Here is a 72089-nt window from a genome sequence, read left to right on the forward strand (position 1 = left end):
TGCTAATCACTGCTGCTGAACTGGTCCTCCATTCTCCAACTCGGTTTAATGAATTTGGATGCGTTGGTTCCAGGTGTATGTATGTGTAATGAGCGTGAATGTGTATGTGTTCTGTACAGATGTGAATATGTGCGGTTGAAATTATGTGGAAATTGTGCATAAGTACGTGATGTGTCCCTGTTCTTGTTTCTGTTTTTGTTGCCGCTATCGTCGCCGTTAGTGATGGTGTGCTGTGTTATTTTTGCTGTTGTTATTGTTGTCATTGTAACAATTGAAAACTTACCGCCAGCACACGAAATTCCATTAGCAACTTTTAATAAAGCAGCAAAAATTATTAATTTCAACTGCTGTGACAGACTGGCAGATAATTGTCATCATCACACGCTTGAATGGCTAAATACCGTCGGATGATAGTCCAAAATAGCTTTGCCATTATAATTATGGAGATGGCGGATAATTTGGAGTGATTAAGTCAAGTTAATGGTGGAAAAAAGAGCAGAACACTTCCAGATTGAAAATTCGCGGTTTAAATGTGCTGAATAGACTTAAAATATGAGGGATTCACAAATTGGTGGGATATTTCTTCTTCCGATCCCATAAGGCTATAGCTAAAATACCCAGGAATTTGTGACTGACTTAACATTTGTGTATGGCTAATATTGGCGGAAATGCTGAAAACTCGTATGAAAAGTAGTTATGTCACAGAAAATGTTGAACGGAACGGTATTTGGAAAAATTAGCTTAAGTGCAAAAAATCGAAAATTTCCAATGACAAATAATGGAATTTTTTGGTTTTCAATTTGTTAAATTTTCTATGTAAATTGATGATCCGAACTATAAGATACTTTTTTGAAACCACAATTTGAAACCCTCAGCCATGTGGCTACATACGGTATAAATCATTTGATATGTTCAAAACGTGCCTCATAAAAATAACGGTTTTAGACCCTAGGACTCTTGGGACCAAATCCGTTTCAGAACATTAGGTGTGTCCGTCCGTCTAGCTAGTGCGCAGGATAACTCTCGAAAGCAGTATCCGATTTGGTTCAACCTTGTTATATCGTAATATTATTATCAATCTTTGATCGAGTTCGAAAATTGGCTATATCCTTTCACTCATTTTGATACATCCGTCACAAAATCTCAAAATGTTCACAAAAAATAATTTACCTCATAGAAATCGAGAGGATCATCCAATCCTTTCCAGTCCAAAATCAGGTGCGAAGATGGGCAATATTGACCCCTCCATACCTCACCCACAAAGGGACAAAATTTTGAATAATTTTAACTCTTATAAAATATGAAATAAGTGTCCGATTGTCTTAACATTTCCGAATATCAGAATATATATAACACACAAGATCTGGTATGAAGAACGAATGGAAGGGACCACTACTTCCCTACAATATATACAAAATTTGGATAACCGTGAAGCTCATAAAACGCATAATGAGCATCCGATTCCATTAGAACTCGGCCCATTCCCATACATCAACACATAGTCTTGTGTGAAGATAAGGTGTATCGGACCACTCCTTTTGGTACCTCCCCCATAACGAGTATTTTTTTTGACAGTAGTTGTCTTTAATAAAATGCGAAATAAACATCCGATTCTGTTCAAATTGCACTATATCCTATAGCAGATTGAAGAAGGGTACTCCCCCAAAAGCGTCAAACTTTCGAATAACAAAACGCTGATAAAATAATTTATTGAAAATATTGTCTCCTCCATAAAGGTAAGTCAAAATATATTTAAATAAACGGACATTGGCAAAGGGTATAAACCTGTCAAAAAATCAAACTTATGCTTTTTAGGCTGTTTTACCTTGAGATGTCTAGAAGACCTTCCAGACTTCTTCAATGACAATAATGACTTCCAAAAGTTTTCTATGGCTAGAAGACCTTCTTCACTTCTTTTACCGCAAGTAGAACATTTACATTTACAGTTCTATGCCTGGAAGACCTAAACCAGGGCATACATGACTAGAAAAACTCGTACAGGTATTCTGTGGCTAATAACCTTTTATAAATCTAATGTATGAAGACCTTCAAAAGGTTTTTTATGCCTAGTGGATCTTTCAAAGATTTTTCTATGGCTAGAAGGTCTTCTATTTTTCATCTATGGCAAGAAGATCTTCTTCAAGTCTTCTATGACTTGCAGACATTCCGCAGCTCTTTTATTGCTGGAAGGTCTTTTTCAAAACCTTATAATCGTCTTCAATGGCTGGGAAAACTATTACAGGTCTTCTGTTGCTTGAGAACTTTTTAAAGATTTTATATTACTTCTATAGGTAGTAGACACAAGTACTTTATCGCTTGCAGACCCTTCACAGTTATTTATGGCTAGAAGATCTTCTTCAAGCCTGCTATAACTGGAAGTAATTTTAGAGGCCCTGTGGCTAGAACGCCTTCAATGGATTTTCTAATGTAAAAGTGGACTAAAGGTGGACTTTTGTGCCTGTTTTTTTTTTTTTTTTTTTTTTTTTTTTTTTTTTGAAAAGGTACATATCACAATATTTTTGCCAATCTTTGCTATCTCGAGAATGTGATCTACATGAACACTCTTTGAAAAAAATATCAGAATTAAAGTTATTCTCCAAATTTTCCTAATTTCGCAAATTCCAATAATTTATTCCAAGTTTTTTTAGGGGAAATATTGGGAAACACCTGGGCTTCCTCTTCAACATTTTTGATTTTATAAAGGACGTTTTGCTTCAAAATTGATTTCGTTTTAGAAATATTCTTCAAAGACTTTCTTGCCAATAATAATGATTTTCTTATAAAAATATGTTTTATAAAGTCTTTTCTAACCAAAATTGTGGATTTATTAGAAATATAGTCAGATTTAGGAGCGAAAATTGTGACTTCTTTTAAAGGACATTCTAACCAAAAAAAGACATTGATTTTTAAGAGACTTTTTCCAAAAAAAATCGTAGATTTTGAAGGAATATTTTTATATATAAATAACCTCCACTTGTTGAAATGTAATACTCTCGAAAATATGTCTCAGATATTAGGTCCATTAATCAAGCGGTACAAGTTATTTCTACTTTTAAAAACCTCTAATGATAAATGTTGAGCAATTTAGTTAAAAAATGTAGCTAAAATCATCCAAATACCGATTTACGAGAGGTACCGATATATTCCATTTATGGACAAGGACTAAAAGCCCTACGGGACTAGCACCCCCAAATTCCTTAAATCTAGGGCTATTGTTTTATGGTGATATTTAATCTATTTTCAATAACAAAAAAATTCAGTAATTGAGTAAAGTTATTCTGTGTGAAACTAAATACACGAGAATAGAATTGAAATAGAGTTTTATGCTGATAAAAAATATATAATTTTTGGGATTTAAAATGAACATTTCGAGGACCCACAAACGGAATCACAAATGTCATATATTCTCCATAAACTCGTCTATAATTAAAAATGTAAAGTATAAATTCCATATTGGTAGAAATGCTACAGATGGAAAACCTGAAAACAAAAAAATAAATAAAAAATTCGGAAAATAATAAGGTATGAAATTATATCACAAATTAATTTAAATAGGATGTAGAACCAGATATGTCCATGATTTCCAATTTTGTTTTTAAGGATTAGGGATGTTCGTCATTTGTTTTATAAAAACTGCTTTTAAATCTTCTAAAAATAAAACAATATCCTTCTCACACCAGATATTTCGATAATTTCCAACTCTGTTGTTAGGGTTTGAGGATGTTCGCCATTTTTTTAATAAAACTCCTTTTGAATCTTCTAAAAACCAAAAAATATCCTCTTCACTTTAAATATGAGCTCAATTCCTTTACCGCTGTTATTATCTAAATTGAAATATTATACAATTCTTCCTTGGCAATAATTTAATAATAATCCATTTCCTAATCATTCCCACTCGATTTGATTTCACACATCATCTTTCCGACATTAGATCCTAATAAAAATTGCAAACATTTCAATCGTCTCGGTAAAAAGGATATCCAACTGATATTTAATAAAGGAAAAAGAAAAACGTATCCTTAAAATAAAAAAAGGTAAATCAACATGTTGAATTGACAGATGCAAAATGACAGACTGAAAGCGACAGTCTGGCAAAAGGAGTGCGGACGGGGGAAAGGAAGGGGGTTGCCCAAAGCAACTCTACCCCACGACATATTCAGGAAATAAAGTTAGATGTCGAAGAGAAGGATATAATCCTGAATTCTATTGAATTCACATACTAATTTTTTAACTAAAGACATCCTTTTTTATCCATCCACACATACACACACGCGCGTCGGATTTATAAGGAATAGTAAGACACGACGTGGTTTACTTGCATATACGTACCTCGTGTCGTTGAGACGTTGTGTGTGTGCGTGCAAACACATTGCGTTGCTTTCCATTCCTGGTAAATATGTCAACTTTGAGGAGTTGACATGCCGAGTTACTAGTCGAGAGTGTGTTTGCATTTAAATAAGGACATGAGTGTGAGTGTGTGTGCGTATGTCTTTCGCCTCTGCACGTCGAATATGCTGTTGTCGATTGAATTCTTAGTCATCGTTATCGTCTGCGACAATTGTTGTTGGTAACGTTACTTATGTTACCATTATCCTTTCTTTGCTGGATATACCTTCGTTCACATCAATAAGGTTAAGTGTGACGGGGAGGCAGTGTGTGCCGTGGAAATACAGTATCCGGGGGGAATATTATGACATTTTCATTCATAGAAAGGAAATAAAGTTTGAGATGTTCTATGAGTTTCTTCAAATACGAAACTTAGAAAGTCTTTTATTTTAGCAGAGGACTCTTGAAATTCCTAGGCATTTCAAAATATCGGACAATTGTTTCACATATCAGAAGTGTAAGGTTAATTGAACATTTTGTGGGAAAGTGTTACCGAAGAAGTGGGCCACCTGTAATGTAACCGTTTCTTTCAATCCTTATATTCCTTTCGACTTGAATTAATGCTAAAAACCTTGAGGATTCTGTTACACCCTCAGTATCAAACGTCAATATTGTCCATATAGCACATGTTAGCTTCAACGCATTCAACGAAGAAGTCGATTAACCGAAGAAGTCGATTAACAGCCGACAAAGTTCGAATAAACCTGTGGTTCGTCCGCACTCCACTATTCTGTATAGGGTCGAATCAATCAAGCGCCTAGCAAGCTACCAACGCTTAGCAAGCCTCCAGTTCTTAGCAAGCTCCTAGCGTTAAGCAAACAACCAGCTCTTATTAAGCTTCTAACTATTAGGCAGCACAAGCTCAGGCTCACAGCCAGCTCAATGTTCTTAGACAGCCCCCCTAATCGATCTCTTTCCGCAGCAACGCGAATACAAGATTCACACACCCGACTACTGCATAGCCTACAAAAACCCGAGTAGTGTAGAGTCACACTCGACAACAGCCTATAGCCTGATTATCCCAAGTCGACCACAACGACCACCGAGGCGCACATACCGTTTCAAACACCCTGTGACACCCAGCCGATTGCCACCGAATAACATAGAACCAAACTCTATTACTGACCACGCCCGAGTCGACAGCGTTCGAACGCCTCGGAATCGAACAAGTCTTCTAATCACTTGTGACATGATTCTTATCGAATCAACATGACAGCCCCCAGTTCAGACCCATACTATCAACCCGATTACCGTCGAGCAGGAAACAACTTCCTCATTGTCAATGAGACAGTAACAAATACCTGTTCACCATATCCAATCCACTTTCCGCACCCATTATTCTTTTGAGCTTTTGGTTTGAGGATCCTTAGGTCGACATTCGGAGCGCCTGATGCATGTCGGAAATTTCAAGGAAATCAGATAATCTCTGCGAAACAGCTCTGGTATTTAATATTTAATGCCTAAAATCGGGCGGTGATTTTTTGGATACTATATCAAAAGGATATGTCTTCCCTGCCAGATCACAAATAGCTGATTTACACTCACCTAGATTCGGCCGTGCCGAACTTTTAATACCCTCCAACATTTCGAATGTTGAAAAATGTCAAAAATAGGTAAAAAATGTCTCTGAAATTATAACCCTTGTAGGGGGCTATACGAAGATGTGTTCCATCATAAGTAACTTTTTGTCATAGGCTTGGTACGAACCTCACTTACGAAATTTGCAACATTTCTGGTGAATAATGCCGCTAAAATCATCAAAATACCGAATATAGGGAGGTATCGTTATATAGGGGCTATACGAAGACAAGGACCTGCATACGCGATTTTTTGTTATAGGTTGTAGTAGATTTCTTGTTATAGGCTGTAGAACTTAGAATACAAAATTTGAAACAATTCTGGTAACAAAATGTCGCTAAAATCATCAAAATACCGAATATTGGGAGATAACGTTATATGGGGGCTATAGAAAGACGTGGACCTACACAGACACTTTTTTGTCATATTTGATGTACCCATTACGAACTTCAACTACGAAATTTGAAACAATTCCAGTCAATAGTTTCGTTAAATTCATCAAAATACCGAATATCGGCGGTTACCGTTATATGGGGTTTATATGAAAAGGTGGACCTATATGGCCTAATTACGAACTCAACCTGTCTATTGGCAAAATACACATGTGTGCAGAATTTAAGCTTTCTATATCAATTATTTCGAAAGATAGGCAGACGGACAGACAGACGGACATCGCTTAATCGACTTAGAACGCTGATCAAAAATATATAAAATTTGTTCTGTCTGACAAGACAATAGTATTTCGAGGAGTTACAAACGGAATGACAAAGGTAATATACCCTCCACAGTATGGTGGAAATATACAAAAAATATTTCCCATCCTAATGTTACCCACCACTACTGTTACCGAACGACTGTGAATTGTATATTTTTATTTGTCATGGCATTGAAGTCGTCAATTGAAAATTTTCCATCTTTTCCACCGTTGAGTGTCGTAAAAATGGAAAGTTCTGCTTGGAATTTTGTGGCAGTTAAGGGAATTTTCAAATTACAAATGTAAAGAGCAGCCCGAGATGACAGTTTCTTCGTTCATATTCACATCCTGATTTTGCTTACACACACAAACACACATTCACTCAACCTTTTGTGACAAAGCAAAACGAGAAAAAGCAACGCTTACCCTTGTTGCATGTCACACACATTTGACAGGTGCGTAGCAGCGAGCAAGTGTCTGCCATAGTTGGTTGGCTGGTTGGTTTAGAGAGTTGTTAGCTTTGGTTTTGGTATTCAACGCAACAGTCAAATTTTATGATATTTTTCTTAAAATAGCTTTGAAGCGAATGACAAACGTTGGAGAACACGGGCCACAGCATTTTTTATTTCGTTGAGATTTCATGTCGTCATTTCAATTTAATAACCCCCCGCTCTTCTCGGGCGGTGTGTCGGTGAAATGTGTGATTGAAAGGTGTGTTAGCAGGGAGTTCAAAAATATTCTAATTTTGAAAACAGGTAGTTATTAGAACATTGTCAATTGTTACTTTTTTGTGGGCATTATGTAGTATTGCGTGTGTGTGTGTGTACGGAGAATATTAGACATATATCCAAAAAGGTAACAATTCGACACATGTTGCTGGAGTTTGAGTCTGCCTTGGTTTCAGCGACCTAAGTGATGACGTGTCAAAATATAAGTTTTAAATGAAATAACGTCATAAAAATTAAATATTCTAAAAAAGCTTAACATCATCGATGTTAGAATATTGAAAAGAAAGTTAAATAAATAAAAAGTTGACAACGAGTTTTTATAAACATTTCTATTTATGAGCCACCGTCTAGGCAGACTTGAATATAAACTCTTTGAAAAATATATTTACATTAAACCGGGACTGTTCGGACTAATAAAAGGTATGCAAGAGTTCAAAATATGATTTTCGACAAAGATTTCAGACGTTAACCTTTACTAGTAACTAAAAATTCTTATGCAATCAACAAAACCAGCCTATTAGCTAAAAGGTATCAATCAAATACATTTTTCATGGTGATCGAATTATTTTGGAAGTCGAATTTAGAAAAAATCCAACATTGTCTTTTTGAAAACGGTCTGCGGTGTTAGACTTTGTAAGAAGGATTTTTTAGATCCCTTCCTTTTTAAAAGTAATTTTTAGGTATGGCGCATGGTACATGTCTTACCAAAGTACTAAAGCATTCCTCATCATGAAGACATCGATATCGGATCGAATCCTTCAGTTGTAAGAGCATTATTTTGGACGGATTTCAATGCAACATATGTTAGCCTCAGTCCTAGGTATGCCGCCGAAATCCGCCTCTCCCATACTCAAATGCTCTTTACTTGGACGACGACAGCAGAAGTGCAATACAATAAAGAATAGCTGGAAAAAATATTACTGCACTGCAATATTACTGATAACAATATGCCGATTGTTAGGGTCGAAATGGTATTCTCCAAGCAAGTCACAGAATGGGTCCTTTTGGTCTTTTTAACAAAAGCAATTACTACAAGTTTAAAAGTATCAGTCGCTTTTGCTGACGGATGTATACCCTCAGACAATGTTCGAATAATAAAATATATTTTGACTTCTGTTATGATTATTCAGATGCTTGACCCTCTTTTGATGTAGGTTTCGAAGGAATGGGCCAATAATGAGCATTTCGTATCGGACCTAAATAAATATTATATACATAAATATTGTGATGTGCCAGGTTTGTACTATACAGGGTGAGATGAAAAAACCAAACAATAGACTCAAAAGAGCTAAAGAGTTGCTTCGTTTGGCCAAACGTAGTGAACTGCCGAATTTGGTTTTCTCCCTCTCCGATGAGATGGTTCCTCGCTTCATCCCCAGCGCACAATGGCCACCAAAATCTCCGGATAACAATCCGTTGGACTACTGTGTCTGGAGTATTTTGTAAAGCAAGATTGGCGCTAAAAAATACCAAAGTGTCGAACACCTCAAGCAGGCGCTTCGCTTGGAATGGGTCAAAATACAGCAGAGCGAAATTCGGGCAGCGTGTGGCGGTTTCATTGGCCATTTGAAAGCCATAATTCGTGTCAAAGGTGACCAATTCGAACAAATCTAAACTTATTCTAAAATTTGATGCTATTTCCGACATTTTTTGCTTTCATTCAATGAAATTAAAAAAAAAATAAAAATTATGCAGTTTGACTTCGTTGCAGTCTTTTTATCTCACACTGAATTGGTTGCTTCCTACACCTGAGATATGAAATATGTGATAAGTTTTAGAAAATGTTAAAATATGCGTGAGGTACCAGATATAGTCGACCGAAGTATAATTCATCTAATACACATAAAAATATTGGTATGGTCAAAATTACAAGAAAATCGAATATTTATATCCTATTTTATGCGAAATCATAAATTCCATATTCATCTCAGGTCTCTGGCTGTGGGAAGTATTCAGATTTAGCAAGTTATAAAGAATCGCAGATAAAAGTAATTGAATTTTGTGACCCTTTGTGGATGAGTTACCAGAAGGGTTCGCAGATATATATCATCTTCGCAACAGATCTTTGTTAGCAAAAATGTGTAAGCGTTTTATTTTTTTTTTAATTTTTGAACCCTATGTGGATGAGGTACCAGAAGGAATATTCTTGTGTTGATGGAAATATTGAGATGTACCAAGTCTAAATAGAATCGGATGTTAATTTCACGCTGTACGATCTTCATGGATATTCAAAATGGGGGAGGTATAAGAAGGAGTGGATCGATATATCTCAACAGATTTATGAAATATTAAGAGAACCGAATGCTTAGTTTGGATTTTATAATCGTTTTGTTTATTCAAAACTCTGACCCTTTATTTGGGATGTACCAGAAGGAATGGCCCGATCTCTACCATCTTTTTAACAGATTTTGTGTTGATAAAAATATTGGAATGTGCCAAGTCCGAATAAAATCGGATGTCGATTTTATGTTTTTTTTATGAACTTCATGGATATTCAAAATTTTCACCCTTTTTTGAGTAGGTACCAGAACGAGTGGACCGATATATTCCATCTTTACACCAAGACATAGGTTAATAAAAATATTGCTAAATGTGTAATTTGCAGAGAATCGGAATTTTATAACACATTTTATAAGAGTTATAAATATTCAAAATGTTGACCCTTTGTGGGGGAGTTGTCTGACGGAGTGGACCGATATTGTCAATTTTCGCACCTGCCCCAGAACTGATGTAAATATTATGATTTTCTAAGATGGAGCAAAATCTGATTATTGTTTTCTTTTCCTGTGCAGTAAGTTATTTTCTTTGCAAATGTCGACATTTTTTGGGGGAGGTGCCAGAAGGAGTTTACCGATATTGCCCATCTCCGATCTCGATTTAAGTTTGGCAATAATAATACAAGGCACCAAGTTTGGATCAAAAAGAGTTATCCCGCGCACCCGCCTGCCAGACAGATAGACGGACATTGCTAGATCGACTCCAAGTGACCTGAAACGGATTTGGTCCAAAGAGACCTAGGGTCTAAACCCGTTATTTCGACTAGGCACGTTTTTAAAGTTCCAAATGATATATACCCTCTGTAGCCATATGGCTGAGGATATAAAAATGCAGTTCTACCTGCACGTAATGTTTGGTCATCAATTTATATTCTACACTACTTAGGCTGCTGCACTCAAATTGACAATCTCGCTGAAATAAACTGATTTAATTATATAAATTAACAACAGTTTCATCGTATTTTATTTGAACGAAACACACTCAGATTTGCGTGGAAAAAAACCTCTGTACTCCCTGAAGCACGACGTGGGTACGCTCTTTCCAAATGTATTGCTCTCTTATAGAAGAACGTTCGGTTGATGTTCGTTCAGGAGAAGTTGTAGGAAGTGCTGGTTTTCATCAATATCCAATATCAATTTCGGCTTCTGTTGGTTTGGTCACTTTAGTAGATCTCATGTTAGTCTTAGGTAGGGGCCGAATGGTATAGGGTGCTTGTACAGCTTTTTCCGCTCATTGTTCTCGTATCTTTGTTATCTATCAAAATATCGCCTTCTTCCTGGGATGTTCCTCCAAAATCGTATTGTGCACCCCTGTTTTTAATTGGAGGTATTAATACAGGGGTGCACAATACGATTTTGGAGGAACATCCCAGGAAGGTATTAATGCTCGAATAACATAACTTTAAACTTCAAAATGGTACTGTCGAATCATTTTTCTTTTAACTTTTAACTTTTAAAACCTGAAAATATGTCTGACACAGTTTTACAAAAAATCCTTTGACTTTTCATTGGCAGTCCTCCTTTCAAAACAGTTTTTACATATTTGGAATATTTAAATGGCGGAAATAATATATTTATTAGATGAGATGTGTAAAGCGGCATTTCGATATAATATTGGAAAGCAATATTCGGCTCACTATTTATTCTACAGCTATGACCTTTTTCGTACATTCTATTATGACACGCCAACCCTTGACTTACCTTGAAAAGTATTAAAGTAATCTTAAAAAATTCTAAAACTCCCATTCCAATGGTTTACTTTCCAAGTAAGAAATTAGATAGAGACGAAGGAAATGCTATATCTTAATTTATCGTATTTAACGAGCGAATATATAATCTCACGTTTTCTGAGTACATCATTACTGGTCGACGAGCATGGCCCCGTAAAACTAAGCCTTCTCGCATTACCATCATCACCAACAAGACAAAGGGCCTTTCTCGCTCATTATGTATGTAAATGTCTGGCAATTTGGATTTAAAATCAAATCACCTCTAAACCGTGAATACATCATTTTTTTCCTCTTCGTCCTCTGCAAGGCATAATTGAAGAACCCTTTACCGACATTAACCGTGATCCGTGGCAAAGTCAGATGGTAGACACCGCGGCAGCGGGCATATCAGTCGACATTAATTCACTGGCATCATTGTGTGTGTGCGTGAGTGCGGGTGTGTGTGTGTTGGTACTACATTTGTTATCCACCATCATTACAACAATTCGCTCACCTTGAAATGGCGGGCCATTACTGGTCCGCCCCGCCCCCCCTCTCCCGATGAACGGCAACAAAATGAACAGAAAACATGAAGATAAAGCGTTAATTATGCCGCCATCACTTTTAATCATCTTTACAATTTGTAGCTTTAAGTCATCAGCAACAGAGAGACAGACAGCCAGCCGGAGAGCGCGAGACGACAGTCAGTTAGAAGAGATTCAGGCATCCATCCATTCATTCATTTGTTCAGCTATTCACTTATTGCGCTGGCATGAAGTCAGTTTGTCAGCCAATGTTGGTCGCCAGTTAGGCAGTGCACTATGGGTTTTTTTACGTTTATTTTGGCATAAACTCTAATTTCAAAGCTATTGAATTGAAATTTGGTTTGTATGCATTTTTTATGCTTCCAAGATGACCTACCAATTTTCATATGATTTGGGGCACTATTTCATATAGCTGCTATATAGCCGATCTGGCCGATTTGACCCAACTTTTTTGTTTATGAAGCTATTGAAGTGAAATTTGGTTTGTATTAATTTTTTATGCCCCCAAGATGACCTACGAATTTTCATATGATTTGGGAAACTATTTCATATAGCTGCTATATAGCCGATTTGACCCAACTTTTTTGTTTATGAAGCTATTGAAGTGAAATTTGGTTTGTATTCATTTTTTAAGCCCCCCCAAGATGACTTACGAATTTTCATATGATTTGGGGCACTATTTCTTATGTAGCTGCTATATAGCCGGTCTGGCCTATTTGACCCAACTTCTTTATTTATGAAGCTGTTGAAGTGAAATTTGATTTGTATTCATTTTTATGCCCCCAAGATGACCTACGAATTTTCATATGATTTGGGGCACTATTTCATGTCGCTGCTATATAGCCGATCTGGCCGATCGGCTATGATGATTTGGAGAAACATACTGCTCATTCATTACAATAATTATACTTTTTCTAAGCCATTTTGAATGTTTAGTTTTAAATCGCTCTAGTTTACGGATGCACTTTGGCAAATGCTTTTTTATATAATTAACAAAATCTTTCACTTGTTTTGATATCAAACGCATTTGGTCTTCATTTAAACTGATATTATTGATATTCTGTAACACATATTTCACAAGTGCATCTTCTGAGCGATTGTTGCTTCTCCAAATTTCAATAAGCGCTGCATGGACAAACACATGTTTATCTGCAAAACACGTGTTGGCACAAAATAGAACAAAAAAGGCTAGTTACTCATTAATTAACACACTTTTGTTAATAACTTGGCATTTATACCTTTTTGCAATGCTTTGCCATTCACAAGTTACACTCCACGGAACACAACTACAATTTATAGATTTTATATAAAGCTATACATAAACGAAACAATTCACAGTATTACAAAAACAGACAATTATGACAAAAAGGGCACCTCGTCTTAATTTTACATACCTGCACTAACGTTTTCCATAATTACACATTTTATTTTTTTCAATTTTGTCAAATCAGAAGCACTTAAACTTAGCTGATCTTTACCGCCAGTTGTACCAAAACAAAGTGACTTTCAAACAGCTGACTTTAAAAGCTCGCCAGCAAAAAAGGGTTGCCACCCGTATTGATATTAAACATTTTTTTTTCTGATATGGGTATCTACATTTAGGAAATCAGTTAAATTTCAAAATATGAAACCAAAAAAAAATGACTTTATGCCAAAAAATCATGCTTTTTACCCATAGTGCAGTGGGGCAAATGCTATTACCATTGTTCTGGTTAATGTACAACTGGCAGGATTCTGGTATCATTTGTTGCTGTTGTGGCTGCTGCTCCTCCCTCTAACCCTCCCGCCACCACCACCTCGTATCTGCAACAATTATTATCCTCCATTGTTTTTGTCATCGCTGGCAGTGTCGTCTCAATATTATCACCGCCATTGTTGTTGTTGTTGTTACTAGTATTATGATTGCTATTTTAGAATGTCATTTTATGCTTGCGGCTTACAGCAACAATATCCACGCCAACAACAACACCAACAATATCAATAAAAAGAGCAACAAAACCACAGCAATAGAACAAAAAAGCAAACACGAAATAATACACCGAGATAACCATCACTTAAATGTGCGACTTTTAGCAACAAATATTTCCAGTCAGCATCGCATTATGGCCGTTGGTCTTAAACACAATAACAACAACAACCACACACACACACACAAGAGCACAGAATCATGAAGCAACAAACAACAAAATTGATGACAATGACCAGCCATTACCACCAGCAGTACGACCACCTTAGGGGGACAGAGGAGGGAAATGGCACATCCCGAATTAACCAGCACTCTGTCTGTTTTGTTATTATTTATGCTGCAGATCTGCGCAGTGCCATGATTATCGCCATAAGCGTTTCACAATGCGTTTTAAGCTTTTGTACTCCACAGCTAATTACTGCCATATCTGTCCATTTGTGTGGTGCTTGCCGCGGTTGGATTTTCACTCAATTGTCGGTTTCGAAATCACAAAAGATAGAAAAAATAACGTGTAATTTATAAATTGAAGTAATTGCGATTTTGGGACGGGGTATTTGGAATTTATTTCTTAGAATCGTTTCAAAAATCTACAGTGGCCTTAATTTTGAATACAGGTATCTAGTTTGTTATGGTTATGGACTCGTAGTCACACTTCGCAAAAGACAGGAATCTTACTATGTCCCAACTTTAAATTTTGACATTTTTCTATGGACTAGGCAACTGTGTCTGTCGAATAATAAATGATTGTTTTTTATGGTGTAACCATTTTTTGGAGATAAAAAGCGTGTAGAAACTATTGGCAAATTAATTTTCTGGCGAAAGAGATAGTCCCAATACCAATCAGCGCTCATGAAAAATTGTGTCTTCAAACAAGACACAAAGAGGGATTTTTGGTGTTTTTAGACCCTACGCCACACTTTGGTATAAGGAATTATGATTTTTTTTACATAATACCTGAGTCGATTAATGCATGTCTGTTCGTCTGTCCATTAGTTTTTATAAGCAAAGCACAAGTCGTATTTATTGGGGTGAGATAAAAAAACTGCAACAAAGTCAAACGCCATAATTTCTATATACATTTTTTAATTTTATTAAATGAAAGCAAAAAATGTCGGAAATTGCATCAAATCTTTGAATAAGTTTAGATGTGTTAGCATTGGTTACCTTTGACACGACTTATGGCCTTCAATCGGCCATAATTCCGTCACACGTTGCCCGAATATTGCTCTGCGGTATTTTGGCCCATTCCAAGCGAAGCGCTTGCTTGATGTCATCGACGCTTTGGTATTTTTTAGTGCCAACCTTGCTTTCCAAAATACTCCAGACACAATAGTCCAACGGATTGGTATCCGAAGATTTTGATGGCCATTGTGCGTTGGAAATGAAGCGAAGAACCTCATTTTGTAACCATTCTTGGGTGGCGCGTGCTTAGTGCGATGGTGCTGAAGCCTGTTGGAATGTCTTAGGTAGGTCTGCGGCCAAAATATTTGGATTCCCAAGGCTTTATTACACCCTCCAGAATATTTTCGCGATAATATTCGGCATTTATTCTGATGCCACGGTCGATTAATGCGAGCGGAGAGCGATCATCTGCTGATATGGCGGCCCACACCATCACCATGGCCGGCGCTTGAGTTCTGGTGGCCAACCGAAGGTTCACATTTTCAGCTGACCTCTTTGGCAAATAAACACGATCATTTTTTTGTATACAAACTGCTGGACAACGAATGTTTTCTCATCGGAGAAAAACAAATTCAGCAGTTCACTACTTTCGGCCAAGCGAAGCAACTCTTTAGCTCTTTTGAGTCTATTTTCTTTCTGTTGTGGTGTAGGTTCTTACCCTTCTTGGATTTCAATGGCTTTATTCCGAGCTCATTTTTCAATATTTGCCGAATGGAATATTGCGATATGTTCAGCTCAGGAGGCATTTTTCGGCCACTGCGACGCGGGTTTCGATCAAGTCGCTTCTTTACATATTTGACGTCGGGCTACGCTACCAGTATCACGGTAACGAGCGATGGTAAGAGACACAAAAAAAATTATTCACTTTTAAATGCTGGAATGCTCTGACGATAGCCACTTTTGGTTTTCAGGCAAATATAAATAAATCACACTATCACGCTTGAATTCCTTCACGAATAACTTTTTTTCCGGAAAATTCTCGCAAAATGCTTTTGTAGCGCTTGTAAACAATATAATGAGCTCTCACTGGAATAATTTCAACAGTTGTCGGACGAGTGGCTTAGAAATGACAGCAGTCTGAAGTTGGTTGCAGTTTTTTCATATCACTCTCTATGTTCATCTGATTTCACGTTTATTGCCCATTATAAAGACACTAAGTCCCCCATTTGTCAGGACAAGCTCACCGCGGCCATAGTCTGTTTCAGAAATTTTTTATTTATATATATGATGCTAATCTCGTATTGCTTCAATGTCAAGGTTTAGTAAATCTGGGCTGGGCTGAGTTGAATAGGTTTGGTGGGTTCCAAACATCTTCATCAATTCGTTTTTAAATACGAATTGAATTGCAGTTGCACCTTCCTGAACGTAAATGGACCAAGACTACCCTGGTTAGCCTAGTCAGCTGACATTCTTCAGCTACAATGGATGGGTGTAGAGTTCGAGGATGGCATTCATACTGAAACGGTTAATTACTTTGGTGACTGCAATAGTATACATGCTATTCAGACCGGCTTTATAGGCCTCCTGGTCTAGTGGCTCTATCTTATATCGTTGGAACTATCCCTAGATCATGCAAGTCCTTCCTGATAAGTCTAGGTGGCGGAGTCCTGTCCACCATATAATGTGGTTAGAATGACTTCCACGGTAACAAATAAGCAGATACTGCAACGAAAGCATATAGTAATGCTGAGGTAAGGGAAGAATCTTCTCCGCCTAAAGTAAGTGGTCCACAGGAGTCATGAGGCTGGTCTAAATACTTTTTCCATAGCACTCGTATTCGCAGACCAAACTGGTGCCGCATAGCTAACTACAGACCAACTGCTGCCGGCTAGCGCCATGCTCACTTTGTTCCCACTTTTAAGTTGACCGCAGATAGCTGTGGCTTGCGCGGCCGACTTGAACACTTATAAGGTACTTTGTCTTGAAGGCCTAGTACCGTTCTGCACTATCCGATGTCCACTTCACTGCAATGCTATTGTATCTAATCCTGAAATTAGACCTGCGGATCGGAAAGCTACCCGAAGATAACAAGTCCTTGGCCTTTTTTCCTCGACGGAAAATTCTTCTCAAGTGGAGGCTTTTGTGGCTGGTTTGCAAAGCTTGTTCTCGTATTTCCTTCCTTCGGCGTCGTAGACGACTTTCAAACTCCTTGTTTTAGAACTTTTCTGCGTTGGCGTAGACTGCTTCCCTTAGACTCTTCTTCGTATCACTTAATGGACGACGACTTACGAAAACTCGACTACCCAACACTTCGGACGCTGCTTACGAAAACTCGTCTTCGTATCACTATGGACGCGAATTTATGAATGGCTTACGAAGCTCGTCCTCGTAGTACTTTGGACACGATATTTCCACTTTTGAAACTAGATTATCATTGCAGCATTGCCTTTGTTATGCATCGAACGACTGTGGTTGCACTGACCTTACCGTAACCTGTCTTATTTCGAGAACAACAACAACAAGGCACAGTCAATGGTTATGGGAAATTATCTGACAAGGTCCTTCACAAAATGTTATAACTGTTCTAAAGTCATAGTACACATTCAAAAAAGGTTCATACTTGGTATGATCTATATCACAATACATACGTTAATTTGTTACGGGTAGCTTTAAAAAATATACACACTGGTGTGGTTGTCCTATTGTCGGACACGAATGAATTTTCAACTTTCATTACCGTTTTTTAACTATTTGGATTTTCGTGCGTCTTAAGTGTGTTTTATGTCAGTATTTGACAGAACGTTTACAGGCACCGTTGTAAAATTTTCCATCCTTTAATACACTTTGTAACCTTAAAGTACGAATTTTTGAAAAATCTCGTCCAAGAGTGATGCTCAGATTTTCTAAAACCTTTCGTACACTAATATTAAAACTTTCTAAAAATCCTGCTTTATCTCGCTCCTCCGCCCAAAATTGAGCCTTATTCTAAATTTCAAGATTCATATGTTCAGCATTGATGAGTCAGTCAGTCAATCACTCAGCTCTTTTATCAATACAGATAGATATATAGTCTTATGTACAAAACAGTAGTTGGCCCATTTCAGTACCTCCTCAAAACAACGAATATTTTACAAAACATTATACAGTAAGCCATTCAAATGACATAAGAATATGTGGATCATAAAAAATAGTCTACATATTTTTATGCATAAATATCGCCCACGGATTTGTTGTATAAACGTTTACAACCTTCCATTTTTCTCTACGGCCAGCCACAAGTTGTTGTGTGAAAAAGAGAAATAACTATTCCAAGTTTCTTATGACCAATGGCACGCACAAAATCATTTCGTTTTGTCATGAACATTAGCAACAGCACCATCAGGCACAACAACAAAAGCAAAAACGGAATGAATGCAATTGATTATGTTCCATTTGGTGTTATCTCTAGTCGAAAGCTACAACAGCAACAAGAACAAAATATATCCACAACAGCCGAACGACCAAACCCATATTCAATAACCGTTTAAACACCGACTGGCCGGCCTCAAATATTGTTATTCGGCAAAAATGCCTGTGGAGGCATTAGTAAGATTGTGTGTGTGTGTATGTGTGCCCGTGCCTTGCCATAGACTTCTGGTGCGTTTTCTGTAAAAATGATGACATTCAAGCACGCACCACTATTTCCTGTTCCAGCCAAAATGGAAACGATGAAGCGTCTTAAAACACGCACCTCCTGTTGTGTCTTTCAGATTGGGAAGGACAATGGAATGATGGCTGTAGGTATTTATATGGGTCTTAAAAGGACAGGATGGACAGTGTTTTAAGCAAAGATATTATGTAGAGAATATTTTCTGAATACCAGATATATTGATCCATCCGATCTCAAAGAAAACATCTGATAGTGGCACAAGGCAGCAAGGAGTAACGTCGGAAAATTTTAAAACTGAAGACTGTGAATTCAAGACCTAACCTAGGCCAAAATCTCTTAGGAAACCCATTATTTGGTAATGAAAGTTTTTGCTGGGTATACAGGGTGAGATAAAAAAATGAAACAAAGCCAAACGCCATAATTTTTACATTTTTTTTCGTTTTATTGAGTGAAAGCAAAAACTGTCGGATATAGTATCACATTTTAGAATACGTTTAGATTTGTTTGAATTGGTCACCTTTGGCACGAATTATGGCCTTCAAACGGCCAATGAAACCCCCACACGATGCCCGAATGTTGCTCTGCAGTATTTTAGCGACAAAATCCAAATCCAAATGGACCAAATCTGTTTCAGGACATTAGGAGTCAATTTAGCGATGTCCGTCCGTCTGTCTATCTGTCTGGCCGGCTGGTGCGCAAGATAACTCTCAAAGGGAGTATCTGATTTGGTCCAAACTTGGTACATTGTAATATTTTTGTCAAACTTAGATCAAGTTCGGAGATGGACAACATCGACCCACTTTCTTCTGGTACCTCCCTCACAAAAGGTCGAAATTTTCAACAAAAAAAAAAAAATATATTTGATTGCACAGAAATATAAATCCGATTTTGCTCCAACTTGCTAGGTCAGGTGCGAAAATGGACAATGTCGGTCCACTCTATCAGGTACCTTCCCCAAAAAGGGGGAGTCGATATAAAATCCAAATCTGATACTCTTTAATATATTTATCCTCCTGTGAAGGGCCAACATTTTGAATAATCAAAATATGTTTAAATAAACAAGCATTAGCTGAGGCAATAACTACTGATTTCATTTAACTTGTTTCCATAGAACCTACAGACCTCATATCTTTCTAGAATATTTCCAATACAAAAGATGTTTTTTCTTTGCTGTTTCATACAGTTATTTCCAATCCTCAATCCACTGTCCATTGGCATGGGTATGTCGGGGATCCTTACACATGGATGTGTGTTCGGCTATCTATCGCTTGCTGGTACGAGTCTATCGCTTAAATGCGTCGAAATGAATTTTGATGGATTTCGATTTACGTTTACAACAGCAACAACACCAACCAAAAATACAAAGTCAAACCACCAAAAATGAAATCAAACTCGACGAAATCAAAAAAGGAGCGGCCTTGCCACATCTCTGCCCATTGTAATGTGGTTGCTTGCATTCCTTGGCCCATTCCCCTCTCCCCCGGCACACATTTATAAAAATATCGGTTAGTTTGGCGTTTTGCCGTGGCATTAAAACATGAAACCTTTACTTAATGAAAACATTTATTTGCCAAGTAAAACATTAAGGAATTAGTGCGGAAATCAAAGATAACAGTTTTTGCTTTTGTTTGATATTTGCGAACCGGGAGGGTGGCGTGTGGTGTGGTGTGGTGTCGTGTGGTGGGAAGGTGTGATGGCACGAATGGCCATTAGCCTTTGTCGTGACACCCACACTCCCTTAACAGCCGGCATCCGACCGGCCCCGTTCGATGGCCATTTGTTTCAACATTTTATATTTAGTTAATAGCGATTGTAGATGAATTAACAAAATAAATGACTTGATTTTTGAAAATGTGTTTTTCGTAGTTTTATCCACATGGCCATCGATGGTCATCATTCAACATCGTGGGTTAGGCTGGTCGTCTTTTTTTCTGTTTTCGTGGTGCTGCCTGACAGTCATATATTTTTGATTGCAACTAATGGCAATTTGTTGAATTGTCATCCCATTACGGTGGAGATAATGTTCCAAGATTAGAGAAGAAACACATGATGTCATATTAAGTTGAAATGCGAGACTTATGGCGAAAATTTGTGGAAATTTAAAGGTAATAAAGGAAAAAATCCTTCAAAAGCCAATTAGAGATTTTTTAGAGGGATATTCGAAATGTCTTTCAAAAAGATATCTGTAGACAGCAGATATATTCCATCAGCCTATTTTCATTTATATGCGTCAGATCATACCATATACTATTAAGAGGTGTGGTACGTATTATCTACAATTATTACAATATATCTACAAAGTACCAAAAGACTTAGAGTCCTAAAAAAATATTTTAATGCAAACGGCAATTTTTCATAAAACCAACAATTTCGGGACATAAAAAAAATCATCAATTTAAAATTAAAAAAAGAAGGTATGTTTGTCGGCACTCCTTTAAAACTCTATAACTAAAATATCGGGATTTTATATTTGAATGAGTTCCCAAATCTGCAAATGCCATTGCAATTGTTTAAAGAATGCAATTAAAGTTTTAAGAACATTATAAAGTGGAGGACATTTTTTGCTGCAGCGGAGTTATAAATATCAAATTTCTAACAACCTCATTTGGTATATTCCAAATATTGAGGGTAGCTTTATATGCGGGATATAGAAAACTGTGGATAAATACCGAGAACAGAACTCGAAGTATAAAATTGCAAATGATTTGATTGAAAGTAATGATCAAAACCTTCAAAATACTGAGAAGCAGAAGATACCGTTATAAAGAGTCTAGATTTATATGTTGGCCGATAAAGGCTATTTTTCGGTACCAAACATCTCAGGAGTGCTACAAACACCTATTCCAAATTTCGTTCATTTATCTTAAATATTGCGATCCATGTCAACCTTGCTTCAACGATCCATGCCAACCTTGCTTTCCAATATTCTCCAGACACAATAGTCCAACGGATAGGTATCAGCAGATTTTGGTGGCCATTGTGCGCTGGAAATGAAGCGAGGAACCACATTTTGTAACCTTACTTGGGTGGCGAGTGCTAAGTGCGATGGTGTTGAGTTCTGTTGGAATGTCCAAGATCTGCGGCCAAAATAATTGCGTGCCCAAGGCTTTAACACACACTCCAGAATAGTTTCGCAATAATATTCGGAATTTTTCTGATCCACGGTCGATTTATACGAGCGGAGAGCGACCATGGGCTGTTATTGTCGACGCTTGAGTTATGGTGGCCAACAGAAGGTGCACATTTTCAGCTGTCCTCTTTGGAAAATAAACACGATCAGTTTTTTTTGTTACAAACTGCTGGACAACGAATATCTTCTAATCGTAGAAAACCAAGTTCGGCAGTTCACCACTTTCGGCTAAGCGATGCAACTGTTTTCTTTCCGTCGCGGTGTAAGTTCTTGCACTTTTTGAAATTTCAATGGCTTTACTCCGAGCTCATTTTTCAATATTCAGCTCACGGGCCATTTGTCGGCCACTGCGATGAGGGTTTTATTCAAGTCACTTCTTAACTTTTCGAACCATTTATGTCGATGATGCTGTTTTCGTCCTTGCCTTCGGGCTACGCTACCACTATCACCGTAACGAGCGACGGTACGAGACTCAAACGATTTATCCACATTTAAATGCAGGAGTGGGTTTACAGCCAAATATAAAGAAATCACATTATCACACTTGAATTCCATCAGAAATAACCTGTTTTCTGGAAAATTCTCACCAAAATGCTTTTGTACGCTTGTAAGCAATATAATGAGCTGTCACTGGAATAATTTTAAGAACTGTCGGACAAGTAGCTTAGAAATGACAGCAGTCTGAAGCTGGTTGCAGTTTTTTTCATCTCATCCTGTATATATAATTGTATGCGGCAAAAACATACCTCATCAGAACAACAGTTTTAGACCCTGGATCCCTTCGGACAAAATCCGTTTTAGAATATTTGGAGTCGATCTAGGGCTGCCCGTCAGTCCATCTCTCTTACAGTCAAACTTAGATCGAGTTCGGATATGGACAATATCGGTCCACTCCATCAATATCGGTCCACTCATCTTTTGTAAAACCTAATATTTGCATCAGTGCTACGACAGCTGCAATATCGGTCCTCTTCAACAAGTACCTCCCCCAAAGGGTCCGAATTGGTACATCTCCATATTTCTATCTGTTATACAGGTAAAGATCCGACCATTTTCTCTGTTACCTCCCCCACAGAGGCTCAAAGTTTTGAATAACCAAAACGATTATAAATCAGAAATAAGAATCGAGTTCTCTTCATATTTCATACATCCCATTATTTCTATTCTACTATTCAGCGATTCATTACAACTTGCTATATCCATAGACTTCTCTCAATCGGATGATGATGATATGATTTCTCATAAAATTGAATATAAATATTCGATTTTCTTGTAATTTTGCCCATACCAATATTTTTTTCTGTATTAGATGAAGTATGAAAATCGAATTCTTCGGTCAACTATATCTAGTACCTCACGCACATTTATATTTTCCTCTATGAAAATTTCAGTAGTCTTCCACGTTTTTAGGTATTTCGTTTGTCCTAGCCACATTTCCAGTTACAGATTTAGATAATTTGAAATTTTATAAAGTTGGACACGTTCTTTCTAAAAGTGCCCTAAGAGAATCAATGATTTTTTTCAAACGAATAAACTGTAATATTATGTTTTGCTCCATTCAATATTTCAATATCTCCTTTTTTAATTAAATATATTTCCTTTCTTTCATCCTTAAATGTCTAAAAATAAAATGCTGCCTTTAAACTTTAACGTAGAACCCTCCCTTTCCCCAAGAAACACAATAACCGTAGCACTTAAAGTCAACACATTTTCAAAATTCCATCAACTAACTAACTGTACCGCACCGCTCACATTCGACGCCAAACAAAAGGCAACTATTTACCAAAATATCACGTAGGTATACAAATTATAAATTCAAGTTATCACAGTGATTGTTCTGCAGCGACAAGGCAACCTGTCGTCATCATTAGATTCATTACAGCAATTAACAGAGGCCAGAAAATTTGCTACGTTCTTAAAGAAAATATTCCTTAGTTTACCTTAGAAGTAAAACAAAACCAACAACAATTACAATAAATCCGTAAACTAACTAAACACTTTTCTCCAAAAATTAGGCCCAAATAACACAACATACCACATGGGCTGGTTGGCTGACTGACTGACATACCTGACACCCCCAACAACTGATGATGTCTTGCACTTATCTCTAACAAGACCAGCCAAGCGATAATAGTTGTTTATTGTGAAAATTAAACTTATTTTTCACTACAATCCCCCCCACTTCCATTCCCGTTCCCCAATTTCCGCCTCCATTCAAGGACATTTCCCCTGGCAACTGGAAAGGGGAAAAAAGGTAAAATAAGGAAGTGGTGGTATGTGTCTCCTGTTGCTATTGCTGCTCTGCTTGAACGCTGTTGAACAAACAAAACATCTTCACAGCAAGCATCCATATCTGATGGCAGAGCGTTTAACCGACAAAAATGAAAGTAAATGAAAAATATGAAAGTTTATGTTTAAATTACCTTTGACTGTTTGCCACTTTTTAAGTATGAAAAATGTCAGGAGGGGTGGGTGGTAGTGGGTCTGTATGCGTGCATGCAGGTGGTTGGTGTGTGTGAAGGGGTATGTGCTCATTTCTTGGAAGTAGTGGCTGACTGGAGCAGAAGAACAAGCAATAAAGTTTATTTATCTTTACAGCTGCCTTTGGAGACAAACAGGCATCGAGCAGCCAGCCAGGCAGGCAGGCAAACGAGTAAACGTAACGCATAGCTCAACGCAACAGAGAACATAAGACAATATTTACCCATTTGCTTATGTTCATTGCCCTATTTTTGCTCTAGTGTCTCCAGCTGCTACCGTTTGTCTTCCTCCTCCTCCGTTGGGCAACCCTCACCTTGGGGCCATCACCGGGTTTGTTTGCTATTTTTTGAGTGTTTTGTGAGACATCAATGTCGGCTTAGACATCACAACTGACATTTGAAGGAAATAAAAATCCCAAAATATGATGACAAACTTTTCTTCTTTTCGGTTGTTGAAGAAGATGAAGAACGAGAAGAAGTCCGTGGGTAATGGTGGGCGAAGGAAGTCTTCTCCCACCAAATGTCAAACTATGCAACACGTTAGTAAATTTCCTCCTTCCATTGTTTACCTCTTCTCAGGGCGGAAATATTTCTTTCTTAGTTACAGTAGCTTGAAACTGTGTTCTTGTAAAATACGTAAATGAAAGAGATATTACATTGACTTAGTAAGGCCGGTCACATAAAGTGTTCGGTTTGGGCTACGATGAGACAGGCTTGATTTTCTGATACATTTTCAGTCCTCTGACTTAGGTTGAGTGACTGATCGTCAGCCTCGGAGCACCAGCCTCATTCCTAATAACCTTCAACTCGTCGACAACCGATGACCATAAATTCCCGATTAACTTTCAAAAGCACGTTACACTTTTCCCCGAAATTGCCGGCCCGATTAACCTAGATACCTTGCAACCGGTTTCCTTGCGCCATATTTTGTCAGCTTCTTAAATAAAACATTTTTTGAAGCAGTAGTCTAGCTTATTGATCGTTTGACAGCTATTGTAATGTCCTGGGACCCAAAAAACTCAATAAGTTCTCGTACAGGGTTGCCCATATTCGACGGACCCATCTGGCAACGCTATAACTTTTGACAGAGATGTAACATCGCTTAATGACATACCGCGTTTGAAGCGTCAGTCCAAGACGATTTTCACCATGAACAAATACACGCCACGCGAGCGCTCTGAAATAGTTACATTCAACAGCAGAAGTCAATAGTGAAAACTCAACGTGCTTTTAAAACATTAAAAATGTGAGAAATGCGCCTTCTAAGAACACCATTTTCGGCGATCGGCCGAGAATATCGCTGCCGTACGAGCCAGTGTTGAGAGGTCCCCAAGAACATCCCAAAAACGCCGTTCTCAGCAGTTGGGCATGGCTCGGTCCACTTTACAACGGATTATTCGTATTGATTTGCATATGTTCCCGTACAAAATTCAATCGATATTTTCAAAGAAAATAATTTATTGCACAGAAAGAGAAAGGATAATCCGATATCGCTCCAACTTTGCGAATCCTAATATTTTCATCAGTGCTAGGCCGGTCCATTTCATCAGGTACCTCCCCCACAAAGGGTCAACATTATGAATAATTACAACTCATATAAAATGTGTTGTGAGACTCCGATTCTCTTCAAATTTCACACATCCCAATATTTATATTAACCCAAGGTCTGGTGTTAAGATGGTCCACTCCTTCTGGTACCTCCCCCATATATGGTCGAAATTTTCAAAAAAAAAATCTATTTTCTGCACAAAGAGAGAAACAATAATCTGATTTTGTCCTAACTTTGCAAATCCTTATATTTGCGTCAGTGCTAGGTCAGATGCGAAAATGGAAAATATCGGTCTACTCTATAAAGTACCCCACCCCACAAATGGTCAAGATTTTGAATAATTACAACTCATATAAAATGTGTTGTAAGAGTCCTATTGTCTTCAAATTTCACACTTCCCAATAATCTAATTACCCCAAGGTCTAGTGTGAAGATGGAGTATAATGGTCCACTCCTTCTGGCACCTCCCCCACATAAGGTCGAAATTTTGAATATCCATTGAACTCTTACAACGCGAAATTAACATCCGATTCCATTTAGACTTGGCACATCTGAATATTTCTACCAACATAGGATCTGTTATAAAGACGGTAGAGATAGGACCATTCCTTCTGGTAACTCCCCCACAAAGGGTCAAAAATATTGATTAACCAAAACATTTATAAAATCCGAAATCAGCGTCAGGTTCTCTTTATATTTCATACATACAAACATTTTTGCTAACACAAGATATGTTGAGATGATGGAATATATTGGCCCTCTCCTTCTGGTAACTCCCCCACAAAGGCTGAAACATCCATGAAGCTCATAAAAAGCGAAATCAACATCTGATTCCATTCCAGACTTGGTACATCTCAATGTTTCCACCAACACAAGATCTGTTATGAAGTTTGTAGATCGGTCCATTTCTTTTGCTACCTGCTCCACATTGGGTTCAAGATTTTGAAAAACATAACGCTCAAAGAAAGCGAAATAAGCATTCTATTCTATTTTCACACATTCAAACATTTTTGCTAACACAAGAGATGTTATATATCTGCGAACCCCTTGTGGTACCTCACACAGAAGGGGTCACAATTTTCAATATTTTTAGCGGTCAAAAATTGCGAAACAGCTCAGCGATTTTTGACAACTTGCTATATCTAAATATTGTCAAGAGTTTGAATAATCATAATAGAAATCAAAATATTTTTTAAATAATCGAACATTGGCTGAGGGTATGCAACTGTCGGCAAAAACAACCGACACTTTTTTACTTGTTTTTTATCTTTTTTTTGTTGATATATCGCCCAGGTAGGGATAGTTTCAGACGAAAAATTTTTCGAAATCCTTGGCAACAAATGTAACCAACTTGGATATAATTTAATTTTATCTTGGGCTCAATACCGAGTATTGCATTTTTTGTATTCCTGTAGCCCAGTGTAGTTGATACCACGAAAATAAAAAGTTTTTCGTTCACAGCAATTTACTTCTTTAGTTGGCACCTCCACGGCCATGGAATGGCTGCCACACTACTGTCATTTTTGTCTCACACAGTGAGGTGAGACGAGGCGACGCGTCGCAACGTGTGACAGATGGCACATCTCAAATGTAAACAGTGAAACGAACTCAAATATCAACACAAACACAAAAACATCAACAAAAGCGTTTTGTTGTCTTTGTTTTTCTGGCATCTTTAACTAATAACGGTACTTTTCGGTTAACATTACGCTTGTTTTGCTCTCATGTCCTACATCCTTTGCTTTTATTCGGGCGAAAACCTAGTTTAGCGACGGTTGGCGGTTACTGATGATGTGGATTTTGATGTTAATGTTGGCATTGTCATTGTCACTGCTGCTGCTATTGCTGTTGTTGTTATTGTTGTTGTAGTGGTGGGTGGTGGTGTTGTTGTTGCTGTGTTGTAGTTACAATATTACTGCTTGCTCATCCAGTTTAGTTTGACAAAAGTTTATTTAGCTCATCGTCAGCATCATCAGCTTGAAAGCGAAAAACACGACGGAGCAGCAGCACACTGCCAGGAGCATCAACAGTTAGATGAGCAGCGAGAAAACGAGGCGAGTTGTTTAGCTTAAAAATAAACATAACTTTGGTTCATTATTATTTCTAATGTTGTCATATACTGGCATATACTTATGGGTGTTTGTATGTGTAAAATAGTATTTAAAGCCATATATGTGTCTAAGAGTGAATTTTATTAAAATTGACTTCAATATATATGCACCGATGTTTTTTCTAAAACGTGAACTATATCTAAGTTAAGTATAAAATTTACGATTTGATAAAATTTGATACTTCATTCATTTTGCATTAGACATTTCTTTATTGTGAATTTCCTGTTATTTACTTTTTATATAACTCGGTCGTCGATGAAGTCAAAAAGTGACCAATTGCGAGAAAGGATTAAAAAACGGATTTTTAGAACAACTTAGAATTAATAGGCCGTTTTAGGAGAGGGTTGCAGAAAAATGGCTCTATATTTTTCAATGCCATCCAAAATTAAATTGAATTGATAAAAAGCATCTTTCCATTAGCCGACAGATATATACCCATAGAATTTGACCAACTATATTATAAGATATATGTAAAGTGTATATTGTAAGTTGTATGTAAGGTGTAAATTCATAATTTTCTGTCCAGAAGGACTTTGTAAAAACATCTCTCGTGAATTATAAAAATAACTTACCCGAAGTCTTTCTAAAAAAATTAAGTTGCCGAACACCCAAAAAATGTATAAATAAATCACAATTTCTGTTCGGAATACCTTGTCCTGTCGCAGAAACCTTAACAAAATATTCAAAAAAAATGCACGATTTTAGCCAGGAAGACCTTAGCCCTTCTCCTCCTTCTGGTACCTCCCTCACAAATATAATCAAATTAAATAGCTGTGAATTCGAACGGGCCGAACTTTGAAATCCTTCCACTATTTGAAACGAATTTGGCAATTCTCAAAAAAATAAAATCCGTTAAAAATTCTGTTAAAATCTAAAAAATAACGAATGTAGCCGTATATTAGGGTCTATAAGACGACGTGGATGTGCACAGGCAACTTTTGTCACAAGCTATTACAATATTCAAATGCGAAACTTGAAAAAATATGTTTATAATGTAGCTAAAATCATCAAAATACCGAATATATGGAGGCACCATGGGGGTTATAAAACGTGGACCTGCACAGATGATTTTCTAGCATAGACTGTAGTATCCATTACCAACTTCAAAAACCAAATTTGAAATAGTTCCGGTGAATAATGTCTCCAAAATCATCAAAATACCGACTATAGGGTGGTACCGTTATATGGGGGCTATACGAAGACGTGGACCCATTTTCAATACCAAAAGACCTGCAGACATAATACACATTTGGGTAAAATGTTATCAATCTACTTAATTTCGTTCGGAAGCTACAGTGATTTCCACAGACGGACGGACGGACATTGCTATGTCAACATAGAATTTTATGCTGATCAAGAATATATATATACTTTGTGGGGTCAAAAATGTATATTTCGAGGTGCTACAAAAGGAATGACAAACTTAATATACCCTCCGTACTATGGTGGAGGGTATACAAATATTATTGGCTCCAAAAGATGGACGAAGAGCAAAGTTTCGAGGTGTTAGATAATTTTTGGTCTAATCAAACTCATAATACCCCAACACATAGTGTTAAAGGGTATAAAAATCCGCAACTTCGTTTCGGAATATCTTGTCTCTTTCGCAGATACCTTGAAAAATATTTAAAAAATGCACGATTTTGTCCAGGGAGACCTTAACTATACCATCTGGCTATATAGGATATATATCATTTGATACGACCATAACGTGTTTCACCGAATAATGGCTTAAGAGTATCTCTTTGGACCAAAACCGTTTCAGGACATTTGGAGTTGATTTAAGGGTGTCCGTCTGTCTATCCAGCTGGACCGCACGATTACTCTTGAAGTGAGTGTTCGGTTTGGTATTTTTTTAATGCCAATCTTGCTTTCCAGAATACTCCAGACACAATAGTCCAAAGGATTGTTATCCGGAGATTTTTGGCCATTGTGCGCTGGAAATGAAGCGTGGAACCTCATTTTGTAACCATTCTTGGGTGGCGATAATATTCGGCGTTTATTCTGATGCCACGGTCAATTAGTACGAGCGGAGAGCGATCATCGGCTCTTATAACAGCCCACACAATCACCAAGGCTTTACCCCGAGCTCATTTCTCAAAATTTGCCGAATGGAATATTGCGATATGTTCAACTCACGAGACATTTTCGGGCACTGGGACGGGGGTTTCGATCAAGTCGCTTCTTTACTTTTCGAACCATTTCTTCTGATGTTGCTGTTTTCTTCCGTCCACTTCCTTGACGTCGGGCTACTACGCTACCAGTATCACGGTAACGAGCGATGGTACGAGACACAAAAGATTTATCCACATTTAAATGGTGGAGTGCTCTAACGATAGCCATTTTTTGTTTTCCTGCCAAATATAAAGAAATCACACTATCACGCTTGAATTCCATCCAGAATAACTTTTTTTTTTGGAAAATTCTCACTAAAATTCTTTTAAACAATATAATGAGCTGTCACTGGAAAAATTTTAATAACTGCCGAATGAGTGGCTTAGAAATGACAGCAGTCTGAATTTGGTTGCAGTTTTTCATCTCCTCCTGTACAGTCTGTGGTCACAAGGCTGAGAATTAAATGATGTTGCATCCTGATACAATGCTTCCCTAGGAGGACGTTTCTAAATGCTATGTCTGAGCTGAAAGTTCTGTGTTATTGTTAAATTTCAAAATATCGAAATCTTGTGAATTAAATTCAGTAGACTTTACCGGAAATAAGTAAGTAGTCTTCCAAATATGTTCTATCTGCTAAAGTTCAGCACATGCATATGCAAACGCAGACATCTAGGCACCATTCATATAGGTACAGACAATTCTTTGCCTTTTTTTTGCGTTTGTGCGACAGTACCTTCACTTTTCATCTATGTCAAGCAACGAATCCTTTGACTTTGCCATTTTCTCATTTACCTTAAAACGTCACACACACACATCTTTCGGTTCGTCGGTTCCTTTGCGCTTTGTAATATTTCTCTTTTTTGCCAAAGTCTTTGCCTAGGTCGTAGTATTACATGGCGGTACTTTGTGCGGGGGTGGAGGTGTGTTACTACTGAACTCGTTAATGTCAAGCAACCTGTTTGAGTTAACTTGGGAAAAATAAAACCAAAAGTTTTTAGTTTTTTGTTGATTATTTCGTTGTTGTTGTTGCCGCTGTTGCTTTATGCCTAGTCTTTCATTTTCGTTAACCTTTTCTTTTGGTTCTTCAGAAACATGATGATGTGCTTTCTCTCCGCATGGCTACAACAATAACTAATATAGTAGCTTTTTTTAAAGCAGGCTCCATTGTTGGTTGATGTCTGATGCAGGTTTTGTATTGTAATGGAACTATTGTTGATTCGTTAAAATGCCGCCATGTGAACCCAACAAACAGAAGTCGGTATGAAAGTTGGTGAAATTATAAGATTTCTTATAAATTAACTGGGATGGGATTTTTTTTTTTGTAGAAAATAGCAAAGAAATAAAGCTGTCGGAAATGTTAAAGCTTATGGAAATTAGAGAAATTCTTTAAATATTTCTTTTTTCAATGTTGGGTTATTTTAAAGTGATACTTTCAAACAAAGTAATATATATATATTAAAACATCTAAAGTTTTGGAACAACTTCCTGACAAAGAAACCTAGATTAATTAAAGAATAGATTCTCGGATAAGTCGAAACGAAGTTCGGAATCCAAAAATAATCGTTGGACATTCACCGTTTGGTTTGCTGGGATATTACACTGTATTGTGGGTTTGACGTGCAGCTGTGTAGGTGTGATGACTTATGTCTTTTAATGTAAAAGTATGGCAAGGTTACTGTCATTTTTATTTTACTTTTGAGAGATTTCTTGTTACAAGATGCTATTGTTTACATTTACAGGCACAGATCATGAATTATGAATTTTAAATACAAATTATCAGAAAAAAAACAAGTCAAAAAGTAGCAGTCAGTTTTGCCGAAAGGTGTATACCCTCAGCCAATGTTCGATTATTTAAATATATTTCGACTTGGGTTATGATTATTTAAATTGTTGAGCCTCTGTGGAGTAAATTCCGAAGAAATGGGTCAATATTGCATATTTTGTATCGGACCTCAATTAAAATGATATAAATATTGCGACGTGTCAGGTTTGGACTATATTGGTTTCTTCCTTCACTTTATATGAGATGAAAGAGATTTTTAGAAAATATTAAAATGTGCGTTAGGTACCAATATGACTATACTTCATACTTTATCTCTCATCTAATACTGATAAAAATACTGGTATGGGCAAAGTTACAAGAAAACCGAACATTCATATCCAACTTTATGCGAAATCTTTAAAAATTCCGATAAATTCCATATTCATATCGGGTTTTTGGTTGAGAGAAATATTTAGAAGTTGTAAAGAATCGCTTACTTGTTTCGCAAGTTAGGAAAATGGTGACCCTTTGTGGGTGAAGTACAACAAGGGGTTCGAAGATATATATCATCTTCACAACATATCTTGTGTCAGCTAAAATATTTATATCTGTGAACTTGGAAGAGAGTTGGATGCTTATTTCGCTTTCTTTAAGCGTTTTGCTTTCAAAATCTTGAACACTATGTGGGGGAGGTGACAGAAGAAATGGTCCGATCTCTACCATCTTTATAGCATATCTTGTCTGAACGGAATCGAATGTTAATTTCACTTTTTACTAGCTTCATGGATATTCAAAATGTTGACCCTTTGTGGGTGGAGGTACAAGAAGGACTAGATTGAAATATCACATCTTCACAGCAGATTTTGTGTTAGTAGAAATAAGGGGTGGTGTGAAATTCGAAGAGAACCGGATGCATATTTCGGATTTTATAATTGTTTTGGTTATTCAAAACATTGATCCTTTGTGGGGGAGGCATCAGAAGGCATGGTCCGATCTCTACCATCTTTATAACAGATATTGTGTTGATGGAAATATTGAGATGTGCCAAGTTTGAATGGAATCGGATGTTAATTGCGTGTTTTATGAGGTTAATGAATATTCAAAATGTTGACCCTTTGTGAGGGATGTACCAGAAGGAGTGTACCGATATATTCCATCTTTATACCAGACTTTAGAATAATAAAAGTATTGTCATGTGTGTAATTTGAAGACAATCGGAGTCTTACATCACATTGTATAATAGTTATAATTATTCCAATTGTTGACCCATTTTGAGTAGGTATTTGATGGAGTGGACCGAGTAGAACTGGTGCAAATGTTAGGATATGCAAAGTTGGAGCAAAATTGGATTATCCTCCCTCTTTCTGTGCAGTAAAATATATATTATTTTGAAAATGTTCACCTTTTTTGGGTGAGGGACAAGAAGGAGAGCGATATGGCCAATCGTCATACCAACTATTGTGATGTGTGTAATTTGAAGGCAATCGGGCAATCAAGTAGGAGTGGACCGTTATTACCATCTTCATACCAGACCTTGTTTCAAAAAAGGTATTGTGATAAGTGTAATTTGAAGACAATCAGACTCTTACATCAATTTATGTTGATGTTGACCCTTTTTGGGGGAGGTACTTGATCCGCACCTGAGCTAGCACTGATGAAAATGTTAAGTTGGAGCAAAATCGGATTATCCACTCTCCTTCTATTCCGTATATATTTTTTTTAATTTCGACTTTTTATTGGGGACGTAGCAGAAAGTTTCCCCGTCTCAGAACTCGATCTAAGTTTAATGATAACATTACCATGCACCAAGTTTGTACCAAATCTGATATTCCCTTCGAGAGTAATCGTGCGCCCTAGCCAACTAGACGGACGGCCATAGCTAGATCTACTCCAAGTGCCCTGAAACGGATTTGGTCCAAAGAGACCTAGGGTGTAAAATCGTTATTTCGATGAGCCACGTTTTGGCCGTATAAAATTATATACACCCTCTCTAGTCATATGGCTGAGGGTATAATAATAACTGTTATACAATTGTAAAAAACTTCTCTTGCAGAACTGCAAGAATAAAAACCTTTTACTAATCCACATTGTAACTGATTTTTCCTTTATGACAGTGAAAAAAATTGCAATACTAGTAGATTATTGGAGGTTCTGGAACAGAGAAGTTGTAAATATGTGTATCAAAAACTTAAAAGCTATGGTCCGAAGGTGACTACCTTCAAAGTTCATATAAGTCTGATAGAGAAAAATTATAATACCGAAAATATATTCAGAAAATATTGATTAGCGGAAGTTTAAAAATTTGGAATGATCAGTTGTCGACTTCTCAGAACGTAGTACTTTACAATACCTCTATTAAAATTAGAATCAGTGTCCTTTGTGGTCGCGGAATCGGAAAGAACGGTCCGATCTATTCTATCTTCGCACCAGATCTAGAGTTGGTAAAAATATTGTGATGTGTTGAATTTAAAGATAATCGAACTCTAATTTTACATTTTATAGGAGTTATGATTTTTTAACCCTTTGGGGGGGTTTACTACAGGATCCGCCAAAGAACATTTTTTTTTTTTGAAAATGCTATAAAAAACTGCCTTCTTTTTTCAAAATTATTTTTTATTTCAAAGTGCAACCCTTTGGTTAATAATGGAAAATAATCTCATTCTGCCTCGGTTGACCATGCACGATTCGACATATTTGTAAGCACATTATCGATTGTGTGCCGTTGTACTTCACCAAAGGGGTCAATATTGTTTTAAAGCGTCAATTGTCATTGGATTGTCGACGTAACACTGTATATGACTGCACCTTACAAATAATAGTCCATCCATGTCAAATCGCAGCTTCGAGTTAGCCAACCGACATCAGTTTTGTAGCTGATAATGCGATCTTCGAAAACAGGTCGCAAAACATCGAGTGCAGCTTCGGCTGTGTGCCACATAGAACGGTCTTGTTGAAATCAAATGTTGCCAATATCCTCTTTTTAGTTTTTATAAAAATAAATTCAACAGGGTCCGATAACCTAACGGCACCACCTGGATAATTTTCGAAGAAAAATGACGCAATTATACATCTGGACCGAAATCTGAACTAATCATTGATTCTTTTTGGATGTCGCAATATCGCAATCTATCCCAGTGTTGTTCAAGCGTAAACACAACTATATTCGCTCAGCCTAAGAATAATACAAAGTGGGTATGTTGAAATTTTTGAGATTACAAATGATTAAATAATAGTCTATATCTGCTATAAGGTGGCGTCCAATTGATGACGATAAGATTGGGAAATCCAAATAATTTTCAGATTTTTTGTTGAATTTTTTTTAAATGCCGAACTACAGTACTTGAATTTCACAACCATCGTTCTAATTCACGGTCCTAACATTATCTGCCTTTATAGTTTTTGGAGACACATCCTCCCAAATATTTTAGTTTCATTATGAGGTTATTCTGTCAGTCATTTCAACTTGTGACAGTCGTTGTAAATTTGACATCCTTAAATAAGTTTACTTAGGACGAGAAATTAGGGAAATAAAATAAACTACAGGTATCCGTAAGAGAAGATAAGAAGAAGAACAACAACCAACCATTGTCTTAACCATAAAAAGACGACAATGACAGCAACTGGTTACACTTCAAGAATATGGTTGGTTAATTTTGTATCATGACCTTGCCACCACTTAACTTGTATTGTCTTCTCTTAAATTACTTTATTGTTTACTTTTCTACCCGACCGACAGACAGACCTATGATGACAATCCCAACTTTGACTTTGGCGGAGGAAACGGAAATATTAATTTTAACAAAAATAGAAATTTCCATGAAAATTCCGCACATTATCCCAGTTTCATGGAAAAACACAGACATGAGATAAAAAATGACATTCGACAAATATTTAATGAGACAAATTGAAATTGTAATGGAGAAGTGGGTTAAAGTTGAAAGGTTAAAATCATCATTACTATCAGGGTTGGTGTATGAGTGTGTGTGTGTATGAATTGTACTTTTGTCTGAACAACAACCAGCCGAAGTGAATATATTTTAAAGCAATCCAAACGATTGCAAATGAAAATGCGTAGATAAAAATTAACAAATGGAAAAATAAAACAATGTTTTCGGGAAGTATACAGTGGTCGAAATTCATGTAAAGGCTATAATTATCCTTTCCTAACAGGAAAAAAACCTTTTGATAGAAATAAATGAGAACATGTATATAGGAGGCATATAAGTTTGGAAATTAATTCTCCATATTCGCATTTTCTCTTTGTTTTTAATTCGAGAATGGGTCTATTACACGCTTCCGTTCAAACATTCTGACCTTTGGTAGAAAGATAGATTAAAATACGGTCGTCTTTAACTCAGGCCAATTAACACAAAAATAATCCCAAAATCATACGAATTTCGACTTTCTTCAGTAATTTTTTATTTTTTCTGAAAGGCCACTGAAAATAAAACTTACTCAATTTTTAACTTAGAAGATTTATGGAAGGTGTGTGGGGGGAGGTACCAATAGCAGTGGACTGATTTCTTTCATCTTCATATCTGATCTTGCGTTAGAAGAATTAATGTAATATGTGAAATTTGAAGAAAATTGAATGGTTATTTCACTTTTTATGAGCTTCATGGTTATTCAAATTTTTGACCCGTCGTGAAGGAGGATTGAATCGATATATATCATTTAATCACCGGATCTTGTGTTGATAGAAATATAAGTATATGCCGATTTTGAGAGGAATCGGAAGCTCATTTCGCGTCTCATGAGTTTCTCGATTATCCATCTAGAAGTTTGCACAAAATAGAACGATCTTTTTTTTTCCTAACGGTTAACTATTGTCTTTGAAAATTTTGACCTTTTGTGGGAGAGGTACCAGAAGGAGGTAAACGATGTTACCCATCTCCGACCTTAAACTAAATTTGAAAATAAAATTAGATGTACCAAGTTTAGTCCAAATCGGATAATGCCTTCGAGAGTTGCCGTGCGCAGAATCCAGCCAGACAAACGGAAACCCCTAGGCCGACGCCATATATTCTGAATCGGGTCTAGTTCAGAGAGATCTAGCGTCTAAACCCGTTATTTCGAAAAGGCGCGTTTTGACCTATCAAATACCCTCTTTAGCCCTATGGTTGAGGGTAAAACAAAATAATACTTTACTTGTCCATCAAATGCCAATTATACACTATTTTGTACGTCTCGTACCCTCCTAGATCAAAATTGAAATATTTCATGTATCTTTTCGTTATCATAGACAGAACCATATAAAAAATCTGGCTCTTCCTGACAGCTTAATTCATATTGTATGAAAATTTTAGTACCGTTTACTTTTTTTTGCTTTTCTCATATGGAGATCTTCGATTTATTCAATTTTACTCAAGAGTGAAAAATACTCGTGATTACTCGTATTTGTTGGTTAAAAGCCGAATGTGTTGCCAGGGAGCAAGCAGACTGCAGTTTTTGGTTTCCTTTGCAATTCTGAGCTTAAAAAATACAGGGTTGCCCATATTCGGCGGACCCATCTGGCAACGCCATAACTTTTGACAGAGATGTCATATCGCTTAATGACATACCGCGTTTGAAGCGTCAGTCCAAGCAGATTTTTACCATGAACCAATACACGCCACGCGGGCGCTCTGAAATAGTTGAAATTTACATTCAACAGAAGAAGTCAATTGTGAAAACGCCTTCTAAGAACACCATTAAGGGTTTATACGAAAAATGTTCGACTAGTAAGGCTCTTTCTAATCCGAAGAGGCCATATAAAAGTCGACCAAGGCGATCGACCGAGAATATCGCTGCCGTACGAGCCAGTGTTGAGAGGTTCCCAAGAACATCCCAAAAACGCCGTTCTCAGCAGTTGGGCATGGCTCCGTCCACTTTACAACGGATTATTCGCTTTGATTTGCATTTGTTCCCGTACAAAATTCAATTGACGCAAAGAATGTTGCCTGCGGACAAGCCTTGTCGATTGGAATGGGCCCAAAGGTCCGTCGAATATGGGCCCTGCACCATATTTGAAAAAAAAACAACGGCATTTTAAAAACTAAAGGAGTAGAATTTGCTCATGTAGTACGTGCTCCCACTCTAAAACAAGCAAACGAAATTAGATTTTTTTCGAGTGGTTAAAAAATTGAGTATAATTGCTCTAGTTTTTCTGCTCACAGGACACAGGTCATCCACTTGAATTCGATTAGAGATTGAGACTCGATCGAACTTTTAGCGCTCTCTAAGTTTCAATTTCGAAAAGAGCAGACGTATCTAACGAATATTCATCAACTCAACCTCCCATTCTAAATTCCTTCAATTCTAGCTTTACCCGTTCCCTAAGTAACACGACACAGCATATTTAGTAACTTTAAGTTCAAACAGAAAATGCAATTATAATTTAACACTCAGCTATATGGCTACCGAAGACCCTAGGTATCTTTGGGCAAAATCCGTTTTTGGATTTTTGAAGTTGCCATAGCTATATCGAATGGAGTATTCCATTTCATCCATATTTGCTACATTAAAATATTTCTAATAAACTTAGATCGTGTTCGGAGGCAGACACGACCAGTCCACTGTTTAAGATTCCTGAAATGTCGCCAAATTTCTATTGAGCTTACGATCTCGTTACTTGGATAAAAAAGTTATTTTTCATAGGTGTTATTTTTAAAGTAACTCCTGGGTAGAATATCCCAGACAAAAAACAAGGGAACTGATGAGGATTGGTGGCTCTTTCCGAAACCTAGGTATTCCCTGCTTACCCCGCTGGTAAACATTACCATCGTTCTCCACTAATAAACAAACGTTTTTATAAAAACAACCAGAAAGGGATTAAGCCTGACCATTTTGCAACAACAGGGAAAAAACAATTTAAAATTTACACCCAGCTATATGGCTGCAAATAACCCTAGGTCTCTTGGGCGAAGTCCGCTTTTGGATATTTGCAATCGCCCTAGCCCTAAGCACTTGTCTATCCGTCCAATAACTCTCGAAGGGAGTATTCCACTTCGTCCACATTGGGTGCATTATAATATTTCTAATAAACTTAGATTGTGTTCGGAGGTAGACAAGACCAGTCCACTGTTTCTGATCTCTTAAAGGTCAACAAAACCATAGCAGCAGGAGGGAAACCATTTTCCGATTTCGTTCAAATTTTGCACATCTAAATATTTGAATTAGTCTTAAGTCATCCATATTTTATGGTACCTCTTCTACAAAGAGTCAAAATGTTGAACCATTGTAACTGTCATAACATGCGAAACAATAAAGCAATCATCTTCAAACTTCTATCAAAGCTATGAAATATCTGCCAAATTCTTTTGATACTTCCCTTCTAAAAGATCAACAATTTGAAAAATAATAACTTTCATAGAAAGTGAAATAAAAGGCCTATTTTGTCGCAAGTATTTGCCAATATTAAGGAACCTCTCTCCCTCTTCTACAGTCTAAGCATGACACGTGATAACACTATCATTAGACTTACATCAGGAGCAGGCATGGACAGTATTTGTCCACTATTTCTCAAAATATTTCTTATATTATGCCGCTATCAGCTTGTCAAGTTCTCATGATTTTATGTTTAATAAATTTTATTTTTCGAAGCCTGGATTTTACTAAAATTAAAAAAAATCCTGATTAGAAAATTTGAAACATTAAAATAAATATATATGAGTAGTGGATACTTCTCCATTTTAATATTTCCAAATGTCTAATGAGGAAGAGGATGAAATCCCATTTAACTACCCCACATTCACATTACATCACAAAATCTCGGCAATGAAAAATGGAAATCAGGCCATGTTTTTGATGAAAGCCACATGAATAGAACCACACTAACCTTTGATGACGATGATGATGATGACATATCCAATGTTGAATGTAATGAATTTTTGGCTTTCGAATCGTTCATTTTGACAAATTATTCATTTTAATATGTTGATTGGCCTTTACATTGCGAATAGATTTATATAACCGAAAGTTAATAAATTTACATTCAAATGTAGTCATGCATGTTTTGGAAAAGGGGAGATCGGGAGGGTGGGATGTAGACTCACTGAATGAGTGAACAGAGGAATGACTCAGCATTATGAATATTTAAATTAATGACTTTTAAAGATTTACAACCCGAATGAAGGCCATGCCAATTCTATTGGGAATGGGACAATTTTCATACATGATAATTTCCAACAAATGTCAAGTGTGAGCATGTGTGTGTGTGTGATTATGACATGCCAAAAATATGACTTTGATTTTTCGTAGATTATTAATTAAAAAATTACTCCCGTTTGAGGAAGAAAGTGGCGCTCCTTGATATATGGCTTCCTTTCGTTTTTGTGTTCGGCTTGAGATTAAAAACAAAAGTTTTCCCACTCACCGACCAAAGGGACAGCAGCCTTCCCTTGACATAAATTAGCAATGATTTATCAAATTCAAATATAACACTTTAAGTGAATTAGCCGATTTCGTAATCTCCGACAACAGAGAGAGAGAGGCAGATTACGATGAGTTCATTAATAATTGAATGTTAATGTTTGTTTCATTTATTAAGAACGGCAGCGGGGGAGGAGATGGCGATGTAGTACCCCCTTCACATCTGTCGCTGGCAGCATTGCAAATGAAAAGTGAAAGTTGGCCAAACCTGTAAGCATTCTCATCATTGTTTTGACCAGACCCCTGGCGGACAGAGTTTATCATTTTCCCAACACTTGCCATGGTAGCCATGGAGAGGGGTTTGTTCCCCATCCAGTTTGATATGGGATGACAGTTCTTGGAGAAATGTCAAAGTTCTTATTACTGCTGTTGTTGTTGTTGTTCTTTTCTGCCTCAAGTCTCTATCAAATATCAAACAACATGAAGACATCACTTGAAAAATTTACAAGTTTTGGGAATCTGTACCAAAATTTAGATATTTTTATCTCTTCTCAAAAAAAAAAAGGGGAGACACATTTTTACATCTATTTCAATAGATTCTACCTTTGGCCCTCATCCATTCCGGGGACAATAAATATTGAGAGTTTGTGTGGTTCATTTTTTGTGCTTGGCTTTATTTTAGATTTCTTTATCTTTATTGCCAAAATGGTGGGTTTTATTGCGCATTAATTTTCCCTGTTCAATTTTGGGATATCCACATAATTTTGTAAGAAATATCTGTGTTTTTTCTCAAAAAAAAAAAAAAAAAAAAATGTCACACACCTCAATCTGTAATGTCAATAAAAAGTGATTTGTTATAGCATTATCTTCTTTAAGATTTGCATTCCCAGCAAAAAGTTGGCTGTTTATACAATAATTTTGTAAAGATGAAATGAAATAAAAGAAAAAGCCTTGGACAATTCTTTATATATACAGAATTAGAGTGAATATCGTACGAACGAATATGCCTTTTTATACCCTACACCACATAGTGGTAAGTGTATTATGTCTTTGTGCATTTCTTTGTAACATGGAAAAGGAAGCGTGATAGACCCATAGTTTCTTTTGAGGATCTTCAGAGAATCACTTTCTGAGTCGATTTATATACGTCAGTCCATCGCTCTCTTCAGGTCGCATTTATTATCCAATTGAGATGAAATTTTCCAAACAACATGTTTTTGACTCAAGGATGAACCTTATTGAAATTGGTAAGAATCGTCTCAAATTTAGATATAGCCCCCATATATATCTTCAACCGATTTCGGATTACTTATGAACCAAATGGCCAATATCATTCCAAATTGCCTGTATTTTGGCACATCCGACCGAATTCAGTCTAGAAAAAAGTATATTAAATTTGGTGAAAATCAGTTGAGATATAGCTTTAGCTCCCATATATATGTTTCATCCGATTTGGAGTCTCGCATATCCGTAAAATGCACTTCACAACAATTATATTTGGTACCAGATATGTCATAGGACTCGGAAATATATTTGCCAAATTTTATCGAGATCGCCTAAGATTTGGATATAGCTCCCATATATATCCTAAATCCTATTTGGATATGCCTCACATATATTAGTTCCCTCTGAAACCAAATTATAACTGTTCTAAAGCCAAATGTTAAAAGGTTGTATGATCTAAATTCTTTTGTTATGGGAGCTCTACTAAGTATGCATATTGCTGTAGGGTATCATATAGTCGGACCCGCCCAACTGTTGACTATTCCTTACTGGTTTATTTTAAATATTATTATTACTTCTTTAATTTGTCTCGTATTAGCAGAAATATTGGGTTGAGCGAGGTTGGATGTGGCATTTATTTCACTTCTTATGGGGATGAAATTTTGGCGTTTTCGGAAGATAAGAAAGAGTATTGGCCCATATTGTTTACTCTTTCAGTTGGCCTAATTTTAAAAATAATTATTGGCTTGGTCCAGAACTGCAGGAATGTAAAAAAATTCTACTACGATAACCGATTTTCCTTTTATGATTTCGAAAAAATAAAAGCTGTAGATTTTTGCAGGTTCTGAAACAGACCACGTTTTGCTAAATTTGGGTTATCTCTTACGTTTTTTGCAAATGTTGAACATGTGTGTAGGCGGTACCATAAGAATGATTGCACCGAAATATCATCAGCATCTAATATATTTAGAAGTTTGAGAAAAATGACGAATTATTTCGTTGTTGTTTATGGACTGCTAGCCTGGTTCTGCTTCAATGTATGTACAAGTTTAGGAAGACAGCTACTCTTATGGATTATAGCCTTACACTCTGGAATGAGTTAGATAGGTTTGACAGGGTAATTAAAAATGTGCAGATGTACATCTTCATCACCTCGCGTCCAATACGATTTGAGAGCGTTACACTATCTTGAACGTACTTGAGACAAAACTACCCTTGTTTATCTGGGCTGTCTACGTCTTTCGGCCGCAATGGATGAACAAGGCACTCCGAGGGTGGCATTCATACTGCATTGGCGACTGCATCTAGAGGCTTTCTCTTGTATCGTTGGACCTCTTTCTCTAGGTTATGCAGGAACTTCATGACACGTCTGGACGGGAGATGCATTCCGAAAGGTCTGAATACTTTTCCATTGCGTTGCCGTATAGCCAACCACAGGCCAATCTATAGCGTTATAAAGGATCATTCTATGGAGTTTATATTAGCTTTGCCATTCCATTTGTAACTCCTTGATGTATTCATTATAGACCCTACAAAACTTATATATTGGTTGGTAAAATTCTAAGACGATCTAGCGATGCCCGTCTATCTCTCTGTTGTAATCACGCTAACTTTCGAACGAAATGAGATAAAATGCTAAAATGGAAGGCTAACATGTGTATTTTGTTAATAGGCAGTTCGTTAATGGGCCATGTCGGTCCACGTCTTTGTATAGCCCCCATATAACGATATCTCCCGAAATTCGGAATTTTGATGATTTCAGCAACATTAATCCACGTCTTTGTGTAGCTCCCATATAAGGGTGCCTCCCGATATTTGGTATTTAGATGATTTTCACGACATTGTTTACCGGAATCGTTTCAAATTTTGTACTGGAAGATTTTAATAGGTACAACCGAGGGCAAAAAATCTTGTATGCAGGTCCACGACTTCGTATAGCCCCCATATGACGGTACCTCCCGATATTTGGTATTTTCATGATTTCGGCGACATTATTCACCGGAATTATTTCAAATTTCATATTTAAAGTTCGTAATGAGTACTACAGCCTAAGACAAAAAAAAATCGTAAGCAGGTCCACGTCCATATAACGGTTTTCATTTAAGTGGTAGTTTTCGGATTTTTTTTTTTATTTTTTTCATGTTTATGACCTTTTTTTACAAACCAAATCAAACAAAATCTTCGGAACTGCTGGAGATATCAACACATATGTCATCATATCCGAAAGGCAAGAGAGTATGGTGCAAAGTAGTGTGTAGATCTTTAAACCCCATAATGGGTTCATTTTCGACTTTTACAGATGTTTTTCAAAAAGATCCGATTTTAAAATACCAATCCGGATATAGCCACTAAACCCAATTTAAGACTTGTTTTTTTCTGGGACGTAATCCCCACAACAAATCGTTCTATCGCCCGATAGTACGGGCTACCAAAGGCAAAGGTGACATTTTGAAACACATCTGAATCCACAGATGCGGATATATGCAGCTGAAATCATTATTTTCGAAATCTAAGCACTTTTTTATTATTTATTATGAAGGTTATACGTATTCCACTTCATTTTAATTCCGTTTTCACTTCTTATCCAAAAAAAAAAATCCATCATTTAATTTGTAAGCAGATTTAAAGCTCTCCACACTTCTGCTATCAATATAGAGTACTAACATAACATATCTCCCCAATCCCCACTATCTTCTCCACTCGACAATGACTGGGTGAACATTACGTGTTGTTGTTGTTGATGCTGTTGTTTTTATTGATTGTTTGGACTTGTAGTTATGTTGTTTCATCACAAATGATAAAATACTTGTGAGATGTGTGTTTTTACGGCCACTGTCATAGCTATTCCAGTGTAACCATTGCCACGGATGTAGCAGTTTTCTGGTCATATTCACAGACATTTTAGTAGCTGTTGTTTACTATCGAACTAATATTTTTTTGGGCCGCTGGGGTGTGGGGGAGTAAAAGGCGACATTATCCCCTTTTTGAGATATCGCTCGTTTTTTTTTGGTAGCTATTGTAACTTTAATTTTTGCTACTCCTCCATGTGATGGCAAGCAATCAGGCAGACCGACAAAAAGAGACGGACATAAATGGTCCTGCTACTGTTGTTGTTATTGCTACTCCTGTGTTCGTTCATGGCATGCCTTTGATTATCTTAATGGCTGGAATGAAATGGCTGACTGACTGACTGACTAGCTGCCTGGCTGGTTGGTTGGATGGCTGAGTGGCTGAAAAGCGGGCGGGTTTATTGACGAACACTATGTACCATTTATATCACACATACGAGCACACGAGCAAAAGCGGAGAACGAAAGAAAAAAGGCAGTAACGATAACGTTCGGCGATTTATATAAAAATTGAAACAACAGCAATTTCAAAATGTTATATCAACAAATAAAGCCATAAATTTAATTTGACAAACCGTTCTGTATTAAAAATAACAGCTACAATAGCACAACAACAATAGCAACAAATACAACGAGAATTGGCTTATGACGTCTATATCGTGTATTTTCCTTTCTGGAGTGAGATATTGTAACTTCGGTCGCCGCTATAGATGAAATTGACTTTTATCTGTAGATTTCAACAAAAGACATGTCCAAAAGAAATTTATTTTGCTTTTACTTTTTTTTAGGGGGTAAGTAACTGCGCTGAAGTTCATGTGAGGCTGGGCATTAGTTACATCATTGAACAGATTGAGAAACAACATTGAAGTTAATTAAATGTTATGAAGGGATCAAAATTCGGACATCGAAGAGATTAAAGATGTGCTGAAAGAATTAATAATATTTTCGTTCAATACCAATTTTAATTCTAGGCGATGCAATTTTGAGGCTAGAATTTAAAAAAAAAATTATATGATTAATTTTGAAATTTTGTAACAAATGATTGTCTTTTCACAAAAATTATATTTTGGACTTTTATCAGTTTATTTCTGCCTTATCAAAATTTGTATTTAAATGTTCGGAATCCCACTTTCAAGCAAAAGTTCTAAATAATGTCTACGATGCAAAGGAAGTCTTCTATGCGAAGACGATTCCAAGGTCTATTAAATAAATGAAAGAGTCTCTCTTCTTTTTGAATATCTATATTACTTCTAATAGATGGCCTGGAGGGTTTCTCTTATGGAAGAAGAAATACCCTAAATATTCTATGAAATGCAAACCGAGGTATTCTATGGAGGTCTCTTCAATGACTTTCTTCGCAATGAGAATACCACATTTCCTTCTTCGAGACAAAAAGCAGCCTGGTCTTTTGTGAGAAAACTAATTTTTAGTTATATAGAAGTTCTCTAAGCCCTCTATTATATTCCTTCTATTCATATTATACCTCAGCTCCTCCACAAAAAAAACATCTTGGTCTTTTATGAGAACAATACTCAAAGGACTTATGTCTTCCATACGACGAAAACGTCTAGGTTTTCTGTACATGGCCAAGACCTCCAGGTCTTCAATAAATGCAAAAGACCTCCAGGTCTTCTATATAAGGAAATACTACATGGAGAAATACTTCTATATATGGAGAAGACCTCTAAGTTTTCAATAAATGGAGAAAACCTCCAGATCTTTTGTATATGGAGAAGACCTCCTGGTCTTCTCTATATGAAGAAGACCTCCAAGTCTTCAATAAATAGAGAAGACATCCAGGTCTTCTATATATGGAGAAGACTTCAAAGTCTTCTATGGTCTATGAGAAGGCCTCCAGATCTTCTACATATGGAAAGATATGGAACTTGATCTACTGCTTGTAGAAGACATTATAAAGAAAGCATTTTGGTGAGAATTTTCCAGGAAAAAAAATTATTCGTGAAGGAATTCAAGCGTGATAGTGCGATTACTTTATATTTGGCTGGAAAACCACAAGTGGCCACTCCAGCAGCATTCAAATGTGAATAAATCTTTTGAGTCTCGTACCATTGCTCGTTACCGTGATACTTGTAGCGTAGCCCGACGTCAAGGATGTGGACGGAAGAAAACAGCAATATCAGCAGGAATGGTTCGAAAAGTAAAGAATCGACTTGATCGAAACCCGCATCGCAGTGGCCGAAAAATGGCTCGTGAGCTGAATATATTACAATATTATATTCGGCAAAAATTGAAAGAAGAGGTCGGGGTAAAACCACTGAAATTCCAAGAAGTGCATGAACTTACACCGCAACCGAATGAAAATAGACTCAAAAGAGCTAAAGAGTTGCTTCGCTTGGCCGAAAGTGGTGAACTGCAGAATTTGTTTTTCTCCGATGAGAAACATTCGTTGTCCAGCAGTTTGTAAACAAACAAAATTATCGTGTTTACTTGCCAAAGAGGTCATTCGGTTGGTCACCAGAACTCAAGCGCCGGCCATGGTGATGGTGTGGGCCGCCATAACAGCTGATGGTCGTTCTCCGCTCGTATTAATTGACCGTGGCATTAGAATAAATGGCGGATATGATCGCGAAAATATTCTGGAGGGTGTATTAAAGCCTTGGGCACTCAAATATTTTGGCCACAGACCTTGAACATTCCAACAGGGCTCAGCAACATCGTCCTCAACACACGCCACCCATAGTGGTTATAAAATGAGGTTCCTTGCTTCATTTCCAGTGCACAATGGCCACCAAAATCTCCGGATACTAATTCGTTGGACTATTGTGTCTGGAGTATTTTGGAAAGCAAGGTTGGCACTAAAGAATACCAAAGTGTCGATCACTTCAAGCAAGCGCTTCGCTAGGAATGAGCCAAAATACCGTAGAGCAACATTCGGGCAGCATGTGACGGTTTCATTGGCAGTTTGAAGGCCACAATTCGTGCTAAAGGTGACAAATTCGAAAAAATCTAAACTTATTCTAAAATTGGATGCTATTTTCGAAATTTTTTGCATTCATTCAATTAAATAAAAAAATGTTAAAATGATGGCGTTTGACTTTGTTGCAGTTATTTTATCTCACCCAGTATATAGAGAGACCTCCAGGTCTTATATATATTTAGTAGATTTGCCGGTCTTACCTATATGGAGGAGATCTCCGAGCCCAGACTTCCAAGTCTTCTGTGTATGGAGAAGATTTATTTATATGAAGAAGACCTGCAGATCTTATTTATATGAAGAGAATTTCAGGCCCTCTGTATGAAGAAGGCCTCCAGCTTTTCTACATGGATTCTGATCCACTGTTCGTAGAAGACAACAGGTATTTCATGAGAAGGAGATCTCGAAGTACAACCGCAAAGAAAGTTTTTTGTTATAGTTTGAGGAATCAAAAAATCTTCTTGAAAAAATAGATCTTTATGAATTTTATGAGAAAGTAATAGCAAAAGCTCTTAATAGTTGTGCTTTGGTCGAAAACTTCTAGGCCCGGTATAGAGGGATTTGACATAGTAGACTATGAGAACACATGCCCGTCTGTGGAAATATCTGGCATTACGGGCTTGTAAAAAATGCAACTTGGGACTCGGTAGGGTTTCCATGAGCGAAGTTTAATGTGTTCTCAAGAAAATGTCTTAGATGAAAAAAATTACAGTTAGAAAAAAGTTTGTGGTCCTCTTATAGAAGAAATGTTTACAAGTATTAAGATTTCATGTTTTTTTTTTTTTAATGATTCCGTTGTTAACGAAATTTTAACGTCTTCCTTATCCAAAATTGTCAACCTCTCAAATATCAAGGATCTATGCTTGCCTCATTAGGTCTCTTCATTACCGAATCCTCGTCTTCTAATCCGCATGAATCATAACTAAAATTCTGCATACTTTCCATAATTATCATATTAAAGCGATACTCGGTTTGATTCGAAATTAGCAAAATGTTCCATAAAATCATAAATCACACAAAACTATCATTTGAAAATGACAGAGGAACAAATGATTTGGCACACATACGCACTTACTCACTCACACACACATGCATAACATTTGCATATTGCCATTAATTCAATGGTACGAATGTAAATCTATGTAACTTATGGCAGGCTGGCAGGCAGGCAATCGGTTAGTCTGTCCTTATGACTCTCCATCATATGGTACGCACTGCTGAAAGAGAGAGGGTGAATTCGAATCAAAATAGCTTTCTGCACATACCAATAACTTTGAGCAATTATCTATAGCAATTTATCTTAGCATATGTGTACATCTTTGTGGGTGTGTGTTGCCATTCTCTGAGATGACGATGATGATATTCTGGCCTTCACATTTACACACCTCGCCGTGTGGTGTTGTGTACCTTGTGTCGGATTGAACTACTTGTGGCTATAAAGTAGTGGCCATTAGTGTGAATGTATGCAACATTTAACCGGAAGTTGTTGGTATTTTCAAAAACATCCAAACATACTGTAAAAAGCCAAGACCACCATCGTCCATGTGTGGAACAATATTTGCAATTGCAAAGGTATGGCTGTCTGTCCGCCTGTCGGTGTATCCTTTGTGCAACAACATTATGCAGAACAATTGTGTCTGATTCCTATTTAGAAACGTTTCGTTTCGTTTTTTTTTCATTTTTGTTGCGTCGAAGTGTTGTTGCAACAATTTATTGGTGTGGTCGAACGACCTCCATTACCAGAGAATTGCATGTGAGCGGGTGCATGCTGGCATATACTGTTCAACATACATGTGTGTGTGTGCGTCCATTAGTTGAATAGAATAGAAATGATGCAAATTAATTTTTCTGTACAATTTGAAATGTTATGTTTTTGTTGTTGTTGTTGTGTTACACCAAACAACCATCCGACCATTTAGATGGACGAGCGTTTAAAACAAGCCATTCAATTTTAGATTCTGTAGGGCGAAATTGCAAATATAGAGGAAATTTTAACATTTTAAGCTGATGGTTTTAGACATGAACGCAACACTTCCGTTTATCAGGTGCACAGTGAAAGAGTTGAAGCGAAATTAGTTCTTTTTTTAATTTCTGATAATAAATTGGCTTAGTCAAAAATGTTAATAAAGCTCAGCGAATATAGAATATTTCAACGTCTATATTCTCTAACTTGAATTGACATATTTTGCAATACCCTTTTATCACCAAACCTTAGATTAACAAGTAAAATAGTATCAGTCGGTTTTGCCGACAGATGTATACCCCCAGCCTTGAGTTATGAACGTGACAGATTTGGACTATATCGGCTACTTCTTGTACTTTATATGAGATAGGTGCACATTTTCGGAAATATGCGTCAGGTAACAGATATAGCGGACCGAAGTATTCCATTTTCATACTTCATCTAATACAGATAAAATATATTGGTATGTGTAAAATTTGAACGAAATTGAACATTCGTATCCAATTTTATGCGAAATCATAAATTCCGACAAATTACATAATCATATCAGAATACTGGTTAAGAGAAATATTTAGATATAGCAAGTTGTTAAGAATCACCGACTTGTTTCGCAAGTTATGACAATAATAAGTTGGCAGGTCTTGTGTTAATGAAAATATTGAGAAGCTCCAAGTCTGGATAGAATCGGATGTTAATTTTGCGTTTTATGAGCTCGTGGATACTCAACATTTTGATCATTTTTGGGCAGGTACCAGAAGGAGTGGACCGATATATCCCATCTTCACACCAGATCTTGAGTTAGTAGAAATAATGGGACGTGTGTAATATAAAGAGAACCGGATGTTTATTTCGGATTCTTTCCTCGTTTTGATTATTCAAAACTGTCATTCTTTGTGTGGGAGGTACCAGAACGAATGGTCCGATTTCTACCATCTTTATAAAAGATCTTGCGTTTATAAAAATATTGAGACGTGCTAATTCTTAAATGTTAATTTAGTGTTTTAAGAGCTTGATGGATATTCAAAATTTCGACCTTTTGTGGAGGAGGTACTTGATGGAGTGGACCGATATTATCCATTTTTGCACCTGATCTAGAACTGACGTAAATATCAGGATTTGCAAAGTTGGAACATAATCGGATTATCGATTCTCTCTCTGTGCAGAAAATATATATATATATATTTTTTTGAAAATCTCGATCATTTGTGTGGGAGGTACCAGAAGGAATGGACCGATATATTTCATCTTAACATCAGACCTTGGGTTAACATAAATATTGGCATGTGTGAAATTTGAAGACAATCGGACTCTTATATCACATTTTATAAGAGATGTAATTATTCAAAATTTTGACCATTTGTGGGGGAGGTACTTGATGGAGTGGACCGATATTGTCCATTTTCACACTTGACCTAGCACTGACGCAAATATTAAGATTTGCAAAGTTGGAGCAAAATCGGATTACCGTTTCTCTTTCTGTGCAAAAACTAAATTTTTCGAAAATTTCGAACTTTTGTGGGGGAGGTACCAGAAGGAGTGGACCGATATTGCCCATCTCCGAACTCGATCTAAGTTTGACAAAAATATTACGATGTACCAAGTTTGGACCAAATCGGATACTCCCTTCGAGAGTTATCGTGCGCACCAGCCAGCCAGACAGACAGACAGACAGACAGACGGACGGACGGACGGACAGACGGACATCGCTAGATCGACTCCAAATGTTCTGAAACGGATTTGGTCCAAAGAGACCTAGGGTCTAAAACCCTTATTTCGACTAGGCACGTTTTCGCCGTATCAAATGATATATACCCTCTGTAGCCATATGGCTGAGGGTATAAAAATACATCTAATTTTCACTCTTTCACTGTGGATCTTAAAAACTAAAGATTGAAGGTGTTTCTGATGTCTGACCTAAAATTATGGGATGGAATCTTTGGTAAGTTCTTTGTAGTCTATTTAGACACATCGAAGGGTGTTAGATATGGTTAATTTTTTCAAGCAAATACTAAAAACTAAGGACACAAACCACCAAGAGAAACAAATCCTGGACATGTTCATTTTTACTTGTTTTTCTGCTTTGGGAACATCATATCCCGGAATGCCTGTTTCAGGCATAGATATGTTTCTGTGCGACGTGGGTGCATTCCAGAAATTGTTCCGCATTAAGTAGGTTGCGAAACTGCAACGAAGGGGAATGCTCTGCATTGTGCAGTAACAACGTAGTTCCCAGCGCGTCATGCGCGTCTTCCTTAACTTCAACCTCATATTCGTCGTCGTCATAGTGCAGAACTCCACCTCCATATCCCGAACAGCAACTTATAACACAGCATCTAACGCCACATTTTCCAACTCAGGAGGTATAATATTAGCGTTTCTGCTAACCCATTCTGTTCAATACAGACCTATCTTGCTTCAGCTAGGCTGCTAATGAGAGGTACTTAATGTATATATCAGGCTGTGAACCACGTTATTTGTCAGATATTAACAACAGTGAGCTGTGGCATTCCGTCCTACGTAATGACCAATGGAGATCATAACTGGCAGAGCACACTGACTGCTCCACATTCTGCACGGTTAAGGAAGATGCCCCCATTCGAATAAGAGGAGAGTATCACGGGGCATAACCCCTTTTGGTAAATGACATGACCTGGAAACCCATAATTTCTCTAGGGCCAGACCATCTTCCCTTAATCGTCTCCAAAAGCATATCGCCCCATTTCATACTCTGGACGCCGCACATTTTTTAACCATGGGAAAGTTCAGATAGTTCAGCAACTATAGTATCAGAGAGCATCTGAAGTTCGGGTAGCACAAAGGATTTCTAACCCTAGAGTACGGGAACATAAGGGAAAAAGTGGCGAGACCATCTGAGGTTTTGTTACATTGGATCTGATATGAGCATGCTGTGAATAGCGGTTATATCGTCCTCGATCCGTAAAAAGGATCAGTCACTTTTTTCGATGTAACGGTGACTGATCCGAGATCTATAGGGTACTACGTCGTATCAAACCTCCCGTGCCGAGAAAACACCACCACAATTTACTTTAGGTGATGTTACAAATGTAATCCTTACCGAAGTCCTGGTACTGAAGCCAGTCAAGGATGCCAGCAAAGGCGAATCATACAGACCAATTTCGCTATTGTCGCCAATAGTGAAGACTCTTGAGCCATTAAGCCTCCCCAGCGTCGGAGGAAGCTATTCAGTCGTCACTCATCAACACGGATTCCGTCCACAACAAGGTACCAAAACAGCATTGCACTCCATATCCATAAATCAGTCAATCGGGGATTAAACCAGAATGAGTCGTGCCATAGAACATTGTTGGTAGTCCTGGACCTATCAAGGTATTTCATACATTCAGCCAAGCCTCACTGTTTGAAAATTTAGAGAGAACTACCCTTAGTCCAAGTTTGAAAACCTTGGGTTATTAACTACAAGTCTGGACGCCATTCGTACGTGCAGTTCCGGAACAAGAAGTTTAAACCCCGTAGAGTGAAACTGAGAGTTCCCTAAGTAGGGGGAAACTGTTTAAAATCTACCTTTCCGGAACTCCCCTCCCTCCAGACGGCATAAAGATCGTATGCCGATGACGGCATTGGGCTCTGTTTTTTATGACATTTGTGTAAGATTGAACATCTGTCTTTGGAAGCTTGTCGCCTACTTCCTCGCGAGGAATGTGCGAAAATCCGCAACTAAGTCAACGGGTACACTCTTTACCACAAAGTCTGTGGAGATCAGAAAATAATTGAACGTGGTGATCGAGGGAAATCTAATTCCGACCACGAACTACCCCAAGGTCCTAGGCGTCGACAGCTATCCGCGATAAAATAAAAAGAAGGTACAAGTTTCTCGAGACGCCAGCCGGCAGAACTTGGTGTGCGGACAAGGAGAACTTATTTACCTCTTGCAACGCGTTGTATTATGAGTGGTGGACTATAAATGCCCCCACATTTGATTGGAACAATGAGGATATTGAGAGATGTAGGGCGACAAAAATCTGGTTAAAAGTCAAAGTCTCCGATTTAGGATTAAACTCAGCATAAGGTTCGGAATGTCCATTCTTGTTCAAAAACTTGTCTAGTGGCCAAATCTCTAAGATTTGCGGGTTCTCACAAAGAACTAAAATATCAAATTACATCGGGTTTTATTGGAAATTGAAGTAGGATCCTTGAGGTACGTTGAGTGGAGGAAATGCTGAAAGTGTGCCTTACTTTGTGCGGGGAATTAAACTAACCATTGAGAACCATAATTGTCAAATTACGTATGATTTCTTCGGATATTGATGTCGAAACCTTCAAAACCCCAAAAACTTCGAGGTTCCGTTATATTCGGGGACTCTATGTAATCGTAATTTTCTTTAATAAACTACCCGGAAATGTTGATAAGTAATTTAGAAAATCTTCTACACAACGCTAACTCGCAGTCATGGAATTAAAGGTCAAAAAATAAGTTTTCCATGTAAAATCCTTCCTTATTTTTATGAACTCTAAAGGTCTTTGTAGTATTTTTTGACTGAATGGTCTGCAATTTGGTTTTGTGGTTTGTATCGAGTAGAATGTAAACATAATGGGATTTAATGCCAATTCAGCATTAGCCCTATATATATTGCAAGGACTCAGGTAGTGGCATTATGAATGTCTCTCGTACAATAAAAGTTTTCCAAGGTGTGGCGGAAAACACTTGCACTTATTTTTACCGGTTTCTAAATACCGTGCTTCATCAAATACGCATATCCACTGCACTAGATTGTATTTGGTCACTAACTCTTCACTCTGTCTGGCCAATGGACTAATTGTGTGCGAAGAACTCTTGTTATGGAGTGTGGGTGTTTGTGCGAGTATGCAAAGCAAAAAGTGTGTGTTCAGCGGAAAAGAAGGATTGTGTAAACCGGCAATCGAATCAGTGCAACAAAGCGCATAAATTCAATTTAAAACCACTAAAAATACCTTGTAACACAAAACAACAAGAGCAACAACAACGATTACAAAAGAGAAAAAAATTAGACAAGGAGGTGCCGGGAAGGCTTCTCCATGCGTTCGCCCATTTATCCACTTACAAGTCGCACAATTGTCCATATGCTGAATTCTTCGTTTTTTTTTCAAATATGGGAGGTCTTCAAATTGATAACTATCTGCCGGCAAAATTGCGTAAGTCTTCCTTTTTTTCGTTTTCTGAGCTGCATGGAAAAACAACGAATCACTGAATTTGTTGTTTTTGTTGTTCTTATTCTGTTTAAACGTCAGTTGTAGTGATAAATGATTTGGGTTTCCGGCTTTTTATAACATTTCTGCCACATTTTCTAAGCTTTGTTTTGCGTAAGCATTTAATGTTTTCCGAATAGGTTTTGGTTAGCTTTCCGTTGGAAAATAAAAACAAAAAGAAAAACCGCTGAACCCTCACACAGAAACACCGAAACGTGCAGAGGAGAAAATATAAATGAAAGGACCCGCCTTGTTTAGCACCTCATATCTTTAGTTTGGCTTATTCTGTTCGCCGTTTGTCTATTAGTTTTTTGTTGTTTTTAATCTGATTTGATTTGCAAATAGGCTCTGCTGCTCTGCTTGTGCACCCCTCTGACTGACATATTTTTGCCCCGTAGTAGCACATTGTTATCTTGGCCCTTCTATCATGGTGTTTCGGCGTTTTTGTTCTTGTGTCTACTGCCTCATCTCTCACGTGTTGTTGTGCTATTCAATTCATTTGGTCGGATGTGTGGGTATTTTTTCATGCATTTTTAAATTGTTGGATTAAAAGTAATTTCGCGGTAAAGCCCATATTTTGCACGCACATTTTTCGCACCTTATCGGATGGTTGTTTTTTTTTTTTGTCTTCCTCCAACTCCAACTCCGACTCAGTTGCTGTTCCTGTTGTTCGCCGTAAGGACAAACGTGTTCAGACTTGAAAACATGCATATGTGCGTCGCGTTAGCTTAGAAGCATTTGTTACGCATTTCAAGTTGATTAGTAGTTTTGGGTTTCGCAGCTTAAAGGCCTTGAGCATTGCTTCCAAAGTGGTTTTGTTGTTTTTGTTTTAGCCATTCACTTATTATGGTGCAGTGGTTTTCGTCTAATTATATGGTGCGTAATACTATTATTTTCGTTTGAGTATTTCCTTTTGCGAAATGTTAAATTATTTTAATTTATTTAGATTTCATTTGATTTAAGCTAGAATCATTCATTTTCTCATTTGTTTTCAAAATAGAAAGAACTGATTTGTAGATAGAAATTTATATGCAAGCAAGACGTTTAGCTTACTTTGTTTCGGGAAGTATTTCTACTTTGATCTGATGGCCATATAAGGTTCAGAAACTTTGAATTCCAAATATCCTTTAATGAGATATATTTTTCATAGAACAGCTAAAAACCACATATACAAGTATATTTCATACTTGCAAGTGTCCGCTACTTCCTCAGCGAAAAGTTCACCTTAATATTTCAAATTTGGTCCAACAGTTCGTGTAAGGCTATTTTAGTACTCTATACTATAATTAACTATAATTATTTAAACAAGCGTAGCCCGATGTCAAGGAAGTGGACGGAAGAATATAGCAACATCAGCAGAAATGGTCCGAAAAGTAAAGAAGCGACTTGATCGAAATCCCCGTCGCAGTGGCTGAAAAATGGATCGTGACCTGAACATATCGCAATATTCCATTCGGCAAATATTGAAAAATGAGCTTGGAATAAAGCCATTGAAATTCCAAAAAGTACAAGAACACCGCAAAAGAGCTAAAGAGTTGCTTCGCTTGGCCGAAAGTAGTGAACTGCCGAATTTGGTTTTCTCCGATGAGAAAACATTCGTTGTCTAGCCAAAGAGGTCAGCTGAAAATGTGCACCTTCAATTGGCCACTAGAACTCAAGCGCCGGTCATGGTGATGGTGTGGGCCGCAATAAAAGCCGATGGTCGCTCTCCGCTCGTGTTAATCGTATTCAGAATAAATGCCGAATAGTATAGCGAAAATACATTGATATTATTAGCAGGTTGTTTCGTATTGAAAACAAGTAAAATAGTAGGTTTCGGCGACAGATATATACCCCCGCCTTGAGTTATGATTATTCAAACTATTGACCCTTTATGGGGGGAGGTTCCGAAGCAGTTGGCCAATATTGACTAAGTCGTATCTAACCTAAGACTGATAAAAATATTACAACATGCCAGATTTGGACTATATCGATTTCTTCCTCTACTTTACATTAGATACGTGCAAATTTTTAAAAATATTTGGAAATATGAGTGAGGTAATAGCTATAGCGAACTTCCATTTTCATACTTCATCTAATACGGAAAAAAAGTATGTCCAATTTTATGCGAAATCATAAATATCGATAAATACAAATTCATATCAGATTTCTAGTTAAGAAAAATATTTGGATATGGCAAGTTGTAAAGAATTGCCGACTAATTTCACGAGTTATGACAGATATAAGTATTGAAAATTGTGACCCTTTTTGGGTGAGGTACCAGAAGGGGTTGACAGATATATATCATCTTTACAACAGATCTTGCGCTGGCAAAAATATGCGGATGTGTGAAATTTGAAGATAGTTGGATGCTTATATCACTCTCTTTGAGCGTTTTGTTTGTGCAAGAATCTTGAACTCTGTGTAGAGAAGTTGCTAGAAGGAGTGGACTGATATATCTCAATTTCACACCAGACCTTGGGTTAATTAAAATATGGTGATGTGTGCAACTTTAACAGAACCGGATGCTTATTTCGGATTATATGATCGGTTTGGTTATAAAAACTTTGACCCTTTGTGGGGAGTTACCAAAAGGAATGGTCCGATCTCTACTGTATTTATAACAGATCTTGGGTTTAGATTTCCATGTCTACCCAGTCTGAATGAAATCAGATGTCAATTTCGTGTTTTATGAGCTTCATAAATATGCAAAATTTTGACCCATTGTGTGGGAGGTACCAGAAGGAGTCGACCGATATATTCCATCTTCACACCAGACCTCGGATTAGTAAAAATATTGTGATGTGTGCAATTTTAAAACAATCGAACACTTACATCACATTCTATAAGTGTTATAATCAACATTTTGAAACTTTATGGGAGGGATAGTGGATGGAGTGGACCGATGTTGGACCATTTTCGCACCTGACTTAGCTCTGATGCAAATATTAGGATTCGCAAAGTTGGAGCACAGCATCGGATTTCCCCTTCTCTTTCAGTGCAGTAAATAATTTTCTTTGAAAATGTTGACATTTTGTGTGGGAGGTACCAGTAGGAGTGGAGTATTAACCAAACCAACTCCAATTTTCTACCCTACACAGAAACAGTGAACGTAATGCAAAATTTCAAACCTCAAGCACCATATATTCACTCAATATCCAATTAGTGCGAATTAGTACCTTTCAGCGAAAGTACGCATTTTCAAAAATATTTCTTTACTTTAACCATTTTTGGTGATACCATTACCAAAATTTCAAATATCGTGATACGTATACCCAAAATCCAATTAGTACCATATTTAGTTTGGTTCTTATACTAAAAAGCACTCCTCTTATCGCCCCCAATTTTTAAACTTATTTTTATTTAAAATTTCAAAATTTTTGCTTCAACCTTTAACATATTATCAAATGGTACCACGTTTAGAACTTTTCTTTCTTTTTTCCAACAAAAAATTGTTGGTGCATCTATCCTACACCACTTCAACGACCCTCAGTCAGATTTCCATGTCTATTTCTTTCCCAAATACCAAATACCAACTTACTTACGTACAAGTTAGTAGTAGTAGCAAACCACATCCAATCAATTCAACCTTACACACAAACAGTTAATCCAATGACAAATTTCAAATCTCAATACTATTTGCTCACCCAATTCCTAATTGCTAAAAATTAATACCTTTAATATAGTTTAAGTACGTATTCCCAAAAACACCTCTTTGCTTTAACCCAAGCCACAAGCAGTGATTCCATTACCAAAATTCCAAATATCCAGATTTATCCACCCAAAACCAAATTTAGTACCATTTAACACAGTTCTTACACTTAATGCATCTTTCCAAAATCACCTCCCCATTGCTACCCTACTTCCCAAACTTAATTCTTAGACGAAATATCCATATTTTAACTCTATTCTTTCACATAATAGGAAATGGCACAAAATGTAGTGTTGTTAGTACATTTAGTACTCTTATAGTTTGGTGTTCTCTGATACATCGATCCAATACCATACCAGCGATTCTCATTCCAAATGTAAGAATTCTAGCTCTATCCGTTTGGCCAACACATTTTATTAAATTTTTAGAATATTTTAGTATTTTTAGTACACTGATTTGAAAAACGCAGTCTTATATCATCCCTACACAGCAAAATTGGCCCACGTGCCAAATTTCAAGGCTCTAGCTTCAGCCGTTTCGATTCGGGGTTTATGGATAAGGGAGTCAGTCACTCATCGCCATACTCTTATATAGGTTAGTGCTCGAAAAAAGTCCAATCTTGACACATTGTAAAATATGTATCAATATTGGGCCACTAATTTTGGTATCAAAATATTGACCTTTGGTGCGAGAGGTACCAGAGGAAGTGAACCGACATATCCCATGATTTGTACGATTACACATATGATGTGCAAAGTTTGATGAGGATCGCATACCTAATTGCGGAGGTACCAGAAGAAGTGAGACGATATATTCGGGACGAAGGCAGCGGCCGGTGCTCCTGAGTCCTACTCCCCACCGTCCGACTCAGTCATTATTTTCTTTCTAAAACAGAAATGGTTTCAAAAACATATCTCTGTGCATCTCTGTCAAATTTGGAATACCGCCTTCGATAGTTATGCTATACACAGACAGACGGGCTGACCAATCGAATCCGAGTATTCTGAAATTTTTTTTGTCTAAATAGACCTAGGGCCTTAAATTGTTATTTCGTCATACCCTCTGTATCCATACAAATAAAAAATCGCACAAGAAATATATACAGAGAACCAAAAATTGCGAATTCCTTTGGAAGTATCATACTACACCCTGCTGGACTATGGTGTATGGACTTATTATTTAATATTGCTTTGCCAGATTAAGAAATTTTTCAAACCTTCATACATTAAATTGAAATCTTTATTGAAGATATCAAATTAAAAATGTGCGTGTATTTTCACCCAAGGACGAACGTTTTATTTCATTTTAAACCCATTCACTTAAATCTTTTTGCAAAACATTCAACAGCAAGAAATTTTTGTCTCAAAGAATTTTCAAATAAGTCCTGCTACACGTTGAATCTACGACAATATTAACAAAGTTTATGGCAAAACAATCAAAATTTCTAAGAACGAACACCATTCTAATAGTTACATATTTATTTATTGTTTAACATTTCTTTCCTTCTTTTTCGGGTGGTGGTAGGGAGGTGGAGGGCGAGGCAGAAAAATAAAATACAAAAACTTTTTTCATTTAACACTTCAAAAACTCTTTTTTGAGGCAAGAATGTCTGTAGTCAGTCTTTTCTCTGTGAGCACTCCTTCATTGCCTTTTTCGATATTCAACAATACGTAGAGGAGGTTTGTAATTGGTTTCTGTTGTTGTTTTTAAATGTGACATCACACACAAAGACGGAGTGGAGAAATAAAAAGACACATAGACAAAAAGTTCAGACCGAAAGACAGACAGACAGACATCTGTTCATGTGTGGCTGTGTGATATTGCGTTCAACAATGCCATAAAATCCATTTTAATTGAAATTTTGTTTATTTGACAAAATATGTGTGTTCGGCTGGAGAGAAAAAAACAGAACGTAGTACTTGAAGGAGAAAGTATTTAAGTATCGGAGAAAGTCATAAGAAAACACATATCACATGTGTATTTTCAATTCGTTCTCATATAGAGTACTTGGTATATTTCATATTTATAGCTTATTCCCATAAGACCTGTAAAAAATCAGACAACTGTAAGATATCATGAATGTGTTATATTTTTAGTAGATCTTATTAATTCTAGAGGTTTGCAGAAGATCTTCTATCCATAAACCTCTTTTCAAGGACTCCTTTCTACATAACACTTGCGCTCTTAAAATAATTCTCAACTTCTTTTTCTTTAACAAAAGCCTCAGTTACCTTTCCTAAATGTAGATGAGCATTATAGGCTCTTATATCCACAGAAGACCTTTAGTACCAGTTTATACAAAGCAAATTTATAAATAAAACTTATTTTATCGATTGAAGAGATTTTAAGGATCTAAAGAATTCTAAACGAAAAAGTACCTTCAAAACTGACTTAAACAGGTCTTCCGTTCATGGAAGATTTATTAAATATTCTCCAGAATATCTTTAAAGTTCCTTTAAAAGTTCTAAAACCTAAGACCTCTCAGAGGTCTTAATTTTTATGAGTCATATCAAACACTTGTCTGACCCTCGAATAGTTTATTTCCTAAAACATTTCAATCGAATTTTTGCACATAAAGCCCATCTCTTTTTCGGTCTTTTGGCGCCGAACCTGAATTAAAATTTTTCTAACAATAGAGAGTACTTAATTTACAGCAGTTCTGCGAACTGTAGTCTTCCTATTCCAAATATGTTTTTTTTATAGCAGACTCGTCAGATTTTTTATCCATGAAGGACCTCCCAAATTTCCCATTGGCGACATATTTATCTATAGAAAACTGCCGGAGGTTGTCTCCATACAAAAACCCACTAAAAGGTCCGTAGAAGTAGATAGGTCTTCTTCGACAATATCTAGAGATTTGTAAAAAAATGTATGCGATATCTAGAAGACCCAATAGGTATTCTTTCAAATCTCTTCTATTCACACAAATTCTGTCAAGTCATAAAGAGTCTACGTGTAAAGGACCGACTAGAAACCCCATCAAATTTCTTTTATCTATAAAAGTAGTTCTGCCAATTGAAACTTATAGATGATCTGTAAAAGGTCTTCCAACCAGTCCAAAGTTTTTCAATAATAGGTAGTCTATTTAGAGCAGATCTGAGATTTTTTTTTTCAATCTTTCTAAGGCAAAGGTCTTATATCTATAGTAGGTGTGTCAGATCTCCTCTCCGTAAAAGACCAGTTCAATTTCTTTTACAACTTGGAGGCCCATTTTTCTATTGAAATATTCCCAAACCCTTTTATACACAAAAATCAAGTAAGGGTCGTCCATTCGTAGAGTTCTACTTCCCAATCTTGATTTTCCTACTAAGTTTCAAGATTTTCCCCAACCCTTTCAAATAATTACAAATGGTACCAGTTTAGTACTTTCGGTACACTTATTGTACGAATTTCCAAAAATTGCTTGGTTCGTCTACCCTACACATTATCAGAGACCATCATTCCAAATTTCAAGTTGCATAGCTCCCCAAAATAAACAATTAGTACCGGTTAGTATTTTTGGTACTTTTATACTACGTATTTCCAAACCACCTCCAATTTTCAACCCAGCACAATAATAGTGACTCCAACTCCGAATTTCAAATTTCAAACACTATCCGTTAGGATCCATTATGACCCACATAAACCAATTTTTAGACATATTCGTGGAAAATGTGGCAAAAATCATCAAAATATCGAATATCGGGAGGTACTGCTATATGGCGCTATACAAAAGCATGGACCAAAGGAGCTAGAACCCACTAAGACCCACAAATACGAAGAAATGTAGCAAAAATCATCAAAATACCAAATATCGGTACTGTTATACGGGAGCTATACCAAAACGTGAACCCATTATGACCAAAAATATCATTTTCAATACCAACTTTATGGGGTTAACGAAGAATATTTATGGATGTTACAAACGGAATGATTGAAGTTAATGTACCTTCCTTTCCAAGGGGGGGGGGGGGGGGGGGGGGGGGGGGGGAGGGTATAAAAAATGTTTTCAAATAAAAATCCTTCAGACTTCTTTTATCAAGACCTGTCAAAAGTCTTCTTTTCATAGAGCACCTGTTAAAGATTAATCTAAATTACTTTTAAATTTAATCCATCCATAAAAGACCTTCAAATACCTCTTCTTGGGTCCGCAGAAGACCTGCCGAAAATATTCTAACCATAAAGGACCTGTTAAAAAATCCAATGAATTTTAGCAGGCTTCCTTTTATCAAAACCTTAAACAATTAATAAAGTGTTAAATTTGGTCGGTCGAACTTGTTATGCCCCGATTGTTTTTACCTGCCGTTGCAAGGGATATACCAGAAATGAACATATATTGTCCATCTGAAAACTTCAACTGCCTGCAGAAAAATACACTTCTGGCATTCTGCTTGTTTGGGCTGTAGCATGATTTTACAGACAGATGGGGGAGAACTGTCTTGGATCTTCTATGTATAAAAGAGCCATTATTTCGTATTTTCTCTATGGACAACATGCCAAGTTTCTCTTATATAGATTAACTTCTTAAGTCCTATATATAGGAGACTGGTCAAAGATCTTTCTTTTTTTATTCATACTAATTTTCTCAAATATTTCTATCCACACAAGATCTCTGGGAGAAGTTCTTTACACGGAAGACTTGTCAAATAATTTTTATCCTTAGAATATCTGTTAAGTTCCTTCAGTCCTTTGTAGCCCTCATTTCGTTGGTCTACCTTTAAGAGATCTATCTGTAGAAGCCGCTAAAAGCCTAGAATCTCTAAAAATTCTCCAAATTTCTTCTACCTATAAAAAGCCTACAAACTATCAAACCATTTCTATCCTTTTACGATTCAAAGGTGTTCTGTTCATAAAAGATTTTTCATTAGTATTCTGAAAGTAGAAGTCTTACAAGAAATCGTCTTTTTAATAAATTCCTTTGAGTTATTCCGTCTTTACAGGACCCTTATGGAGCCTTATTTCTACTGGAGACATCTATAGCGTGTTCAATCTATATAATATTGTCAAAGTCTCGCTTTGAAATTCCTTCCATCTACTGTGCACCATTGTATCCATAAAATCAATTCCAAAGCTCCTTGGTTGTTCAACCCTTTCCGATGTGCCCTGTGTAGGGTATGGCCCTGCTAATGAAGTCAAAGATGATGTGTATGTATGTGTATGTTTCTTCGCATTCACAATTCAAGCATTACAAAACATTAAGAGTATTGTTTTACTGTTGTTGTTGTTTATTTACTTGGCTAAATACGAAAATGTCTTGTAACAATTTTTCAAAATAACAAGAGGAGCCGAAATGTTGGCAGGGCGTCTGTGGATCTCTGTCTGATGAGTATTTACATACATACCTACACCCGTTCATATGTGTGTGCGTGTGTGTAGTTGAAATTAATAACACAAAGTAATAACAATCTTCATTTTTCGTCATGTTTATAGACGTCGCTGGTAATGTAGGCGAATACTTTTGTCGATATGGGTGTATTTGTATGGCTGCATATGACTGGATGTTGGTGTGTGTGTGTAAACGTCTATGTCAAGTAACTTTCGGATAAGAAAATAAATACAAACAGCGTATTATCATAAGTCTTCACATAAACAATAACAACCCTTCCCCCCACTGCTTAGGAAATATCTGACGCATGAAGAAGAATCAGAAGGCGAAGTAGACAACACCAAAAAAACAAAAAAAAAGAAATGAAATCTCCGAAGGCTGAAAGAGGTGAATGAGTTTATCTGGAGCAACAAAATAATTACAACAAATATTACACTCTCCAAAGAAGGGCTGTTTGTGTTTTTTTTTGTAATCTCAACTGCTATGTGATACTTGCGTAAATACATACAAATGAATATATGACAAGTTGATGTCATAGCTATTTACATACATTAGAGGTTTTGTTACTTATGGAGGTATGAAGATTGGCTGTTATTTTGGAAAATGGAATGGGAGATCGGACTGACTTGGCACTTTTCAAACATGTAACAGAATTTGGTGTTTACAGGTTGTAATTAAAAAAAAACAGACCTAAAATCGATATTGAATTGAAAATATACAAATTTTGAACAGCTTACGACTTCAAAGCCAAACAACTTTAGTTTGGTCAATAATTTATTCAAGAAAAATCGAACCACATATGCACTTCATAAAATTTTATTATCAAAATGCGCGTTCTTTTGTGATCAGCAACAATGTCATTTTAGGCACAATGGGTATGTAAATTCGCAAAATTGCTGTTCTTGAGACGACAATTGGCTAGAAGCATACCAAAAGCTATCTAAAGAAGCCACAGTTTGGCTTACGAGGTGGTGGCGTCGCTAGAGCGTAGTTCTTCAAAAATACTGCGAATCGTAACGAAACTGTGAATGTTGAGCGCTACCGTGTGATGATATCCAGTTTTTCCGCAAAATGCAAAGGCTTGAAGCTATTTACAAAAATGTATTAATATTGTTCCACCTTCTGGTACATCCATTATCAAAAATACCCCCTATTTTTAATTAGTATGAGAGTCTCGGCCATATCTTCCGATTTTGCTGAAAATAGTAATTTTCGACTGAATATGTTTATAAAAATTAAATAAGGTCCTTATTTTTTATAAAGGGTCATAAGATTACAGGTTGAGATGGAAAACCTGCAACCAACTTCAGACTGCTGTCATATCTAAGCCACCCGTGCGACAGCTTTTAAAATTATTCCAGTGACAGCTCATTATATTGTTTACAAAAGCATTTTTGCGAATTTTCCAGAAAAAATGTTATTTGTGATAGAAGTCAAGCGTGATAGTATGATTTCTTTATATTTGGCTGGAAAACCACAGGTGGCTATCATTACCGTGATAGTGGTAGCGTAGCCCGACGTCATGGAAGTGACGGAAGAAACCTGCAACGTCAGCAGAAATGGTTCGAAAAGTACAGAAGCGACTTGGTCGAAACCCGCGTTGCAGTGACCGAAAACATATCGCTGAACATATCGCAATATTCCATTCGGCAAATATTTAAAAATGAGCTCGGGGTAAAGTCATTGAAATTTCAAAAAGTGCAAGAAATTACACCGCAACAGAAAGAAACTAGACTTAAAAGAGCTAAAGATTTTTTCGCTTGGCCGAAAGTGATGAACTGCCGAATTTGATTTTCTCCGTCTCCGATGAGAAAACATTCCTTGTCCGGCAGTTTGTAAACAAACAAATTGATCGTGTTTACTTGCCAAAAAGATCAGTTGAAAATGTGCACCAACGGTTGGCCACCAGAACTCAAGCGCCGGCCATGGTGATGGTGTGGGCCGCCATAACTGCCGATGGTCGCTCTCCGCTCGTAAATATCGACCGTGGCATTAGAAAAAATGCCGAATATTGTCGCGAAAATGTTCTGGAGGGTGTATTAAAGCCTTGGGTACGCAAACATTTTGGCCGCAGACCTTGGACATTCCAACAGGACTCAGCATCATCGCACTCAGCACGTGGTGCGTAACCAAGAATGGTTACAAAATGATTATCCTCGTTTTGTTTCCAGCGCACAATGGCCACCAAAATCTCCGGATACCAATCAGTTGGACCACTGTGTCTGGAGTATTTTGGAAAGCAAGGGTAGCACTAAAAAATACCAAAGTGTCGATCACCTCAAGCAAGCGCTTCGCCGGGAATGGGCCAAAATACCGTAGTGCAACATTGGGGCAGCGTGTGACGATTTCATTGGCAGTTTGAGGGCCATAATTCGTGCCAAAGCTGACCACTTTGAACAAATCTAAACTTATTCTAAAATTTGATGCTATTTCCGACAATTTTTGCTTACATTAAAAAAAATGTAAAAAAAAATAAAAATTGTGGCGTTTGACTTTGTTGCAGTTTTTTGTTATCTCACCCCGTATAAACACAACAATTGATATTGTAAGATCCTGATCTGATCATCTTTCCCTTTATATCAATGACTTCGATCTCCTAAGCACTATCTGCATTAAAATAACTTCCTCATACGTTTCGATCATCTCTTTCTCCAATCCAACATCAATGAATTCAAAATTGTTAATATAATCACAACTGTCACGGAAGTCACAACTCTCACTGCACTGCAATTACGAAATGCCACTACATTTGACCCTTGAATTAACCATCGCTCACAACAACAACAACTACAAAAAACCAAAAAAGGATTTAATTAATTTCATCAATATTTTATCAAGTTAATTATTTATGCAAAGGACATTCTATAAGTAAAGGCAATAACTGTCAATTGACTTCAATTATTCGAAACCTGGTTAAACGCATTCCATTCGATTCCATTCCATTCGACGTGATTATTGGCACAGAACAAAATAATAAATTGTATAAAACTGTCATTAATGAAATTCCGTGGGTGCGTGATGACATCGATAAATGTAATTCTTAGGAATAATTTTTATTTCGTTCTCTGATTGCAGGGATATTTTTGAACTGAAATGAAATATGGTGACATGAAAACGAAATTGTGATTACATTACGGAGGTGCAGAATTGGTCAGCAAATTGATCAATAAGAGGATATCAAAGGCTGAGTGGTGTGGAAAGGTAAGTATTTAATTCCATATTTAGGTATTTTGATCACTAGGTATTAAATTGTAAAAGGAAGACATAAGTTGATATTTTATATGTTCTAAGTTTGAATAACCTCCACCACTTGGAAGGAATTTGAAAAATAAAAAAATCGTTCAAAACTACAGCTAAAATCATAAAAAGTATGGAATATAGGGAGTAACCGTAATATTGGAGCCTATATGAAAGACTGGACCTGCATAGGAAATTTTCTGTGCAGGGTTACTAACTTGCAATACAAAATTTCAAACAAATCCGATGGATAATGTCCCTGAAATTATCAAAATATTGAATATAGGGAGGTATCGTTATATGGGGGCTATACGAGAAATATTCTGTCATAGAAACTTGAAATTCCAAATTTGAATCATTTTCGGTGAAGCGTGTGACACAAATCCTCAAAACACCGATTATCTGGATGTTCTGTTATGTGGGGACTATACCATAACTTAGACCAACATTGACAGTCTATGCAAAGATGTTTCCTACATAATGGTACATGCTGCCAATATGCGGCAAATTCGGTTTAAGCACCCAAAACACCCAAAAACTTAAATTTCTCGCTACAATTACATGGAGGCTATACCGAAACGTGGGTCTATATAGCATTTTTTTAATACAAAAAGTCCTGTAGACCACACACATATTTGAATAAAGTTTTATCCCCCTACTTCATTTCGTCCGAAAGCTAGAGTGATTTACACAGATAGGCATTTCTAAATCTACATTAAATAATCACTTATTAAACGCACCCAAAAATGTATCTTTGAATGAATTAACTTTCAGGGCATAGAGATTTACATCTAGCAAGCTGGCCACCCTTACGCCTATAATGGGGTACCCATAGAATAACGCTCCAAAATACTGACTTTTGATTCCATCTCCCTAAAACCTAAGCCCTTAATCTAATGACTTGAAAAGTTAGCCACGCAACATGACCATAATGTCCTTCATCATCACAGCGGCTGGAATCGATCTGGTTATGTCCCCTATACGTCTGTCTATCTATCTCGTAATGGAAAAATCCGATTTTTATTAAACTGTGATTAGATGCGATATAAACAATATTGGCTCCCTGTTTTTGATACTATCCCCACAGAAGGCTAAAAAAATAAACAATCAAATTTTTATACCCTCAGCCATATGGCCTCGTCGAAAAAATGGTTTTAGACCTTACGTCTCTTTGGACCAAATCCATTTCAAGGCATTTGGAGTCGATCTAGCGATGTCCGTTCGTTCGTCCGTCTGTCTGTCTGGCAAGATGGTGCGCACGAGGACTTTCGAGGACTTGGTATATCGTAACATTATTGTCAAACGTATATCGAGTTCGGAGATGGGCAATATTCATTGCTTTTGGTACCTCCCACACAGAATGTCAACATTTCCGAAGAAAATTATTTACTGCACAGAAAGAGAAAGGATAATCCGATTTTGCTTCAACTTTGTAAATCCTAATATTTGCGTCAGTTCTAGGTCAGGTGCAAAAATTGACAATATGGGTCCACTCAATTAAGTACCTCCCTCACAAAGGGTCAAAATTTTGAATAATTACAACTCTTATAAAATGCGATTTAAGTGTCCGATTGTCTCTAAATTTCACACACCATAATATTTTTATTAACCAAAGGTCTGGGGATAAGATGGAATATATCGGTCCACTTCTTCTGGTTCCCCACAAAAGATCGAAATTTTCAAAGAATACATTTTCTGCACAGAAAGAGAAATCCTAATATTTGCGTCAGTGCTAGGTCAGGTGCGAAAATGGATAATATCGGTCCACTCCATGAAGTGCCTCTCCCACGAAAGGTACATTTTTAATTATTCCAACTCTTATAAAATGTTATGTAAGAGTCCGATCGTCTTCAAATTTTACAAAAGGTCGAAAATTTTATTATCTATTATGCTTATAAAACGCGAAAATCTGAATATTTATATTAACGTAGGATCTGTTATAAAAACGGTAGAGATCAGATCATTCCTTCTGGTACCTCCCCACAAAGGTTCAAAGTTTTGAATAACTAAAACGTTTATAAAATGCGAAATAAGCATCAAGTCCTCCTTATATTTCACGCATCTCATTTTTTCAACTAACACAAAATCTGTTATGAAGATGGGATATATCGATCTACTCCTTCTGGTACCTCTCCCACAAAGGCTCAAAATTTTGAATATCCATGAAGTTCATAAAAAGCGAAATTAACATCCGATTCCATTCAGATTTGCTACATCTCAATATTTCGATCAACACAAGATCTGTTACCATTCATTTTTCTACCTGCCCCATATAGGGTTAAAGATTTTGAAAAACAAAACGCTCAAAGAAAGCGGAATAAGCATCCAACCCTCTTCAAATTCCACACATACAAACATTTTTGCTAACACAAAATCTGTTGTGAAGATGATATGTATTTGCGAAATCCTTCTGGTACCTCACCCACAAAGGGTCACAATTTTCAATACTTTTATCTTGTGAAACAAGTCAGCGATTCCTTACAACTTGCTATATCTAAATATTTCTCTTAACCAGAAACCTGAGACGAATTGGATATAAATGTTCGATTTTTTGTAATTTTGTCCATACCAATATTTGTATCTGTACTAAATGAAATGTGAAAATGGAATACTTCGGTCGACTATATCTGATACCTCACGCATATTTTAATATTCTCAAAAAATTATCACATATCTCATATAAAGTGAAGGAAGTAGTCAAAGCCTGGCACCTCGCAATATTTAAATCATATTTATTTAAGTCCGATACGAAATATTCATTATCGGCTCATTTATTCGGAACTTACGTCATGGAGGGTCAGCAATTTAAATAATCATAACAGAAGCCAAAGTATATTTAGATAGTTGAACATTGACTGATGCCTGCCATCTATCGGCGCGAAACCAACTGATACTTTTCAACTTGTTTTAATTGGTGTTTTGGAGGTATGTGATATTTAAAATTATTATTCCACGGAGCATGAAGCCATTTTCTACTTCAAGACAACGAAACCAAAAATTTACCACATTACCTTTGGATACATTTTTCTTGACATTTCACATCCAAGTAATGTCTTCTCTTAAAACCGTCCGTCCGCCGTCCATATAGCGACAAAATGTAATACGCACCAATGCTTTTGGGTAATTAATTATTTTCAAATTAATGGCAAATTGTAGGCTGTGTAAGTGAATGTAATGAGTGTATGTGTGTTTGTAACGTTGATTTAAGTGACTGCCTACAAAGGACAACCCTGCTTGAGTGAGGAGTCATCCCAAAAACAAAAAATGATTTCAAGTCAAAAGTTTGGGTGGATTTTGTTGGTTGCGCTTGTATCGTTTAATGGGCCGATTTAACTTGTGTAATTAAAAGTGTCAAGAGTTGCGAGTTATTACAAGCACCATACACACACACATACATACAGCAATGTTAAAAGCAGCAACCACCACACACACACACACACTTAGACATACAAATTTTTGAAATGTGACAGACATTCAGTCACTCATATGGAAAATCTTGGGATATAACAGAAATCACCTTACATTACACATTGCATTCAGCTTCAACCACATTGCACAGTGGATTCAAATTTGTCGAACTCAGAATTATTAGAAAAATCTTAGAAAGAAATAAACTCGAAAATGGCATGCTATTACAACCTGTTTGTATATACATAGACATTAATGGAACCCAGATGTTATCATCTGTTACAATAACAAATGAGAAAATTTTTGATATTTTGAAAGTCATCACACCGAAATAAAGATTGCGGAAAGTCTACAGATTTGGGCTGTTAAATAAAGTTATTTCCAGCTGCATAGATTTTTTTGCTCTACCCCTTAGTGGGTAAATTAAATTTGTCATTACTTGTAATACAACCAAATATTCCCCGGAGACCCCATAAAATATATATGCTCGTGATCACCATAAAATTCTAAGACGAATACGTTTTTAGTTTTGTCTATCACTTTGCAGGGTGAGATAAAAAACTGCAACAAAGTCAAACGCCATAATTTTGACATTTTTCTTTTTAAATTTTATTAAATGAAAGCAAAACATCTCGAAAATAGGATCAAATTTACGAATAAGTTTAGATTTGTTCGAATTGGTCACCTTTGTCAGGAATTATGGCATTCAAACGGTCAATGAAACCGTCACACGCCGAATGTTGCTCTGCGGTATTTTGGCCCATTTCCGGCGAAGCGCTTGCTTGAGGAGATCGACACTTTGGTATTTTTTAGTGCCAACCTTGCTTTCCAAAATACTCCAGACACAATAGTCCAACGAATTGGTGGTCATTGTGCACTGGAACCTTATCTTGTAACCATTCTTGGGTGGCGCGTGCTGAGTGCGATGGTGCTGAGTCCTGTTAGAATGTCCAAGGTCTGCGGCAAAAACGTTTGCGTGCCCAAAGCTTTAATTCACCCTCCAGAATATTTTCGCCATAATGTTCGACATTTATTCTGATGCCATGGTCGATTAGTACGAGCGGGGAGCGACCATCAGCTGCTATGGCGGCCCACACCATCACCATGGCCGGCGCTGGTGGCCAACCGAAGGTGCACATTTTCAGCTGACCTCCTTGGTAAGTAAACACGATAATTTTGTTTGTTTACAAACTGCTGGACAACGAATGTTTTCTCATTTGAGACGGAGAAAACCAAATTCGGCAATTCACCACTTTCGGCCAAGCGAAGCAGCTCTTTAGCTCTTTTGAGTCTATTTTCTTTCTGTTGGGGTGTAAGATCTTGCACTTTTTCGAATTTCAATAGCTTCACCCCGAGCTCATTTTTCAATATTTGCCGAATGGAATATTGCGATATGTTCAGGTCACGAGTCATTTTTCAGCCACTGCGACATGGGTTTCGATCAAGTCGCTTCTCTACTTTTCGAACCATTTCTGCTGATGTTGCTGTTTTCTTCTTTTGTAAACAATATAATGAGCTGTCACTGGAATAATTTTAACAGCTGTCGGACGAGTGGCTTAGAAATGACAGCAGTCTGAAGTTTTTTTTATTTCAACCTTTAGAGTGCGAATTATTCGAAAACTAAAATATATTATGTAAATCAAAACGAGTATCCGATCCTAATCCGAAAATTTATTTTAGGCTAAATGCGAAAATATTTATCATCGATCCACTTCTTTTGGTACGGCTGAGCAAAGGGTTCATAATTTTGAATAATAATAACTTATATTAATTGCTATATAACTATATTTACCACACCTCGTGAATTATGGTATTTCTACCAGTAATGGGTCCAGACTGAATATGGGATATATTGCTACTCCTCACTGGAACCTCCCCCCCAAACACAAGATCAAAATATTATAAATTAGTATCCGATTTTCTTTGAACTTTGCACATCTCAATATTTAAATCGGCATAAAGATTTCCTCTCCTATTGTACCTCCCGCAAAAACTTTCAAAATGTCATGTTGGTCCATCCCTTTTGTTTCTCACACCAAAAAGTGACATTTTGAATTTAAGTTCCAAATTTTTTACAAAATTCGTATAAAGATAGCATAAATCGACCCTCGAGGGTCGAAGCCCGAGGTTTGCATTTTGCAACATTTGTATCAATCAGGTGGTAAATGTCGGTCCACTCTTTCC

Source organism: Musca domestica, unplaced genomic scaffold, assembly GCF_030504385.1.
Source record: "Musca domestica strain aabys unplaced genomic scaffold, Musca_domestica.polishedcontigs.V.1.1 15, whole genome shotgun sequence".
Lineage (NCBI taxonomy): Eukaryota > Metazoa > Arthropoda > Insecta > Diptera > Muscidae > Musca > Musca domestica.